This window comes from Eleutherodactylus coqui, chromosome 2 (assembly GCF_035609145.1).
Source record: "Eleutherodactylus coqui strain aEleCoq1 chromosome 2, aEleCoq1.hap1, whole genome shotgun sequence".
Lineage (NCBI taxonomy): Eukaryota > Metazoa > Chordata > Amphibia > Anura > Eleutherodactylidae > Eleutherodactylus > Eleutherodactylus coqui.
The window spans coordinates 94,043,001-94,115,089 of NC_089838.1; the positions used below are offsets into that span (position 1 = coordinate 94,043,001).

General features: G+C 45.6%; 1 protein-coding gene across 1 annotated transcript; it reads left to right on the forward strand.

Moving 5' to 3' along the window:
* Window positions 1-778: 778 nt before the first annotated feature.
* On the forward strand, window positions 779-47,830 carry NDFIP1 (Nedd4 family interacting protein 1). Its single transcript, XM_066591237.1, has 8 exons — window positions 779-972; window positions 21,955-22,042; window positions 24,234-24,364; window positions 33,102-33,189; window positions 35,187-35,311; window positions 37,362-37,428; window positions 40,682-40,787; window positions 44,925-47,830. The coding sequence occupies exons 1-7, from the start codon at window positions 937-939 to the stop codon at window positions 40,783-40,785; spliced, it is 639 nt and encodes a 212-aa protein (XP_066447334.1). The 5' UTR covers window positions 779-936; the 3' UTR covers window positions 40,786-40,787; window positions 44,925-47,830.
* Window positions 47,831-72,089: the final 24,259 nt, after the last annotated feature.

Here is a 72,089-nt window from a genome sequence, read left to right on the forward strand (position 1 = left end):
GGGTGCAGTGCCCTGTGAGCACGGTGCTGGGTGCAGTGTGTGTGTGCAGTGCCCTGTGAGCACGGTGCTGGGTGCAGTGCCCTGTGAGCACGGTGCTGGGTGCAGTGTGTGTGTGTGTGTGTGCAGTGCCCTGTGAGCACGGTGCTGGGTGCAGTGTGTGTGTGCGCAGTGCCCTGTGAGCACGGTGCTGGGTGCAGTGCCCTGTGAGCACGGTGCAGTGTGTGTGCAGTGCCCTGTGAGCACGGTGCTGGGTGCAGTGCGTGTGCAGTGCCCTGTGAGCACGGCGCTGGGTTCAGTGTGTGCGCAGTGCCCTGTGAGCACGGCGCTGGGTTCAGTGTGTGCGCAGTGCCCTGTGAGCACGGTGCTGGGTGCAGTGTGTGTGCAGTGCCCTGTGAGCACGGTGCTGGGTGCAGTGTGTGTGTGCGCAGTGCCCTGTGAGCACGGTGCTGGGTGCAGTGTGTGCGCAGTGCCCTGTGAGCACGGTGCTGGGTGCAGTGTGTGTGCAGTGCCCTGTGAGCACGGTGCTGGGTGCAGTGTGTGTGTGCAGTGCCCTGTGAGTACGGTGCTGGTTGCCGTGTGTGTGCAGTGCCCTGTGAGCACGGTGCTGGGTGCAGTGTGTGTGTGCAGTGCCCCTGTGAGCACGGTGCTGGGTGCAGTGTGTGTGCAGTGCCCTGTGAGCACGGTGCTGGGTGCAGTGTGTGTGCAGTGCCCTGTGAGCACGGTGCTGGGTGCAGTGTGTGTGTGCAGTGCCCTGTGAGCACGGTGCTGGGTGCAGTGCCCTGTGAGTCTCCTCCTCGCTGTCTCTCTCCTCCCTCCGCAGGGCAGTGTTATCGTCTCTCTATCATTCTCACCATCTGCTCTCCTCAGCCATTGCCGTCTTGCTCTCGTCGTTCTCGGCTTCCCATCTGGCCTCTGTCCGGGTCATTTCCAGCAGACATGTCGGAGCAGAGCAGCAGCAGCAGATATCAGCAGGTATGGATGCGGCGGGGCGGGAGGCTGCTGGGCGAGCCCCGGGGATCAGCTGCCACGTACTAGGCCGCAGCAGCCCGGAAACCGGGTTACAGCGGCGGCGGAGTGCGCCTTGTATGCGGGGGAGACCCTCAGCTATAGCCTCCATATACACCTCCCCATACATGTCTCCATGACATACACGGGGGGCACTGCGAGCATAGCCTGTATATCATATGGCACATATATCACATAGCTTGTCATATACTGCCGGCAGCTATAGGGGAAGGTCATATACATGGTGCTGGATGTATGGAGGAGCCAGTATATATATATATATATATATATATAGTGGAGTCATTACATCATGTAAGAGCAATAGATTGTTATGGTGTCACATGAGAACACGGGGGGATGTTGTGGCTGCTGATGGCCTTCTGCTACCTATATATATATATATATTAGTGTGTATGTATATATATTAATAATCTTTATATAGTGCCAACGTGGCGCAGCGCTTTTCTATGGTGTGTGTATATATATATATAATATGTGTGTGTGACATCTATGTTATTATATATCCCACATAATATAACGCTGCCAGTTACTGTCATGGTTACTTTTAGGTTACTTGTGTTGCTGTAGGTTCCTTTGGCTTCTTGTGTTAGCGCTGGGGCGGGCGCTGGCGATGTATATTTACATAGCTGATGGTATGGATGTATTTTCCTGTCCGCGTGTATGAGGTCACATGTGAATGGAAAACAATACGAAAACTGCGAACTCTGAGGCTGGATTCACACAGGGCGGATTTGCCGCGGTTCTGCCGCAGCAGATCCGCCCGCGGCCGCTAATCTCGGTTTCAAAAGAAGCAGCATGTCTGTTTACAGACGGTTTTTTGTTTATTTATGTTACGGCCGCGCTCTCCTCTATGGGAGCGCCGGCCGCAACGGAAAAGTATGCGGCCGGACCGCTTCAAAGCCGCCGCGGCTTAAACCGCAGCGGTTCTCCCGGCGGAAATCTCGCGTTTTTTGCTGCGGCCAAACTGCGAGATTTCCGACGGGAATCCGCCATGTGTGAACCCTGCCTGAGACTGACTGGCGTTAACAGAAGGTTTGATTTGATTTGAATGGCCGCAGCCTGATATATACATCAATAGGTCTATAGACGCTTACTATAATGTGCCCATAGGTTACAGTGCACACACGGCGCAGCCTGCTGTATACACAGATCAGTATACAGACGCTTACTATAATGGTCCCATAGGTTACAGTGCACACACGGCGCAGCCTGCTGTATACACAGATCAGTATACAGACGCTTACTATAATGGTCCCATAGGTTACAGTGCACACACGGCGCAGCCTGCTGTATACACAGATCAGTATACGGGCGCTTACTATAATGGTCCCATAGGTTACAGTGCACACACGGCGCAGCCTGCTGTATACACAGATCAGTATACGGGCGCTTACTATAATGGTCCCATAGGTTACAGTGCACACACGGCGCAGCCTGCTGTATACACAGATCAGTATACGGGCGCTTACTATAATGGTCCCATAGGTTACAGTGCACACACGGCGCAGCCTGCTGTATACATAGATCAGTATACGGGCGCTTACTATAATGGTCCCATAGGTTACAGTGCACACACGGCGCAGCCTGCTGTATACACAGATCAGTATACGGGCGCTTACTATAATGGTCCCATAGGTTACAGTGCACACACGGCGCAGCCTGCTGTATACACAGATCAGTATACGGGCGCTTACTATAATGGTCCCATAGGTTACAGTGCACACACGGGGCAGCCTGCTGTATACATAGATCAGTATACGGGCGCTTACTATAATGTGCCCATAGGTTACAGTGCACACACGGGGCAGCCTGCTGTATACATAGATCAGTATACGGGCGCTTACTATAATGGGCCCATAGGTTACAGTGCACACACGGCGCAGCCTGCTGTATACACAGATCAGTATACGGGCGCTTACTATAATGGTCCCATAGGTTACAGTGCACACACGGCGCAGCCTGCTGTATACACAGATCAGTATACGGGCGCTTACTATAATGGTCCCATAGGTTACAGTGCACACACGGCGCAGCCTGCTGTATACACAGATCAGTATACGGGCGCTTACTATAATGGTCCCATAGGTTACAGTGCACACACGGCGCAGCCTGCTGTATACATAGATCAGTATACGGGCGCTTACTATAATGGTCCCATAGGTTACAGTGCACACACGGCGCAGCCTGCTGTATACACAGATCAGTATACGGGCGCTTACTATAATGGTCCCATAGGTTACAGTGCACACACGGCGCAGCCTGCTGTATACACAGATCAGTATACGGGCGCTTACTATAATGGTCCCATAGGTTACAGTGCACACACGGGGCAGCCTGCTGTATACATAGATCAGTATACGGGCGCTTACTATAATGTGCCCACAGGGTTACAGTGCACACACGGCGCAGCCTGCTGTATACATAGATCAGTATACGGGCGCTTACTATAATGTGCCCACAGGGTTACAGTGCACACACGGCGCAGCCTGCTGTATACATAGATCAGTATACGGGCGCTTACTATAATGGTCCTATAGGTTACAGTGCACACACGGCGCAGCCTGCTGTATACACAGATCAGTATACGGGCGCTTACTATAATGGTCCCATAGGTTACAGTGCACACATGGCGCAGCCTGCTGTATACACAGATCAGTATACGGGCGCTTACTATAATGGTCCCATAGGTTACAGTGCACACACGGCGCAGCCTGCTGTATACACAGATCAGTATACGGGCGCTTACTATAATGGTCCCATAGGTTACAGTGCACACACGGCGCAGCCTGCTGTATACACAGATCAGTATACGGGCGCTTACTATAATGTGCCCATTGATTTCTGCCGTGCAAAGAGACCTGCTGAATTAAATGCCCAGCTCCCCCCTGGTGATGAGTAGTGCGCCTGCTGCAGTACTCCGCGCTGGGATAAACCGATACGTCGCTCTACCATTTTTTAACAGGCAGTATGGTGAACATTTGCGCGGCGCACATTTTGATTTTCACTGCAAAAATAACTAAATAAGTCGTTGCTGTTGCAATCCATCGGATCAGCTGATGTCACCACAGGAAAACAGGACTAACCTGCAGCAAGTCCTACAAAGTATACCGCACTATGGTGCAAAGCCCCAGACACCCGGGAGACATCAGTGTGAACAGGGCAGGCAGTGGGAGGTTCTGACCTGGCATATATGGTAACTGTATTCTGCATGTAACCCCCACGCCATTCTGCTGAACCAGCTATACACAACCAGAGCTCCCCGTCACGTATACCGAGGCGGAACATCTAGATATGTTTCCTGCTAGTACTGAAAACCGTCGTCACCACGGAAAAAGTGTGTAAGATAGAAGCTGGCAGCCCCGGCAGACCGCTGTCTTGTCTGCCAGACACTCCTGCAGTGATGCTGCAGTATAAGGGCTTACACAGACTAGCGCTCCCACAAATATGCGCCGCTGCTGAGCGTATTTACGTATGGACAAGTCAAAATCATGTTTTTTAACCATTTAATTTACTTGGCGGTATTAAAAAAAGGAAAATAAGCACGAAAATCCCACTAGGCAAAATAAAACCATTGAAATCAATGGTTAAGTTTCGTCCGTGAACCGGGATAAAATCACGCCGGGCTGTTAAAGCCCTTCCATGGTGGCCAATCGGATGGGTGGATGTCTAAAGTCCACCTCCGTGGGAGCTACTGTCCTGCAATCAGCTGCTGATGCTGTGACCACGGTGCGCGCCCCCCATAGTCTTAGGGCTCTCTCACACGAGCGTTTTTTCCCACGCGGGTTTTGTGCACGTAATACGCGGTAATAAACTTTATATCGCCTTCAACTGTACCTCTCACACACAACGCATGCAAAAAAAAAGAACACGACATGCTCTACCTTGGCGCGTAGTACGCACGCATACAGGCCGAGATTGTGTATGAGGATTTGTCGGCGTGCAGCGGTACGCAATTCATTGCTTGCTCCCCGCATGGGAAATTCGCCCACAGCAGAAAATGCCCACGTGAGAGAACCCTATGGTCAATCTCACACACACCACTTTTCACTGCAATTAGCGCCCCACCCGGAGTGCTGCGCCAATCGTGGTACAATGTTCCATTGATTTTGATGGGGCTTCTCAGACCAGCGCTTGAAAAAATGCCATGATTTTCGAGCGCTGTTTTATTTTTCAGCATTTTTTGAACACAACACATCACCCATCACAATGATGGGGCGCGGTAAAAAGCGCTGTCAAACGCGGTGACATTCGTTCAAAAACGCTGCTCAAAATTGCGGCAAAATTCTGCGGTTCTGAACGTTTAACTGAACACTAGAGATGAGCGAGCGTGCTCGCTCAAGGCTGCTGCTCGAGCGAGTAGCAGTCTTATCGAGTAACTGTACTCGCCCGAGTAGCATGCGGGGTGCGGCGGGGGGAGAGTGAGAGAGATCTCTCTCTCTCTCTTCCCCCCCCCCTGCTCACTCCCCGCCCCCCCCGCATGCTGCTCGGGCGAGTACAGTTACTCGATAAGACTGCTACTCGCTCAAGCAGCAGCCTTGAGCGAGCACGCTCGCTCATCTCTACTGTACACCTAAGGCCACTCTCACTGTGCTGTGTTTTAGGCCGAAATGTCCACTGGTGGATCTCATTTGCGGAATCCGTGCCGGTGACCCGCAAATCAAGCCGCCCATACCGATTCCCGGATTCCGCAGGAAAGCAGGAGGTTGAAAAAAAACCCCCAAATACTCCACTGCGCATGTCGGCGAACACATCCGCAATGAAGAAAATAGAAGACCTGGACAGGTATGCAGTGTCCTCGGCCGCGGGCAGGGTCAGATTCTGCTGCGGGCTCCCGCATGCAGTGTCCGATCCACTTGTGGACATTGAGCCTGACAGCGTTGAGAGCAGCTTTTTCTGCGCGTTGACCTGTGTTTTTATTGCCTGCTACGTGCCGTAACAACGCAGGCAAAGATCGCTGACGATGTCACCATTTTTTGGCTACTTTTATTTAATGTCTTGAACCCCTTTGAAGGGGCTGTCAGAAGTTACTTTTCTTCTATGGCCAGTGTCACAGGGGCGTATTTGTGAAGCACACAAACATTTTGCGCACACAATACCGTGGCGGAATATAACCCATTGATTTCAGTGGGCTCATTCTCAAGCGCAGATTTTGCGTGCACATTCGCATCGCACAAAAAAAAAAAATGCAGCATGCTCTATTTTCCTCCACATTTGCGCAGGAATAGAACACGTCTTGAACTCGTTACACATTTCACTGCTCGGAGGGTCATTGTGTGTTTTTACTTGTACACGACAGTAAAAAATGTACTTGTGCATGCAAATATGCAGTGACTACTCCGCGAAAATGGCACAAATACGCATACGCTCGTGTGACACAGGTCTAAGGCCGCGCTCACACAGATGGGTTTTTATAGCTTTTAGCACAGCGTTTCAAACGCCCCCATTGATTTCAGTGGGCTTCTCAGACGGGTGTTTGAATGCAACATTTCGAACGCCGCAATTTTCGAATGTTGTCTGCTCTAGTTTAGTGCGTTTCAGCGCTTCTTACCCATCATCGTAGTGATGGGGTGCGTTAAACACTGGCTGTAAGACAACTTGCTGCAGCAAAAGCCTTCCCCCTCGGCTACCAGTATTTAAAGCGACCCTCCGGTTTTGGGTCAAAAATCTGTCCTGGGACTGGAGGGTGGATGGGGTATATATATTACCTGGCCTTGATCTTTTCTTCCCTCCTTCTGTTGCACCTGTTCTGGTCCTGTTTTTAGGAGGCCAGGATAGCCGCCAGCATTTTCTAAGTACACTGCTCTGTGATTGGCTAGCACTGATCACCTAAGCAGCACTGACCAATCGCATAGCAGGTATAGTACATTGGTAGTCTAACACTACCAATACACTTAGGGTTATTAGGTAGTCTAAAGATGGCAACAACCATTTTCGTCACCTGAAACAGGCAGAATGGAGGGACAGCTGAGAAGATGAACTACAGGTAACATACACCCTCTAGTCCTGAAACCGGAGGATCGCTTTACCGACATGTCTAGAAAGCTGACAGATCCTTGTTAAATGGTCACTAACCTCTCATCAAACTTGTGCTTCTGTAATATCTAATGTGATAACTAGTAAAAGTGCATATCGGTTTACCTAAAATAGTTAACAAAGTCTGCCAGCAGCACCACCTCCATAGCAAAGTCACTAAACTCTCCAGAGTCTAAAGGACCAAAATAGCCCTTTAAAAAAGAACGCGAGACAACATAAAGATGCAAAAAAATAGCAAAAGTTTAATTTATTCCTCAATCCTCAGCAGCAAATTTCCAACTTTGCCTGACAAAGACCAATAGATCGAAACATTGCTGCTGGGGACGGATGAGGAAATCAAACGTTTGTTATATTTTGCACCTTTATGTTGTCACATGTTCTTTTTTTTCCCTCTTAAATGGTGTGTTTTGTCCTGAAAAATCACTCTAAAGTGCTGGCCACTAGCGGTCTTACTTCCTTTTCATTTGCTGTCCACTGCCTGTTTTTGTGTGAAATCTCTTCAGTAGCAGAGATGCCAAAACGGATTACAGGAAGTGAGGGAAACGGTATTTGCTTGCTGCTGTCTCCTGCTGACCATAGGAGTCTATGGGGTTGGGAGAAGAAGCAGAGAGACTCACACAGAGATATGGCTGCAGCTTCTAGTGTTTTATCTCGCTCTAGTACTGCATTCACACTTACACTGCTCGGTAGTGCTGTATAATGTCCTCCACGATGCTGTTACTTATAAGTTTGTGAGAAAGAGAAAGCAATCTCCTGATCTCCTGTGTATGGGAGACATTGCTCACTTGCGACCCCATTGACCTCACTTAGAATGGATAGTCCCAAGGCTATGTCGAGACTGCTGCGAAGAGTTGCTATATAGGCCTAGCCTAAAGAATGGAGGTGTGTTGAAGACAACTTTACATTCTCCATGATGGAGCTCCTTTTATGCCAGTATATTCCATTTTGTAGGACTTGGAGGTGAACACTGCATTAAAGGGGTTGTCCCGAGGCAGCAAGTGGGTCTATACACTTCTGCATGGCCATAATAATGCACTTTGTAATGTACATTGTGCATTAATTATGAGCCATACAGAAGTTATAAAAAGTTTTATACTTACCTGCTCCGTTGCTGGCGTCCTCGTCTCCATGGTGCCGACTAATTTTCGCCCTCCGATGACCAAATTAGCCGCGCTTGCGCAGTCCGGGTCTTCTTCTTTTCTGAATGGAGCTCCGTGTAGCTCCGCCCCGTCACGTGCCGATTCCAGCCAATCAGGAGGCTGGAATCGGCAATGGACCGCACAGAAGCCCTGCGGTCCATGAAGACAGAGGATCCCGGCGGCCATCTTCAGCAGGTGAGTATGAAGACGCCGGACCGCCGGGATTCAGGTAAGCGCTGTGCGGGTGGTTTTTTTAACCCCTGCATCGGGGTTGTCTCGCGCCGAACGGGCGGGGGGGTTTAAAAAAAAAAAAAAACCGTTTCGGCGCGGGACAACCCCTTTAAGGCTGATTTAATTACAACGATTCTCACTCAAAAAATCGCTCAAAGCCGTCTTTTCAGCGATCATCGTTGTGTGTAACTGCACTGACATCGTGCAGTTTTCGTTAAGTAGTCGCTGATTTGTTCTCTTTCAGCATGCTGAAAGAGAAAGAACAGCCTTATCAGGTGTTCACAGCGGGATACAGCTGATACTATTGTCTCAGCTGTATCCCGCTCTGTGAACACACCCGGGGTATGAAGAACACAGCAGTTCAGCTGTGTTCTGCATACCTTGCACGGAGTGCACATCTGTATACTGAGCTCTCTGTGAACAGCCAGGGTATGAAGAACACAACGGTCCAGCTGTGTTCTGCATACCCCGCTCGGAGCGCTTAGTTGTATAACAGCTGAGCGCTCCGAGAAAAGAACAGCTGGATGCAGAAGACAAGTGGCCCCGCTTGTCTTCTGCATACCCCGCTCGGAGTGCTCAGCTGTATGCCAGACGAGTGCCCTGAGCAGAGAACAGCTGGATGCATAAGACAAGCGGCCCCGCTCGTCTTCTGCATACCTCGCTCGGACGCAAAGTGATCGCTCAACATTTGAGCGAACACGTTGCCATGTAAATGTACTGAACGATTATCGCTCAAAAGTCACTCAAAAGACATTTTTTCAGCGATAATCGTTGTGTCTAAACCAGGCCTTACATATTTCTAGCCGGCTCTCTGGACATCCCTTCTTCTATTCTCTTTATGCCTCGTTTTCTATCATCATCACTCAGGATTCTTCCTCTATGAATGATTAATAGCATCTTGCTCATGCTGATGGCCGTTCTATCTGCAGTTCAGACGTGATCAGCCAAGTAATCTTAGTTTCAGCCTACATTTCTCTTCCAAGGCCATTATTTGTTTCAGAAATCACTGACAACAATTACTTTGTGTTGTCTATGTAAGAGCATTCTTATTAGGCTTTCAGGATAATGATATCATTTGTCCGCTTGTTGATGCTTGATTGCCAATGTTTAGACCAAAGTATTATTAATACTATTGACTGCCGGGCTTGGAGTCAGGTAGGAACTTTCAAAAAGTTTATCCAGGGATTATTCTAACTGCCATTGTGGAGTCGGGAAGGAATTTGTTTTCCCCCAAAATGGGGTAAATTGGCTTCTGCCTCATTGTTTTTTTTTGCCTTCCTCTGGATCAACAAGGGGGGTAGAAACAGTCTGATCTGGAAGGACATTGTCTTTTGAAAGCTTAGCATACAATGTTACTATCTACTAACAACCGGTGGGCATTACTTTGTGATCATAACAGTGTTTGCTGGTGTTGATGGCGTATTGTATGTGGAGAATGCCGCTGTCTGCACTTAAAGGGAAGTTGTCACCTTCTATGAGCAACATAAACTAAATTATGGTGCTGATAGGACAGGTCGCGAGGAGTCTCGGGATGTACTACTTTATACCTACCCGTTCCTGCACTGGAAGTTGGCGTGGACAGTGCAGCAGACTCATCTCTGCAGGCTGTGCACACCCTTCCATAGAGGACAATGTATGTTCGCACTCAACTTGCACTGCACTGTCTTCGCGCCGGTCTCTGAGCTGAATGAGGGATTATGTGCAGACTACATCCCCCACAAACCCCTGCGGCCTCAGCTGCTATGGATACAGCAGTACTCAGTCTGGCAGTTTGTTGCTGGTTGTGTGACAGCTGGACACCTGTGTGGAGGCTCCAATAAATGACACCTCACAAATGTACACATACATAGCTGGTGGTGCATAATGACCAACAGCAATAAAGCATAGTCCTTGCCCACTATTTTCACATCGGTATTAGTGTATCTTGACACTACCACAAGTATAGGTGGAGCCAAGATACAAGGATTTTGACAGGGGGTTGACGCCCCCTGTTACTGATTGGCTGTCCTGCATTTTCCACGGCCTCGCCCTCACAGGTCCTGTAGCCAGCGCCGGCCGCCGTGGAGGAAGGCTGAGAGGCAGCGCTTGGTACTAATGAGCGATTGTGGTGGTCAGCGGAGGTAGGGGAGATCAGTCGGCCTGCACTCTGCAGCGCTGCTGTGCGAGGGAACGCTGACCTGTGGGCGAACTTCAGAATGCTGTGTTGTAGGGCGCATCGGTCACCGCTCCTGACTTCAGACGCACGGAACGGTGAGCTGTGCAGAGCGCCAGCGACAGGGGGGCCATGTTTACTTAAGTTTGCATTTGCTGTCCTTCCGCGGCTCCCCTACACTCCGAGCATGGAAGGGTGAAGGAAGGGTCCACAGGGACAGTCACAGCGGCCCCTTCTAACGCAGCGGAGGTGACAGCTGGCCCAGCAACAAATTCTGTAAGGTGGAAAACGGGCCGGCAGGGACAATGAAAGCGTGGTTGCTTGGACGCCTGCTACACTCAGCGCTGCGAAGAACACCAGGACCTGCGAGCCCGAGAAAAGGGACAATGCCCTGCAGCCAATCATGAACAGGGGCGTCAACCCCCTGTCCAACTTCTTGTATCTTGGCTCCACCAGGACTTCTGGTGGCGTCAAGATATACTAACACCCTTCACATCTCCTGAACGTGATAACATGTCATCTCAAGTGATAATGCCGCCAACACCTGTCCAGCCTTCATCTAATCGTCAACCGTTGTCCAGTGTTCAAACAAATCCCCTCTGTTGTCCAAACATGTCACCACAGAGGGTTCAACGCCGTTGTGAAGCTAATGCAGCTTACATGACACAGCGACAAGCCATGATTTCACCTCAGCCGCCAGCTGAAGTTTGTAAATCTCGTGCAACAGATATGGGAAAGCTACGAGCAAACATGTCTCCTCAATGAGCTGCTGAAGTTCGTAAATTCCGTGCAGCTAATATGTGAAAGCAATGTAGCAGAGCTGTGTGTGTGAGCTGTGCCACCAGAAACACTGGTACTATAATTTCCTAATAATTACTAGTCTTTCTTTTAAAAAAAAAAAAAAAAAAGCAGATTTGTCAGTAACCAGGCTTTGTGTGCCTTTATTTAATGGGCACTTCCAATGTCCTCTCCTTAATTAAAATACCCTTCGCCTGTTAGTTCTTGGAAAACTAATAATAAACAGAGGTTCACTTACTTCCTCTCCCTTTGGATGTTTACTTAAAATGCTTAATGAAAGCCATGGATGGTATGCTTGTGTGTTATTAGTTGTATCGTGTTTGTCGGTAATTGCGATGTGGCACCACGGAATGTGTTGGCACTATACAACTCAAGATTAGTTTTATTTATATATATATATATATATATATATATATATATATTACATTTAATTCTTTTATTTAATCAATCCAGAAATGCAGGTAATTTCAAAGGATTCTCTTCCTTTTTTTGCATCTATATTGCCATCTGGGGAACAATCTCTGCTGCTATATAGTTGTGAAAGCTGACTTTAATTTAAATGGTAATGATCTCCTAGACTTATAATTACAGCAAACACCAGGGATTGCTCATAGCTGCTCCACGGCAGTCAGAGGATGAGTAAATGCTTGGTAACTTCTCTGCATGAAATGAACTGTGTATCTGGAAGTGCAATAAAATGTCCCATTACCCTTTGCAACGATGTATATGTACTGTACAGTCTAAAAACGTGGTAACCTGTGCCAACATAATCCATTATAGCACTTGCTATTATGCATCTGCTGTGAGGATCAGCGAATGTACATCCCCTATACCACACAGACTGGTTTGGGCCAGATCCATAGGTGACACCTGAGTTATCCCAGTCTTTGCCCTTTAACTCCACAACTATGCCCTACTCTCCCCCCAAAAATGATGGAAACGAATGGAAACCTGGTCAAATGAAGATTAACGGGGACCCCGTTGACTCATTGAAGTCAATGGTATTGTTCAGGGTTCTGGAAAGGTGCAGTACATTGTCACCAAGTTTTCTCTCTCTGCTTACTTCTATTGTCTCCTGCCCAGGTAAGCAGTGCCAGAGGCCTCTTGTAGTCATCGATCCAATACTTGCATAAATGACGTATTAACTTTTGTGCCAAGTTTGGGTTTGCCGATTGTCTTTGCTTCTATCTTTCGGGCAGCGATAGAGTATTGAGACAGAAGTGCTATCATCCAGGGGGTCTTCTACGTCTTTAAAGACCAAGGGCTTGGCACTCGGTGGATACATGTGGTGGACTTCCTTTGTACCCTTCTTTTACAGCACGTCGTGCCCAGAAATGCCACCCCACCATTTGGGTTTTCGCTGTGTGCCAGACTATTGATCTGAATGGCAGAAGCAATGGACGTGTTATAGCAGATCCAACTAGAAAGATGGAAGGAAGCAGAGATGAGACGCCTCACCAAACACAGAAGCCTTATGGGATTAAAGACATTTCTGGCATTATTGATATGATGTGCCATAAATGACCAATTGATGGGGAGCCCCTGACTATAAGCTATAATACAGTGTGCCTGTGTATATATGTCTCTGTAGGCAATTGGTCGACCAGTTTTTGTGACCATTAGTGGTCGATATGCCAAGAACTTCTACCGTATTTATTATTAGAGGGGGTGCTATTACTGCCTTAATTTAATACCATTGCATAAAGCAGGAAGGCCAGGATGCCCATGAGTTTTGATCACCATGGGGTAAGTAATTAATTAATGATACATTGAATAATCTCAGTAATGCTACCTTAAAACAAGCTTTTGCGTGAACGATCAGAGTTAAACTGGCGGCATTCATGTGCCAGTTATCCTTCCACATTACATCGTGGCGAAGGGAAACGTGATAATGCAGAGTTATGGAGGTAGCAGGTAGAGAAATGCAGAATGCCTAGCTGTGCATTTCTAAAGCAGTCATGTACCATCACAAGCAAAGCCACCCAGTGTCCCTTCGCCTAAAATGTCATTATAGTCATACTTCAAAATCAGTCCTTCAAAGTTATTCCTATGCAATATTACTACAGCAGTAACCAGCGCCTGTTATATTGTCAGACTTTGTATTAGTAAATGGAGCAGTGCACAAAAACACTGGGAAATAGAAAAGCCTGGCTATAAATAGTTGGCCGTGCTAATCTCCGAGCAGTAAGATATCCCATTTAAAGAACCCAGCAGGGCTTGGCAGCGGTCCACCTAGAGCTGCCGGGGCTTTGTCCTTTGGCGGGGTTGTATCTTGTTGTGCCACTCCGAGGCAACAAATCGGTTAAAGTGAACCTCATTAATTCTATCGTGGACAAGTCGCCGTTCATAAGCCTCCAGAATATGGACATGCTATACGTAAAGCCCGAAGAGACAAACCGGTGAAGCAAGAGTCATTTCTGCGTACAAAGAATGGCTTACTGCCCATTTATATGTAACCTTTTTATTATCATCCTAGTTATTCCCATTGTTAGATTGACCATATTGTTTCATCATAGGAAACCTGTAAGGCCGGTGGCACACGACCGGATTCGAAGAGCAGAATACCGCAGATCGTCACCCGCATGGACAATCTGCTGTATACCATATCCATTAAAAGAATAGAACATATGCTTGTCTGAGAACAGCGATTGCCATTTCTGCGATCGGAAATAAAACCGCAGCATGTTCTATTTTTGTGCGGATTCCGCATGGATAGCGACGATGTGGGAAAAACAAAGATTGAAAAAACAAACCTGTACTGCGCATGACAGACGTCGAGCCGCAGTACAGGAGAAGGTGGGTACGTAGGGTTGCCGGTCGGAGATGGATTCCACCGCCGCATTATTTTCTGTTTGGTGTGTTGACACAGAGCTATAGTTGACATACTGGCGGAATCGGGAATTCGGAGCCTCGATTCTGCAGAATTATCGGATTCCGCGGTGTTCTTGGGCCTTCCTTTTGCCTAGTTGCAGTCAGCGATTACCAGTCTAAGGCCTCCTGTCCACGGGTGATATTTCACTGTGTTATCCGCAGCAATAATCCGCATGTGGGTAATGCATGAAACGCGTTTCATAGTATTACTATGGAAAGAGCAGCCAGATGTACCTGAGCGGAAATCAGCAGCGATTTTCCGCTTGCGTATAAAAATCGTGGCTTGCTGTGTTTTTCTGCAATGAACCTATTATTATGGGAAATCGTGGTGACTTTAGTGTTCTCCCGTGGCTGGAAAATTCGCTGCATTAAAATGTAACACCCGTGGAGAGGTTACCTAACTAGTTACAGGTAGGCTTTGAACAAGGACTTGCAATAGAAGGGTTGAGATAAAGACCTGGGCTAGAGATTGTGCCAGCCTGTAGGACTGGTTCTTGCGTCGATGAGCATTACTTCCCGGTACTGTTCCAAATATATTGTACCCGGCATACGGGCGAGGGCTTTACTGACGGTGCTGGCCCGAATACAAGTATTTGTTCTTGTTAAATTTCTGTTACTCCGACTAATAAAGAAATAGTTTGAGCAGCGATGTCCAGCAGAATCGTTTATAACTTTTCCTCTGAGTTCCCAGTATACTGCCACAACCAGCAAGCGAGGCCTACCACTGAACTGGTTTGGCCTGATCCCAGTCATGACGCTTTGTTGGCACCTGCTCCTACCAACGTGGACCAGGATGTGTAATGACACTACAGGAGCTGGGCCTCTCTCCCCCCGAGGTGCTTCTCCCGGCCCAAGCGGCCATTTTTTTTGCTTAGGAAGTACCCAGCCTGCTCCCCTCCACCACCTTTCAGTGGCAAGCATTTCCTTGTTATAATTCAGTGATGTAGGTCAGACTCCACTTTCATGTAGAAATCGATCTCCACCAGTGTTCTAGCGAACCTTCGGTTACCTCCACTTATGCTGGTGTACCACGGATCCTCGGGTCCCCCTTTGGTCTTCTATTGTGGCCACAGTGCTACGCTGACTACCCGATACACATTGTACATTGGTAGTTTAAGACCTTATGCACTGTTCTGATTGGTCAACTAATCCGAAAGCTGCATAAAGTGTCTCACATTACGGATGTACAGGGTCGTTAGTAAGAGGAGTCCTACTACCACGTTGGAAGATCAAAGGGCCCCCAATGACTGGCGGATCTGTGGCACAAATGTAGGACGGCAGGTAATATTTCTACCCCCAGATTGGGTCATGACACCCATTTCTACAGAAGTCCATTGTTCTGTTTTTTCCCCCAAGATGACTGATAATGCATCTGTCGGGATTCCCTTGTTTTACTGGTTAGTATAGTAAAACATCCCACTGCGTACCGTCCATCAAAAACCTAAGGAAACCTGGCAGAAAAGGAGGTGTGATCAGATCTTCACATGTTTTATGGGGGGCAGCTATCTCCACTCTGTAAAGGTTCGGACCTCGGTGATGGTCAATACATGGTATGGGCAGACTGGACAGAGTAGACAAAGCTCCTACAAATTAGCTTTAAACCCCTTCAGGACCTGGGTGTTTTGGCCCAAAAGTACCAGACACTTTTTAGGGATTTTACCCATTTCGTGGTTTTACTGCCCTATTATTTCGTAGTTTTTTTTTTTGCTTCAGCTAGCAAAATTTTTTTGCAGTGTTTTTTTTTCTGTGACATATAGGGCTATTTTTTAATATATATTTTCACAATTTTCCCCCTGCTTTTATTGCGTGTAAAAAATAGTATAGTTATTTTTAAAATTAGTATATTCACGCTAAAATAAAGTACAGGAATGTGGCCCTCATTTTTCCTCCGCATGTTTTGGCATATCATTTGCATAGTCTCGGATTACAGGCCGCATTGGGTGACTGTTTAGGTTGGCGGTGGGTCATTTGTTTTTTCATGGATATATTTTTATTTTATTCTGTTATTTCTTTGAACTATTTTTTTCTACATTTATGTTCTCCATGACGTTTTATATGACCTCTGGGGGTCATTCACGTTGTCTTTTTTTCTTATTTCACACGTTTCCACTATAGCTGGGGCATCCATAGGAGCTTCATTTATGAGCAGAATCCCCCTTGACTAACGACCGAGGACCCGACCTGTTCTGCTACACTGCAGGAGCTTTAATCCCTCACCGTATTTTTACGATCAGCCAGGATTAAAGCCCGGGCCAAGATTTTTGGCTTGTTTCAGCTAAATTTTGTGTAAGTTCTTATTTTATGGCTGGAGAAAAAAAGTCAGGCCAATTGTCATTAGCTCCTAAAGTGTTGTATATATTTGAGGTAAGGACTGTGCACACCGGCATTATGGTTTTACTTAAAGGGGTTGTCCCGAGGCAGCAAGTGGGTCTATACACTTCTGCATGGCCATAATAATGCACTTTGTAATGTACATTGTGCATTAATTATGAGCCATACAGAAGTTATAAAAAGTTTTATACTTACCTGCTCCGTTGCTGGCGTCCTCGTCTCCATGGTGCCGACTAATTTTCGCCCTCCGATGGCCAAATTAGCCGCGCTTGCGCAGTCCGGGTCTTCTCCTCTTCTCTATGGGGCTCCGTGTAGCTCCGCCCCGTCACGTGCCGATTCCAGCCAATCAGGAGGCTGGAATCGGCAATGGACCGCACAGAAGCCCTGCGGTCCATGGAGACAGAGGATCCCGGCGGCCATCTTCAGCAGGTGAGTATGAAGACGCCGGACCGCCGGGATTCAGGTAAGCGCTGTGGGGTTGTTTTTTTAACCCCTGCATCGGGGTTGTCTCGCGCCGAACGGGGGGGGGGGTTTAAAAAAAAAAAAAAACCCCGTTTCGGCGCGGGACAACCCCTTTAATAAGGGTATGGATGGAACCTGTATTCTTATTAACTCCATTGACTTGAGGGCTCTACTACTTGAAATGGCAAAAGTAGGACTGCAAGATGTTCTAATCTTTCTGTCAGCGATCCCAGAAGTCCATCATGAAACCATGTAGTCAGTCTAAACATAGCTATAGGTCCACAATGTTTCATCTTGACATCGATTTGATGTCAAGATGGCGGATAAATGTTTGATCTCTTGGGGTTCGACCACTGGGACCTTCAGGGATCCTGAGTGGGTGTTCTAAGTCCTCCATGAAAATGGAGAGGTGATGTGCCCGTGTAACTACCACTCCGGTCATTCCTATAGGGTGCAGGGAGATAGATGCGCTCGGCAATCTTCCACCATCCCATAGAAGTGATTGAAGCGGTGGTCACGCATGGTACTTTCCCTCCAATTTCATGCATGATTTAGGTGTGTGGATCTTGGGATCGTTGGCGATGCCAGCTTTCAGACCCTCAGTAATCCGATATTTATCTTCTGTTCTGTGGTTTAGGGATACACGTTATTAGTGGAAACATCCCTTTAAAGGCTGTGCGTACCTTTTCTTGCATTGATCCATGCACACTGGCGTGTAAATACTCCATTTAGCTATTCAAAAGAAAAAGCTTGCAGCACGCTCTATTACTCTGCGTACCACGAAGCCTGAGCCCTGTACATTGGTATGAGCTGTGTATGAAGCACTGTCCATACACAATACATTGCCTATGGACAGCGTCTTCATGCGCATCCCCTGCTCTGAAACAGAGGGGGAATTAAAAAAACAAAAATCACGCTGCACGTGTCAGTGCACATGTGATATGCGGGCATGTGCATTCCCATACACAGTCTCTGCCGGCGGAGCATATGGTTAAAGAATGGGTAAAACATTTTGGGGGGACTTGCAGCTTTTTACACATACGTCCGTGGATATGAGCCCTAATGGTCTTTTTACACAGGACGAGCTTCCAGGCAAACTATGCCCAACATTTGTACCAGTGATGCTTACGCCTGAGCTGATATAATTGGCATCACTCACAGCGCTGCTGGCGTGGAGGTGGAGTGGGCCGGGGATCGTCCTCCCACCCCACCTACCCCATCCATTCATAATAAGCAGACAGTCATTCAAAAGTGAATGCTGTTTACACTGAATGACACGTCGTAGAGTTGTCTGCATGCAGAAAGTCTGAAATAGTCTAGAAGCAATTTTAAGTTGTGCGAAAACCCCATTAACCTCTTCAGTGGTAGGTTTATTATTACCATGTAAATGCCTCACGGGGCAGGTTTTTTAAATGAGTCAACAATGCAATAAAAACCCCGGAAGATTTCAGATGACAGCTCAGTGCTCTGCACATTTCAGCACTAGAGCTGTCCATGGAAATCTTCCAGGGTTTAACTGCATGGTCAGTGCAGCAAGTCCCAGAGATTTTCCGGGCGTGCCACTAAAGGGGTTAAGAGGTGCGGGTCGTTCACCGATTTTCCTGGCCATCCGCTGTGCAGGAAGTTGGAACGTCGCCCCATTAACTTAAGTAGGGTTGCGGTCCCCTGCCATTTGGGTGCTGAAAACTATTGCTGGGACCTCTATCCCTCTGCTTTCCATGTTTTCCATTGTAGTTGGGATTAACAAAAGTGACAGTATCTTTCCATAAACGGGGCCACTCTTGTCCGTGGGCCGTGTCTGGGATTGCAGGTCTTTCCAATGTAAGTGAATGGCGCTCAGCTGCAGTACTAGGCACCGTCAGTGGATAAGAGTTGGCGCTGTCTACTGGAAAAGGGGGACACTGTTTTTCTTGTAATCCTGGACCCTCTCTTAAAATCCTTTACATAATGTAAGCTTTTTCTGCTACCACACCACTCTCCCCCACCGCCAGGAAGTCACATGTGTGCAGCCATATCTGGCCTCTCGTATGGTACTTCCTTATTTTGAGCTTTGTCAGTTATGGCATAGAAAGGTCAGCTATGAAGCATCGCTTGTCCGTATCCAGCAGTCATGATGGAAAGAGCTGAGAGCAACAAAATCTTCTTTCTCCGCTACCCTTTAATCTACCCTCATCTTTTTTTTGGGGGGGGGGGGGGGGGCGATCACTATAACTTGGTTATAGGGCGGTGAGCATGTTATAATATAACTTTATAGTATGTTACATCTTCTGTACCATTGCAGGGGGCAATCTCGTCATTGAGCTATATAATCCTGTATACTGGTATATTCATATAGACATGATATAATTATACAGTATGTACTATAAAAAGAGAACCCAGTTGGGTACATAAAGTTCATAGTTCTAATGTGAAGTTCACTCTTCTGCAAATATCTTACATAACACCTTTCCAGTGAGAGGATTAGCACATTGGTTAACGGGCCTGGCAGGCATGAGGACCAGGTTCTGTCACAGCTGGTAACTTTTATAGGTTGTATGGGGAAGTCGCTTATAAAATAATATAGCGCAATTAACTCATCTAAACTTTTAGACATAAACTTTCAAAACTTTTTCTCCATGTTCAGACCGCGATATTTCTTATTAATTAGGAAAATTGTTCCTCCACTCCTTGACCGTCTTTTCTTTCAACCTTTCTGTAATGTTAATTGCTGAAGGGCCGCGGGTCGGACGGCTTCCATTGCCTTTAATGGAAGCCGTCTGCATGGAATCCGCGTAAAAATAGAACATTTTTCTGCGAGCTTGTGTGAGCGGACATGTGAATGTTCTATACTTGCTAATGGATGCGGAATGCCGTGGATCGTCCATGCGGGTAACGATCAAATCTGCAATAGTTTTAAAAGCTTGCTGTAACATCCTCTCTCTTTATTAACCATTAACGGGTACTTTGTTTCTCCTACTGCTCTACAGGCTGGAGGCCCATTTACACACAGTGATTATCGCTCAAAATTCTTCAAACTATGACATTTGAGTGATAATCGTTTACTCTTTTTTTAAGGTGAGCTTAAAGTTTATTGTTCAGCCGGAGAGTGATAACAGGGACCGCACGCTGTGTTCTCAGCAGGAGCCAGGAGATTACATTGTATTCTGCTGACAGCCTGTGCGAGAACAATGGAGCTGTGTGCAGAGCTCAGACCACATGCTGTGCTCTGCAAACAGTTCCCGGAGGCCCTTTTACACGTAAATGAAGCTGATAAAGTGTTAATAGACATTAGTGTCTATTAACACTTTATGCAAAGCGATCGCTAAAACTGTCAATCTTTCAATCCTTTGAAAGATTGCCTTGCGTGTAAATGGGCCTTTACGTAATACCAAACTTTTTTTTTTTTATTAATTACTTTTATTATGTTATTGAGATCTACTTTCCAGCATTACTTCTATACACTCCCACGCTCTGTAAAAGCTGGCGTATATCAGAGTGCTCCATTTTCTGCTGCCTCATTTGTCTACCATTAAAGCATTTGGTGGAATTGGACCAGATGAGATAATGTAGGGGATGATGAGGACATGCTCCTCATGTATAACTTTTCTTCGGTTAACTGCTAAGTGCTCTCAGATGAAATGCTATATCTACTCAATAATGTAGAAAGTACCGCAGCTCTACTGGGAGGAATGGGTTAATGTGCAAATGCTGCCATTTCTTTAAAAGAGAAGTGGTGGAGAAATAGCATCCTGTCACTAGCAAACAGGACAGAGCTGAGAGAAAATAGTCAATTTATAGGTCGGCCCACAATGATCAATGTGTTTGCACCTTTTTTAGTGCCTTTTATTGTTGAATGGTCTCTTATCTGTTGTGGGATGTATTTATTAACCATTTGTGCCAAGAATTGAGAGTCATCTGCGCCACAAACATCAGTTTATAAAAGTAATGTGAAAAGTGGGCACCGTTTGCTCCTTGTTCGGGATTTAGACGTATTAATGAAATGCAACTTTTTGAAAACTTTGCAAATGAGAACAAAAAGTTGCATCTCCAGTCTGCACAGATGTTGCAGGTGGCAGGTTATAGCGCAGCGGGAGAGGAGAGGATCGATGGATAGTTTGGAGGCGGGATACTAATTATACATTGTAGTACGTTGACTTATATCCGCGCTCATTTTGGACTTGTCCGCGGTCCTATGTGTGGTGAATGAGCCAGCAAGACGTCTTTATAATTGAAGTCCGAGCTGCTGCCTTCTTGCGATACTTGTCCTGCTCAGTTAGGGAGCGTTATTTAATATTCTGTGTGATTCCATTCAGGGGTTCCGTGAAAGCTGCAGGAAACGGCACTGCGATGGAACCCACATACAGAACCATTCACTTGAATTGTGAAACGCATCCCCCCATGATGTCCTTTTTACAGGGATTCTGTTTGTTTCCGCCTTATTTAGAGTATAGAATAACATAGTTGACTATGCTATATAACGGAAACCTTGTAAAACAAAGTGGACCAATGGACAATATTGGGTTCCATCCAGTTTCTGTTATGGTTTCCATCATTTTACCGGAAAAGTAGCATGCTGTATTATTTTTTTCCAACATTTATTCCGGAAACCATGTGAGTAACGGACACGTGAACGGAGGCTAAGTTCCCTACTTGCTGGCCACATTCTAGGAACAGGTAGAAGCTTCCATCCTAATGATTTTATTTTTCCATACGTTTACAATCGCCTCTGTAATACCCTTGTATTAAAGCTGATCTAGAATGACTATAGGTCACGCAGATAGGTCGGCTCCTGCGCTGTGCACATGGCATGGAGCATGCCCACAAAACGCTCCGTAGAACCATAAAGCAAATCAATGCACCTCCTTATGTAACACTTCAGACAATATGGCTTGCCTTTTTTTAATCTTCATTTATTTTTTTTTTCAATTGCAGTTACAGAATGAAGAAGAACCCGTAGAAACCCCCCAGGCTGCATGCGACGCTCCCCCTCCATACAGCAGCATTGCTGGAGACAACGCAGGTGAGGATTTAGTTTTGTGTTCCATTATAATTCCTTTGCATAAAAATGTCTTAGAAGCTTTAAATAAACTTTAATTGGAAAAAGAAATCCAATCAACGCCTTTAAAACTTTAGTATTTTCTCAGTTATGCAGGATACAAGCCAGGAATCATTAAAGGGAATTTGTCCCCTGCTATCATTTAGGTTTATAGGCTGATAGTAGGTGACCCACTGTGTCCAGGGATGTAAGTGTTAGGCCAGTGTCCGCGGAATCTGTAGGTCACACCTGCGGATTTGATTTGTGGATGCCATACATGAAAAAGAAATCGTAGAATGCTCCATTAATCTCTGTGGAAGCAAGCAATCCGCAATCCATACGCAATTTAACTTCTCTGGTTGCTTGGAGCCCAAGCAGGAAGGGGGGGGAAAAGGGGAAGGCAGGCACTTTGGGTTTGCGATTTTTATTTTTTCCCCACCGACAATTCACAATGTGTTCGCGATTGAAAAACAAGATCACATCTGCGATTGTTGGCAAGCATTTAAAAATAATTTCCGCACTGACACGCAGGTCTGCCACTGTGGAATACGCGCATGCCATGGACTTGAGGCCTTATAGCCTTATACTTACCTCCCCCATTGTTCCCCTGGTGTCAGTACTGAAAGCCACTCGCTGCAGTGCATTGAGCAGCACTGCTAAGTAGTCTGCCTGTTCTAATTTTATAATGGGCGGACTACTTAGCAGCACCACTCAATGCACTGCAGTGGTGGCTTCCAGCGCTGACACTAAGACAACTCTCACACATGCGTTCAGTTAAATGCCCCTCGAATCTGTAGCATTTTTCAGCGATTTCGAACTGAGTCTTTGAACACATGGTATATTGTTTGACACCGCTTTTAACAGATCCCATCATTATGATGAGTGACGAGGTGTGCTTACAAAACGCAGAAAAATAGAACAGACGGAGCTCGGAAATCGCGACGTTAGAAACGCCGCATTCCAGCACAGGTCTGCGAGGCCCCATTGAAATCAATGGGACCGTTGTACCATGATAAGCCCGGTGCTCGGGACACCGCACTAATCGTGGTAAAAAGCGGCCGGTGTGAGAGCGACCTAAGGGAACAACATGGAAGGTAAGAACACCATCTCACAAGACTCAGCAGGTCCTTAATTTCAGCCTAAAGGCTTGTGCCATAAACCATGTTGGTGGTACTTGCCAATTGCTGTGATGCCACCCCTGTGTGTGATCAGTGAGGATTGGCTAGTTTGGACTGCTAACAACACAGGAGACACTGAAAGCCATCAGTATTAGTGAACTCTACATCCAGAGATGCAGACTCATGTGCTGGTCATGTCACTGCTATGTCCCTGATAGCCTGTGGCTTATTGATATTTTATCCCAATGAGTCCTCTCCAGGCACCAGATTTCTGTGCCCATGCGGTTTGCTTAAAGAGGTTTTCTGATGGGTTACTCTGGCACCTGGAGACTTGTTACATAGAATAGGCCATCAATCATTAATCTCCGGGTATCGCCACTTGGTATCTCCAGTGATCAGCTGATCACCTGGCCTGCTGTCACTGCAGCAGGCCAGACATTGTTGGGGGCTTTATTTCAATTAAAATCAATAGAAGTGCTGCCCCCTACTACACTTCTGCATTCAACCCCGCTGCTGGGAGTAGGAAATGTAACAGGAAGCTTCAGCTCCTATTGATTTCAATGGGAGTGAAGCCTTCTAAAGTACTTCCTCCTCCAGACCCAATATTGACATTGGTCCAAGTTGATTAGCTGATCCCGATCGTCTGGTCACAGACAATTAAGTATTTATGCCCAATCCTGAGGATAAGTCATCAATGGTATTTGCCCAGAAAACCCCTTTAACTGCTGTTAACAGAACGGATCAGCAGCTCAGGCAGGAGGTCTACTCCAATAATCATGTACAGAAAATGAAATAAACACTTTGGCAATCAGAAAATACAAACAGATTAGAAAACAATAAAATATTTCAATAAGTGATTTTAATTAGTATAAAAAAAACCAGAATGTTCACTTTAAAGTGTCCTTAAGATGGCGCTCCACAGTAATGACACCCTTTATTTCATTACATATGTTTTATATTGCTTATGTCTCTTGCCATGAATTTATTAAAAGGTGTATTTTGAAGACCTTTGGGTATTTGTGATTTTCTTACCAGTGTGTTTTATTTTATTGTTACAGCGTTTTTTGACTACAAAGATGAGTCGGGATTTCCAAAACCACCATCCTACAACGTGGCGACATCGCTGCCCAGTTATGATGAAGCAGAGAGGACTAAGGCAGAAGCCACCATCCCCCTGGTGCCGGGAAGAGTAAGTCATCTGCTCTAGTTCTACAATCCTCAATACCATGAATCATTATTCTGGTAACTCCTATGGAAACTATAGGAAAGCACCCGTGCAGAGACCTCTCCTGGAGCTGCCCTGCCGCTGGTGTCGTGTATCAGAAATATTCACTGTGAATGGGTTATTGATGTAGTTCTAAAAGGACAGGACTACAAGTCCCAACAGGCCCTGCTCTATCCCGCATGTGTAGGTGATGAAGAGGGGAGCGATCAGCAAGTAATCTCACTCAAGAACATGACACAATTGGGAGTTATCTACACGGGTGATTTTCTCCTGGGAGTTCCGTCTGATTGATATACGGACGGAGTTCGCACAGGAAAAGAACCCATTATTTCTATGGGTTTATACACATGGGTGATTTTTCTCTTAGACCGAGAGTCTGAGATAGAAAAATTGCATCTTGTCCTATTTTTAGGCGATTCTTGTTCAAGAATCGCCCATTATTTCCCATGAGTGCATGAAAAATTTGCATCACATTCCCATGCCGTGCGATTTCCATGTGACTATAATGCATTTTTTTCTGTTTTAACTATTGGAATAATGTGACTTTTTTTTCACACACACAAAAAACACATGTACAGCATTGCGATGCATTCTTATGCCAAACCGCCTTGCAGTCTCAGGTTAAACGAGTGCAATGTAGGTCCGATTTTCTTTGGACCTAGATCGCACTCACCCATGTAATTACAGAATGAAAAATGCTTGAAGCCATAAAAAATATAATAGACATGAGCACAATTGCACCCCATTGGGCGTGTGGAGGAACTAATGCTACACTGCATTAGAAAAAAAAAGAGGCCATTAACTACAACTCCAGACAGGTCGTCCCCACAAAAACATAGGAAAAAAATTAAAAAGCAGCAGGGTGCTAGAAGACTCCGGCCCTTTTACATGGCGTGATTATCATTCAGAATCATTCAGGTTCCCGTGTGATTCTGAATGATGATCATCCTGTGTAAATGCATGCCGTGACTGAACGGGACTCATTGAGTTGCTCAGTTTTTGTATGCAGAAAACCGAACAACGTGCCATTCAGTGTAGACAGCCGTTTTTTACTTTTGAACGACTATCTGCTTACTGAGCTGGGGGAGAATGCTCCCCGAGCCACTCCACCTCCATGGCGGCAGCGCTCCGAGCGATACCAATGATACTCCCTACTGTGTAACAGCACAGGACCGAGCTTCACTGGGACGACCTGTCAGGCATCCTTTGCCCGACAACTCATCCCATATGAAAGGACCTTTAGGCCCAATGTCCATGGGCGGACTTGAATTGCGGAATCCACGCAGACCATAGAGAAACATGGTCGACCGCAGAATTCAAGCATGTAAATTTATTTTGCGGACCATTTGGTCCTGAAAATAAATCGTAGCATGCTCCATTTCAGTGGATTCCCATACAGGCGGCTTCCATTAAAGTCAATAGAATCCGTCCGATCCGCGGCCCATCTGCAATTGACTGATTGCGCAAGAAAGCAGGAGTTTAAAAAAAAAAACCTCTACTGCGCACTTGTGGCGGCGCACTGGCTGGCGATTCTGCAGTGAAGACCCAGACAGATATGCACGGTCTTCGGCCACGGGCAGGGTCAGATTTCACTGTGGGCTCCCGCATGCGGAATCCAACCCACCCGTGGACATGAGGCCTTAGTAAGTATGTGGCAATGCCAACAATCGAAGATGTAGCAGTGTTTATTTGGTCCCAGGGAGGAGGGAGATAGAAACTCTCAAACCCACATGGTCCAGGAAGATAAATTAGTACACACTGTTAAATCTTCAGTTGTTGGCACTGCTAGCGCCCTGCTGTTATTACTTTCTTTTTCTATGTTCTTCCAACATGGGCATTTTGCAATAACTAGATATAGCAAAAATCCCTATTTGTACTGTATGGGCACCACATTTTGAGCAGAATGTGTCTAAAAACAGAGATTCGTTTTAAACCTGACTCGGCAAACACAATAAGGCTCAAATAAGTGTTTATTCCTTTGTACGGGGATAGCCATCCTGTTTTGTATCACTTTTTGGTTGAATGTGTTTCCTCATCTACAAGTAGAGCACATAGTGATACATCCGACCCCTCCATTCAGAGATGGCGCTTGTTTAGCCATTCCTTCTCTTGAAGATATAAAGAGCAGCGCTGTGTTAGAACCTGTTCCTTCCTCCCCTTTTTCTAAGAATGTCGGACTTGTGAAGCATGGGATCTTTATGTAGGATCAGATTGTCCATGAGGTAAAGGGTAAATGATAAACTGAACTGCCCCAATGACCTTTTATTAACTGAGCCCCATAGCAGCAGTCTTGTACATACATGCTATTGCTTTAGAGGAATTTAAAAGAAAATTGCCAGTCCAGTTGGCTTCTGGCTGGTAAATAAAACTTTAAAAACAAAGATGAAGTTCCCAAAAATCGGTTTATCATAGGGATCCCTAGTCAGCTGTAATCAGTAGGGTAAGGGTACTTTTACACGGTGACAACTGTCAGCTATCCTACCAATTATTACTTTTGTACTTTCACACAGGAGTGAGAATAGCTTTCTGAATGGATGTGAAACACGCCCGCCTCTCTTCCGGCTGCCCGTCTCCATTCAGAGTAAACAGGCAGTCATTCATAGATGGGCGACTGCCTGTTCACAGGGGCCGATAGTCACTTGGTTTGTAGGTGAGCTAAAAACCAAGCAACTATGATCAGTGAGGAATTTTTGCTCATTTGCCCTGCCGGGTCCTCTGTTTTACCCCGGATGACAGTCGCTCATTAAAGTGATTACTCAGGCGACTGTTGGCCCATGTAAAAGTACCCGGACTTTGAAGCTTGCATTCACTTTCTCTGCAACATCAACACTGAGAACAAGAAGCATGAAATGCCTTGGTTTTCTCTCCCACTAATGCACAGGGTAGGGATAAGTGCCTGATCTCTGGGAGTCCAACCTCTGGGAACCCTACTGATCATGGGAAAGGAAGGTCCATGTTCCCCTGTTTTAATACAGTGGCGGTGGAGTGTGAACTGTGCTACTCCATTCATCTCTATTAGATTGCTTAATGCTATGTTTGGCTCTCTCTATTAGTGCCATAGAGAGAAATGGGGCAGCACAACGCACATTCTCAATCGCTGTTGCACTCATTTCGGGTGGACACAGACCTCTAGTGGGAGGTCCCAGCGGTTGGAGTATCATTGGTCAGACACTTACCCTCTATTCTATGAATAGGAGATTAGTTTTAAACTTGGCACAACCCCTTTAAAAGGGAAATCTAGTCAAAATGGTATTCTGATATGTCACAGATACATTTTTGATCTCAGTCCAGCACTGATGTCCAGTATGGAATTAATTACAGTCTAAACACACTCACATTGATATGAATGGCAGTTGGATATACTGTATATACGTGGACCGCGCACCTCAAGAAAGCTACAGGCGACAGGGAAGAGAAGATGTAGTATGCGTATTAAGTCTGGCAGTGAATACATATACATATTCATTCTCACCTGGTAGTGTAGTGCATGATGGGCATGACTCCATGTGCAACAGAAGATCAATGTGATGTAGCCCAACAGAAGCCGAAGAGCTGCAGACTACATGGTCGACACAACAACTCTACACAAGGTTCATGCATCAATAGGATAGAAGGACTGGAATTAGCGCCCAGTCAACTCAATTCAAAGTTTAGAAGTACTTGAAAATCTGAACTTTTCTAAAACAAGTACAACTCTATTAAACTTTTTGGCTGTGTTAATGTTATAAATCCTACCGGCACTGGATATACTGGCCGTATTGTTCGGTATTTCACAGCCTGATGAAGGCTCCAATCCAGAGCTGAAATGTACTGTGGAATTAATACAACAACCTATTTTGAACGTATATGGGCTATGTCCTTCCATTGAGATTTGGGCTTCCTGTCTTCGAGTGGGATTGGGGAGCAGCATTTATTGTGTCGGACTTTCACAAAAGGGTCGGTAGCACACACATATATATATATACACTTGAACAGTGTGATCATGTCACTTGTATGTATGGATTACCCCCCTAAGGGTCCCTTTACACAAGCACTAAAACATCCAACAGTTGTCTCAAGGATTATCGCTCACCTGCCTTTACACAGGAGTGATAATCACTCAGTGAATGGAGGCGGAGCGCGCTGGAGATCTCTTCCGGTCACCTACCTCCATTCACAGTAAACAGGCAGTCTTTCATAGATGAACGACTACCTGTTTACATGAGCCAATTATCATCAGGTTCCTATGCCTCCATTAAAAGGACAAGCGATAAGTTAACGAATCCTCATTCAATGGCTGGCCGTCTTTACTCTGTTTGATGATTATTTAGTTTTGTGTGATCCAACGTTTACCTGAATGATAGTCGTTCCGTGTGAAGGGGCCCTGAAGCCCTTACATGATAGTCTGCAGAAAGTCCCGCAGTCCTCCAGCCTTCACTGCATGTTGAATTTTGTTGCACTTTTTCTTTTTCCCTTGCCGTCTTCCGCACTCACTCAGCTCAGAGAAAGACTGGATGCTCTTGATGATTTCTTCCCCGTATCCCTGGAGGTATGGCCAGCACTTCTGTCTGTAACTAGAACTCCTCTTACTTACACCTGGCTTGTTGCCTGCTTACTTCTGTAGTGCTTTATGTTTAGCCCTAGAGATTGCAGTGGCGTTGTAGACTGCAGCCGTGTTGGTTTAATAATCCTTTATAGGGACATAGTATGATATTCATTGGAATATAAAATGCACTATAAACAGAATATTTCTAGTGGCATTTTTCTTAACTTTTGGTATATTTTTGGGGGGTGGCGTGGGGGTGGTGGGGTTGTCAGTGACGCAGCATGTAATTGGCATAGTGTTTTTTTCATGTGTTTTTCCATAGTCTTTATAGAACTAGAAAAAACGCATTTAACAATGTATGACTAAGGCTGGGTTCACACAGCCGGAATTTCATCTGGAATTCCGCCACAGCAAATCCGACTGTGGCCGCTAATCCCAGTGTTAGCCAGCCATGTGGATGAGATTTCTCAGAAATCTCGTCCACACAGAACGGCAAAGTCGATGCTGCGGCGCAGATTCACCAGCCGCAGCATGTCCATTCTTTTTTTTTTCCCGTTGCGGCCGCAATCTCCTCTATGGGAGCGCCGGCCGCAATGGAAACGTGTGTGGTCAAGCCGCTCCAAAACCCTCCAAACCGCAAGATTTTCCCCGGGAATACGCCATGTGGGAACCCAGCCTAAAAAAACACTACCCAATATTTCAAATGAGAGATTTTGGATGGTTACCAGATAACAGAAACCCTTATAATGTCTTCATGAATGTAACAACGTAATGCCAGGCTAAGCTGGGGGAATGGAACTAAAGATTGGAGCCAATGCCAAGTAATATAATGTACAGGCTGTGCTATTGAAGTTTTGCTGCATTGGCCAAGCCCCCTGTATAGGACTTTTGTAAGTATTTGCCTTGGATCCACACATATTATCTGTTTAAGAACCTATAAAGAATAGGAAATTAACCAACTTTGTAATACATTTGCTCATCTAGTTGCTGTAGGCTGGTGTAAGGGGTCACCTATAATTCTAGAAATTCTATAACATAATGTTCTTATTGGAATTACTTCCTTTATATAGGGTAGTCAGGAAGACGCTATATCTCACTTCTGATGTCCTATATTGTAATAGCAACACTGTACTTAAATAGGAAGGCATGGATACGCTATATGATGGCCCCTGGGGGTGCCGAAACATGGATTTAAATTTTGAGATGTGGCCCCTATAGGAGAGATTTGTAAGGTTGAAGAGTAGCATGTGAGAAGCTGAAGTCCTCTTTTGTGTCTCTGTATGGATGCTCTTACACGGCCTGACAGGTCATCTCAGCAATAATCATTCCTGTGATTTTACCCAGGAACGCGCATTTCTATTGAATGGAGGTAGAGTGGGTCAGGGATTGTGCCATCCCACCCGCCTCCATTCACAGTCAGCTGGCAATCTCTCATAAGTGAAGGACGGCCTGTTTAGAAGGGCCGATCCGTCATTCAGTGTTCTGCATGCAAACAAGAAGCGAGCGAATTATCATTCAGTCGGGGCGTGTGTTTACATTGAAGATAATTGTTCCACTGAATGTGGGATTCTGAATGACGTATCGTCCTGTGTAAAAGGGCCCTAAGTCCCGTGGGGCCGCTCCTGTGACTGAAGTAAGGAAAGCATACTCCTAAGTGTCCTCCTTCTGCTGCAATACATACATGGAGCCGTCATTGGACCTGAGTTCATTCCAGGGACTCATCATGGATTGGTACCTGAATCTTCTGCAGATGGTGGATGACTTCCTGGAGGATCTGCCCCTATCGTAGCAGAAGGAGGCCACTTCGAGAAAACTTTCCTTACTTCAGTCATAGCAGATGTTTCAAGGAACATTGAAAACATATTTCTGCTTCTTATATGCTATTCTTTAACTTTGCAATTGGGTTTTACTCTCTATCTCTTACAGGGGCCACAACATTGATATCCATATTCCGCCCTACCGTTGTGTAGCACATCCATGCCTTCCTACCACGATTCCCTGAAAATAAGACATACCCTGAAAATAAGACCTAGCATGATTTTTAAATGGTGTCCTGGAAATATTTTGGAGCGAAAATTAATATAAGACCCAGTCTTATTTTTGGGGAAACACAGTAGTCAAGTATGCTATTATTTCAGTATAGGACAACAGTATTGAGATGTAGTGCTGGATCAGTCTTTATGTCCGCACCCTGTGTATCCTCACAGTTAGACCCTGGTTAGGCCTGTATTCTATGATTAGAGTCCGTGGAGTGACTGTTGCAATTTACCATTAAAAGTTCATTAAGAAAGACTTGGTCTCTAGTTATATGTCTGTATTGTGAGTTGCACCCTAGAATCTTGGGCACATCACTCAGATCGTACAGCATGGGGATGGGTATCCATGTGCTGTCCAATGTGAGGACCGTTGGCATTGCATTCCAGTTCTCATCCGTGATACGGATGGAAATAGAAAATGCAGTGTTTTTTGGTTTTTTTTCTCTTTCCTTCCTTTTTTTCACCATCAGTTCATGTGAAAAATTGCTCGTGTGTAAAGCCTCATAGACTATAATGAGTCCGTGTGCTGGACGTGAAATACACAGGCAGCACATGGACAGAAGATACACCTATGTGAATGAACCTTAAAGGGGTTGTCTCGCAGCAGCAAGTGGGGTTATACACTTCTGTATGGCCATATTAATGCACTTTGTAATGTACATCGTGCATTAAATATGAGCCATACAGAAGTTATTCACTTACCTGCTCCGTTGCTGGCGTCTCCGTCGCCATGGATCCGTCTAATTTCGCTGTCTTCTGGCGTTTTTAGACGCGCTTGCGCTGTGCGGTCTTCTGCCTGGTGAATGGGGCCGCGCGCGCCGGAGAGCTGGTCATCGTAGCTCCGCCCCGTCACGTGTGCCGATTCCAGCCAATCAGGAGGCTGGAATCGGCAATGGACCGCACAGAGCCCACGGTGCACCATGGGAGAAGACCCGCGGTGCATCGTGGGTGAAGATCCCGGCGGCCATCTTGGTGAAGGAAGAAGTAGGAAGAAAGAAGAAGTCGCAGAGCAGGGATTCGGGTAAGTAATATATATATTTTTTTTAACACATCCCTTGGGTTTGTCCTGCGCCGAACGGGGGGCCTATGGAAAAAAAAAAAAACGTTTCGGCGCGAGACAACCCCTTTAAGGACCCAGTAAAATAAGGAACAATGCACAATGCCAAGCAGCAGGTGTATAAGCACATCTAATTTTAGGGTGTGTATAAAAGTGATATAGTAGGAGGAGGACATTAGCATGAGGGTTTAGTTTGAAGAAAGATTCATTGACATTTGCAATATCACGAAGGTCATTAGAATGATCTTGTAAAATGACTTTTTCTCTACAAGGGACACTGGGAGCATTAGTAGTAGGTGGAGGAAAGACTGTATTACATATAGAGTAGTAGTGCTTGAAGGGAACCTGCCATGTTGAAAATGCAGTTTGTTTTGACATGCTATAAAGTAGGGAGGACTCAGTAGGTTAATATATAGTTGTGTGAGAAAGTTTCAGTACACCATTTAATTACTTGATCTAAACCTCTGCTTGTTCTGAGTTTAGGAGTCCAGTGGGCGGTCCTATATGACTACCATCTCTGTAAGCATACATGCAGGGAAGGCTGTCAGTTATCAAGTAGGACCGCCCACTGGACTCCGAAGCCCAGAATGAGCAGCGGTTCAGATCAATAAATTACAAGTTGTACCGGAGTTTTCCTACAAATCTGCAGACCAGACTACATTTTCAATGCGACAATTCTGTTAAAAGATCGACAGCATAAAGTGGTAATAACAAAATTATGAAAAGTTGGTAGTTTATGTAACGGCTCTTTTTCTCATGACACGTGCACTTTTATGAGGAGCTGTTACAGCCTAAGGGGGCAGGTACTTTTATAGATTTTCATCTGTTGTACTGTTGAGGCCATTTACTAAGGCTGTCTAATATATAGACAGCATAAAGTTAGTGAGGCAGTCCAGAGATGCGCCAAATCTATCATAGTGTTTTATATATTTGGCGCAATCATGATACTTTGACAAAAAAGTGATGTGAAAAATATAAAGAAAACTTGTGCTAGAGTCTACTGGTACCCATGTACGTACCCTTGAGGAGACCTTAGGAGGAGAAATAGGTCTAACTAATTCAATGACTTTTTATGTGTAACAGGATGACGATTTTGTGGCAAGGGATGACTTTGATGATGCAGACCAGCTCAGGATAGGAAACGATGGAATTTTTATGCTCACGTTTTTTAGTAAGTATATCCCTTGAAATGTCCCATACCGCTTCATTGCATCTGTCTGTGTTCTAAAACCGTTGTGTCCCCGGGTGTGTTCACACGTGGCAGATTGGAAATCTGGAGCAGATCCACACCAAATGGGGATCATTGTAACACAAATAATTTCTGCTGCAGAAAATCCACATCAAATCCGCCACGTGTGAACGCGCTCTTAAACCATAGAGAATGGGGTGCAGGAGCTGGGCATTTTTCATGGAGATACAATTGGTGGCTCTATACCAGATGAAAATGGTTGGTGTAACTTAGCCATCTGTTGGATCCGGTCTGGAGCTTTACAACCGATATTAGAAATAAAATTCACTTCACATAAAAGAAAAAGCATGGTTAGGTCGGGTTCAGGCAACGTTTCGGTCTGTTCTCAGCCTTTCTGTCCTGGGATTCCATTAAAATAGTATTCAGATAGAACCGTTGGCTTTAATGCATCCATGGGAGCTGCGTCAGCAACCCGGGTAGCTGCCCTGTGGTCAGAGCTTTCATCAGCTGTCGGTCATCAATAGATGACATTAAAATAAGTTCTGGTTTTTATGCCCATGTGGTACCCTAGCCTACGAGTGCATTACTCGTAAATACATGTTATTTATAATTCTTCTCCTTTAGCAGCCGCTGCAGGAAAAGGAAGCAGTTGATGCAACTTACCCTGTAAATCTGCTGTGTAACCAGGGTCTCAGCAGTCGGACCCACGGCAATCATGTTCAATAGGTTGTAATGGTACCACGCTAGTGCAAATTTGCAGAAGGAATAAAAAAAAAAGTAGCAATTCTGAACTGTATCTCCTGTATTGTCACGTTATCACAGAGAACAAAGTGATGACCTTGTCAGCTGGACTCCATCTCAGATATAAAGGGCTTTAGTTTAAAGGGGTCATCCAATATTTGAAAGAAAGGGTTATTCTTTTCCAATAATAGCGCTAAGTGACTGTCTAAATGGCCATATAGGACACACCCACTGCAGAGGAGGTTCTGGAAAAAGCAGATCCTTTTCTGTAATCCCAGGCAAGCCCTTTAAAATGAAAAGATTTATATCTTAGGCCTCATGTCCACAGGCGGATTTGAATTGCAGAATCTGCGTGGGACACCCGCGCTGACGATCCGCAATTGAAGCCAATGACCCATATAGGTAGAAAAGTTTCCGCGGGCAGGGTTGGATCCTGCTGCGGGCAGGCCTAATACTCAGTGTCATGACCCTACCGCCACATCAATATCGCTTCGCGATGGCTGCAATGTAGAAGCAGGTCCGGGCGGGCATCGTAAAGTCAGCCCAGCCCATGTGACAGTGGTGCTGGTGTATGTACTCTGTCATTCAGTGATGGGCACCAACGAGACCACTTCCGATGGCATCTGGTCTGATTGGTCGCGAGGCAGGTGTAGGAAATGCCCAAGTTTCGGACATGGGGCTGCACTCGTCAGGGCGATCACCCCACTTTAGGTACGGTTTTCCTGTCTTAGTAGATTAGGGTGAAATCTCCCTTTTTCCTCCTGTTTAGTTTCAGTTCTCTGAGTTATTAATAGAGTGTAAATCCATCCTTTTTGGACAAGTATTACATCTGATCCAAACAAGGTGTTTTTGACATATGGCTCAGACGTAACACTGAGTCCTGCTAACCAGGTCATCGTTTTATTCTCTGTGATTAGCTCCTAATATTTAAAGGATGGTTTGGGATCAATAAAAAGTCCCCCCCCCCCCCCCCCTCCCAAAAACGGCACACCTGTATATTGGCTGTGTCTGGTATTGTGCCTCATCCACATCCAAGATAATGGGGCTGAACTGCAATACAGGACAGTCCATTGACAGTTGTGCTGATGTTTCTGGAAAAAAAAGACCCCCTTTTTTGATCCCAGACCGCCCCTTTAACTTTTAAGGAAAAAAGGTGTAGCTGGTTATTTCTACAATGGTAAATAAGGTAATAGCATGTCTTGTCCTGATGTCTAACGCAACATGTGTATATTTAACAGTGGCATTCCTGTTTAACTGGATTGGATTCTTCCTCTCGTTCTGTCTGACTACTTCAGCTGCTGGAAGATACGGGGCCATTTCTGGATTTGGCCTCTCCTTGATTAAATGGATCCTAATTGTTCGAGTAAGTTTTATTACAAGCGCAGTACAGCAGTAGTGTATCTCACCTATGCTGCACACGTTATACTTATCCAGAACATCACATGGATTTAAGGATGAGGCGTCCGATGACACATCCAAAGGGTAATAAAGTCATTACTTCACTGGCATTAAACTAAACTTTCAGCCAATCACAGCTCATAGTTGTAGTCCAGGTATGTGGAGAATGGGAGATGGAATCTTCTCTATGTAAATGAGGCTAAACCAGAAGACCTTGAGTCACATCATTAGATGGAGAAATATTTCAGTCATTTAAAAGATTCATCTATTTATATGAATTGCTATAAAACTATAGAATATTTTTATTGGTTACTTGAGTGAAGCCGTCAACGTTCCTCTTAATGCCGATACGAAGTGCTGAGGTCTAATAGCTCTTAGTTTGGGGGGTTGTTTCCTAAGATCGTGCGAGATTTGTGCTTTGCGAGACGCAGAAATCTCTAACGAATATGAACCCCATTCTTTTGAATAGAGTCATACATGTGAGCGATCTTTTCCTGCATGGCACCGCGATGCTATGCAAGAAACAAATCACGGCATATCCTATCTTGTGTGTGCTCTCACATCGCAGCGCCCATTGCTTTCAATGGGGCCGGCAGCAGCCTTGCGCCATGTACAAAGTGCACGGATGCGGTGCAAGATCTCTCATTGAAAACAATGGGAGAAACTCTGCGATCCTCTGCCATGGCTGTTAGGATTTCCTGCTATGGTATAGTGCAGAAGCATAACTTAAAGGCTGTGAGCCCCAATGCAAAACCTGTAACAGGCCCCCAACTATAATGCTTTATTCATAGTACCGGGCTCCCTATATGGAGAAAAGAGACCTTATGGGTCCCCTAAGGGTCCTGGGCCCGGGTGCAACTGCATCCCCTATAGTTACACCAGTGGTATATTATGCACCTAATGTTATAATCTTCAGTGGATTTGCACAGATTTTCAGCTGTATGCATATACATATGCTGTATGTACAAGTACAATAATGTACAAAAATCTACAGATACTTGTAAAAATGTAAACCTATTGTCAGCAGTAGAATGAAAGGGGTCGTTTTCTGAGTGTGCAAGAAGAACTCTATGGGCATGCAATGGTTGAAAATTACAAAAATAAGCCATACCCGCCTCTTGTGTGGCCTGCTAGTCCCCACCGCTCCAATCTTGGAAGGAGCTTCAGCAATCGTGTACCATCATTGCATACCTGACCACCCAACCAATCACAGACTTCAGCAGTGACACTGCCGTAAACAGCACATGACTGCTGAAGCTTGTGATTGGGTGAGCAGCCATATGTACAATGTGACCGATTACGTTTTTTCCAGGATCCGATCGGAGAACCGAGGGTCCTGCATCGGACTAGGGGGTCACATGAGATGCCTTATTTTTCTATTTTCAGCCATTGCCATTTTTCACTGCTGGATAGCACCCTTTAAGTGGAGGGGAGATTAAATCACATGTGTACAAGGCCTAGGAAAGCCAAAACTCAACATTAGATATAAATCAGCAGATGGATGAGTGTCACAGCCATCTCTACTGTACATTGATTTAATCACCAGCATTACAGATAGAAGTTGGCAGATGTAATCGGAAGTTAAGAAAAAAAAAATCTAGTTGTATATAGAATGACGTGTCGGGGCACCACCGTATAATAATGGAGAATTCATAGCCGAAAAAGTCCAACAAGCAAATCAAAATTTCAGTTTATCTGTTGTCTATCAGCCATTTCTGCAGAAGAAGCAGACTGAATAATTCCAGATAATCGTCTGAAACAGTAGGATGTTGTCAGTTTCCGGCCGCTGTTAGCTATACATACTTTCTGCTGCCACCTCCCATCACTCTGCTGTGTCATGATGACTTGGTGTGATGCTCAGGCCTGACCTCTGTTGGGGAAAATGTAGATAGCAGGCCTACTAGTGTGTACCATCTCATGGAGCAGGCCATAGTATATGGCAATAGATATACAGATCTCTAGTACTCCTTCTAATTACTTTGTTGATAACTTGCTGCTTTTATATTTTCCTGCAGTTCTCTACCTACTTCCCTGGATACTTTGATGGACAGTACTGGCTCTGGTGGGTGTTCCTGGTATTGGGTAAGTATAAGTTCTGGAATATTTTTTTTTCTTTACCAAAAATAGAATTTTAGATACAAAAAGGAAGCCTGCATTCCCATGTTTGTTGTTAATAGTAAATTGTACACCGATGAAGTTGGAGAGGGCAGTTGATTTATTAAAAGGCATGTTAACATGTTATGTTTCGAATTGTCTTTTTGAATGTCTTCTTACGCCGGCTACGAGCAGCTGTACATTTGCGCCACAAACTTGCTTACTTTTTATTAGCCTTTAATACACGAATATAATTAGGGCTGTTGTCACACATGCTGAATGGTGTTGTGTTTTTGCCATGTGGCCAATTTTATTATATTGTGACTTGCCGTGGTTTGCTGTGCAAGCTGTGAAGCCAAAAGCTGCTTTTAAAAAAACAGAAAAAGTTGTGATAAAAGTGTGCATGTTTTTACCATGCCGCAATTGGCCATGGGGCAAAATGAGATATTCTGCAGGCATGAAAGCATATTTACAACTTGTCCATGCTTCACTTTCTAGGGAGATGAAAAATATAACCAATTTGAAGCAATTTTAGATGCGATTTATGCCAAATAGAGATGAGCGAGCGTACTCATTAAGGCAAATTACTCAAGCGAGTAATGCCATTTTCGAGTAAATGCCTGCTCGCCCGAAAAGATTCGGGGGCGGGCGGGGGTGAGCGGTGAGTTGCATGAGTGAGCAGGGGGGAGCGGGGCGAAAAGAGAAAGAGTTCTCTCTCTCTCTCCCCCCCCCAACCCCCCATTCACCCCCGCCGACCCCCGAATCTTTTTAGACGAGCAGGCATGTACTCGAAAATGGGGATACTCGCTCGAGTAATTTGCCTTAGCGAGTGCGCTCGCTTATCTCTAATGCCAAAATAAAATCTAAAATTAAGTAATTGATTTGGGGCATTTCTTCCTCAATCTTTGAAAAATTCTGTCTTTAATTATTTCAGACTATAACTGTAGGATGTGGAGCTCCGTGTAACTAAATACTATAATAGAATAGAAATAATAATTTCCAGGGCCATTACATCAAGAAGTGACTTATAATGTAATAAGAATGACGTTTCCTTCATGATGTCATTATGTTTGTTTTATTGTACAAAAGTAATTGGAACAAGAAATTGAACTAGAATCTAAAGTACTTATTTACATGTGTTAACACTTAGTGGGGCTCCTTTAGCCCTAATGAGATCAGATACTATCCATGGCATACATTCTACTAACATCTGACACACTTCAGCAGGTATGTCCCTCCATTCATCCTGAAACATCTGGTGTGTTCTCTCAAAGAAGATGGTTGTTGTTTATATTTCTTCACCTGACGTTCCAGTTCGTCCTAAAAATGTGCAGTTTGGGTCTCTGTGCAGCCAGTCCAATCGTGGAACATTCATATCCTCAAACCAATGTAAACCGTGTAGAATTTGTGATGAGGCGCGTTATTGTGTTGGAGGTGTGTCTGACCATTACCAGAGTATTTTAGCACAGCATTATTGTCTATACTGTCAGGGTAAACCTCCATGTTTATGGTTCTTACCCCTACAACTAGTGAACTAAGCCCATGAAACATAAAACATTGGGGGGCCATAATGGAACCTCCGCCATACTTAACTGTTGGCAGTCCACAGGCAAAAGGGATTCCCCAGGCATCCTCCACACCCAAGTACATCCATCTGATATGAAGATAGAGTAGTGTGATTTGTCACACTATAGAACATTCTTCTATTGCTCAACTTTCTAATGATGACGCTTCTTGCACCACTATAGATGGGCTGATGTACTGTCTTTGAGAGAACTTTGCCAGACGTTTGCAGGATGGATGGAGGGTAATACCAGCTGAAGTGTATCAAACATTAGTAGAAAGTATTCCGTGGATAGTATCCAATATCATTAGGACCAAAGGAGCCCCTCTAATTATTAATATACTATAAATAAATACAAAATGTACTTAAAACTCAGTGCTGTGTGGCAGGTGCGTTCTCATGATGGAAGAACCAGTAACCTATTTGCCCACACAATGCTGAGTGTTAAAGGGGTTGTCCCGCGCCGAAACGGGTTTTTTTTTTTTTAAACCCCCCCCCCCCCCCCCGTTCGGCGCGAGACAACCCCGATGCAGGGGTTAAAAAAACAACCCCCACAGCGCTTACCTGAATCCCGGCGGTCTGGCGTCTTCATACTCACCTGCTGAAGATGGCCGCCGGGATCCTCTGTCTCCATGGACCGCAGGGCTTCTGTGCGGTCCATTGCCGATTCCAGCCTCCTGATTGGCTGGAATCGGCACGTGACGGGGCGGAGCTACACGGAGCCCCATAGAGAAGAGGAGAAGACCCGGACTGCGCAAGCGCGGCTAATTTGGCCATCGGAGGGCGAAAATTAGTCGGCACCATGGAGACGAGGACGCCAGCAACGGAGCAGGTAAGTATAAAACTTTTTATAACTTCTGTATGGCTCATAATTAATGCACAATGTATATTACAAAGTGCATTATTATGGCCATACAGAAGTGTATAGACCCACTTGCTGCCGCGGGACAACCCCTTTAAGCAAAGTCAAATGAACCCTAAAAGGACAGACATATAAAAGAACAGCATATCCTATTTCTTCTTTTAGATCCAGTTCTGGTTTTGGATGAGTAATAATACATGACTAAGGGCCCTTCTACATGGAACAATTAACGTTAAAATAATCATTGAATCATGTGACAATGAACGCTAATCTTTCAGTGTAAACATGGCAATGATTGAACAGTAATCTTTTTGTTTATGGTTTGACATTAATTTTATACAGGCATATAAGTCATCATCGGTCATCCCGTGTAAAAGGCGATCGTTCAGTTGTTCGCTGATCTTTTCCGGATTCCTCTGACGGACCCACGATGGACCGATCAAGCTGGGATAAAAAACTACAAGAAAAATTGAAACCATTATCTTCCCCGCCCGCCGCCGGCAGCCAAATCTTTTCTTTCGAGCGGGCAGGTACTCGCTAAGGGTAATGCTCGATCGAGTAATTGCCCTTAGCGAGTATGCTCGCTCATCCCTATGGACGACCTTGAAAGTCAACTACTCATTCTTTCATTCCAGTGATTAATTGTTCCATGTAAAAGGCCCCTTACAACCTAATCATCCGCTTCAGTACTGGCCCGTTTCTGTGATCCCACACCACACTGATCACTCTAGTATGCTCATAGGTTGGGAATTATTATGTTATGCGGCTTGTTCCATAGAATATTATCTCATATACATGGAATGTTTTTTTCCCAGGATTCCTCTTGTTCCTTAGAGGCTTCATTAATTATGCAAAGGTTCGGAAGATGCCAGAAAACTTTTCCACCCTTCCCAGAACCAGGGTTCTCTTTATTTATTAAAGGTACAGTATCGCATTGGTCTTGTGCTGAAGCTGTACGTGTTTTACTCTATATAATTAAATACACTCAGTGCCTCCGTATTTGGGTCGCCCATACACCGGCTTGTTAAAGTAAAGATCAGCCACTGCCGCCCAGGTCAAGAGGTCCTGCTACCCCGTTGGATCAAACATCAGACTGGGAAGAAATGTGATCTGAGTGATCCTAAGCGTGCAGTAATTGCTGGTGCCAGACAGAGGGTAGGAGTATCTCACAAACTGGTGATCACCTGGGAATTTAATTCTCAAGAGTTTACAGAGAAGCAAAGCCAAAACAAAAACATCCCGTGTGTTCCAGGCCTGAGGGAGAATTCGGAAGAAGCTGGGTCTCATAAAGTCTTAGTTTCTTCTGCAGATGGTTTAAAATCTGGTATAAATCACATGAATTCAATGTGTCCATCCAGCCCTGGATCGCTGGATTACGCAGGTGGTGGTGGAATGCCGTAGGGTGTTTTACAGATTAAGCCCCTTAACCCATTAAGGACCAGGCATTGTAAATTTACGGCACCTGGTCCTGGGCTTAAAGCTTAGCCGTATGTAAAATTGTGGTGGCACTTTAAGCCTCCTGCCCTCTGCAATCAATCAGAGCAGGAATGGGTTATCAGCTGTTAGTAACAGCTGATAACCCGGAGGAGAAGGCAGGAGGGGTTTTTAACCTTTTCTGCTTCCCCGAGTACACAATGCTAACTTTCACTACGGGAGCCGGAGGGGGGATCATGTAACCTTCGGGGTTCCCTGCTACAGCAGAGCTGGAGGGTCATACTAGACCCTGGCCAGCTCTGCCAGTGACTGATGTCACCACAGGGGTTGTTTACCTCTGTACCTGGGGCTCCTATGGATGTATGCGCCCTGTAGTCGAAAACCATACATATATATCAAAACGTCTGAAACAAATAGAGGAACCCGTTCCCATACTTTATTTTAGTGTTAATATACTCATTTAAAAAATTAACTAGAAATGTTAAAAAAAAATTTTTTTTTTAGCTTTTTACCCCCAATAAAACTAAAAAATAGATTTAAAAAAGTCCGTGAAAAAGATATTAAAAAAATAGTCCTATATGTCACAGGAAAAAAAAACACAGCAAAAATAATTTTGATAGCTAAAGGAAAAAAAATAAAGCAGTAAAACCACCACATCGGAAAATCCCTTAAAAGTGTCTGGTCCTTAAGGTACAAAACAGCCTGGTCCTTAAGGGGTTAATACCTGTCAAGCAATATTAACATACTCATCTAATAGTGTCTTCTTCTGGCAGAACAACACACCATTTCCCAAAGCATAGATCTTCTCAAGCTCTTCTATCGATGGTTCATGCTGGTCTTCACTTCTGGGTGCAAAGAACCCAGAATCTGACACCAATACCAGGGTCATGTGACTGCTGCCAGTCACCCACTCCCTTCAATTAGTGATTAGCTGCAGTGGTCACATGACCTTGTGTCTGTGATATTCCTGCAGTAAAGACCTATGGAGACCAGATGCTGGTGAAACGAGTGTGGCGGAAAAGTGGTGAAGGGGATTATGTATTCTGTTATTTTGATAGCAGCAGTCTGAGCGTGTTTATTTTTCTTAAACGCCTCTAACTTTTTAGTGACGTAGCCATAATGGGCCTAAGGACATGATGACTTTAGGGGATCTCCATTTCTATTCTTGAAAAGCCAGACCGTTTTTTTATCTTTATATTTTTTTCCGTGGGTTGGTACGATTGCAACGATATCAAAATATATATATTTCTTCTTTCTTTATAAATATATATATATATATATATATATATATATATATATATATATATATATATTGTATATAATATATATATATATATATATATACACACACACACACACACATAAAAAGAAATGGGCTAAAAATATTTCATACTAATTAAAACATCCTTGGTGGTCTAAAGAAGTGGAGGGTTGAGTTTCAAGTTGACATGGACAGCCGCAGTGGCCCCAATAGTAATCATGCCCCCACTCAATGGCCTATTTATGGTGGCCCCCTGTTATCCTAGTAGTAATATTGGCCCCCAGTGGTAACCGTACCTCCGGCGGGGCAGCAACTCCATCAGGAAGTACTTTACCCTCTCTGCATGTCTCTGGGCACCACAGAGTATCACCAGCTCTGACAGTCCTTCCTGGCATCTGTCTTACTGCACTCCTTGTGTTTCGAAGGAAGTTTAATACGCAGTGGCACCCGGACCGCAGCAACGCAGAGAAAGTAAAGTACTTCTTGGTGGGTTTTCTGGTCTTCATGATCAATTACAGCACTCTTGGCAATGCACACACACACTTTTTTGCAAGATATTTTTGCTTTCTTGCCTAAAAGTGTGTCTTTTAAGTGCAAACAATATGGCGTGTTGTTTTTTTTTGCATTGCTAGATTCAAAGACCCATAACTTTATTCTTTTCTCTTGGACATATCTGTATGAGGGCTTGTTATTCATGCCGAGCTGTATTTTGTTATTGATACATACAATGTATAACTTTTTATTACTTTTTTTTGGGAGGGGGTAAAGAACCAGATCAATTCTTAGCTTTTTTGTTTTTGCAGTATAAATGACGTAAGAACTCTTTTCTGACTGTAGATATGACCACATTAATACCCCAAAATTGTATTTTTAGGTTTTTTCACTTTCGCACAATTAAAACATTTTTGGGGGAATTTTATTTGCACCGCTGAATTCAAAGATATATATTTATTTTTCCATTCATGGAGCTCGGTGAGGACTTATTTTTCACGTGGTGAGCTGAAGTTTTTATTGGTACCATTTTGGGGTACATATGCCTTTTTTAACATTTTTATTGCATTTTTGTGGATGACAAAATTAAAGAAAAGCATTTTGGCTCCCTTTTAAAAAAAAAAAAATTATTAGCATTTGTCAAACAGAATAAAAAGTGCGTTCATTTTATGGTTCAGGTTATTATAGATGCGACAATACAAAACATATATGTTCAGTTTATTGGCTGTAGCTGATTTTTTTTGGGGGGGGGCTATAAACTCTATTCTTTAAAGAAAGCCTGTCGCCTCCCTACAGCACCATAAACTAAGTTATGGTGCTGTTAGGGAAGGTGATGTATTCTTTACATTCCCCCACTCTGTGGATCCCCTGATTTACCCCTCTGAAGTGCAAGTGGCGCACAAAGTCTGACTGTTTTTTCAGAGTCTTTTCTGTGCACTCTCCCATACAAGTGTGGGTCCTTCCAAAAAACACAATAGAAGTGATTAACCCTTTCCAATCCACTGTCTGACCTCTGAAGACATTATGATTTAAGGCTGTAGAGCTCCGATGTTGGAAGACGTCCGTCGGGGTTCTCTTACTGTATATTGCCAGATTCTCTGCTCTCAGAGCCTATTCAAAGTGTCACCTCATCCAGTCACCTTTAGCCAGCATATAGTTGTACAGCCTGTTGTATAACGGCAGAAAAAAAAAAAAAAAGCCCCCTAGGAAAACCAGGATACAAATTGGATTGGAAAGGGTTAAAACAAATAATATATATTCCAAAATGGTACCAATGCAAACTGCAGCTCATCGCACAAAAAGTACGCCCTCACACAGCTCCATTCATGGAAAAATAAGAGTTGTGGATCTTTAAAGGCAAAATTTTTATTTTTTTTAAAATAAGGGCTTCTAATGTGCAAAAGTAGGAAGACCTACTTTTGTGATCTCACGCTATCCCCAGGACGTAAGTTTACGCCCTGTTGCGAGAAGTACCCCGCTCCCAGGACGCAAACTTACGCCCTGGAGCGGGAAGGGGTTAATGGTACCAATAAAAGCTACATCTCACCCCGCAGTGAACAAGCCATTATATGTGGCTATGTCAACAGAGGCACTTTTGAAAAGTGGAGACAAAAAAGTTCCTGATTTACCAAACTAGGCAGCATCCTTAAGGGGTTAAACATCTCAGCGAAATGAGAAAAGTACATGATAACCTTTTAGCTTTGCTGTAGATGTGCAGCGACATGAACACCGTGTCCTGTAACGTCCTGTGACTTCACGCACGTCGGCTGTTGACCACGTGATGCATATATTACATTCTGCTGTATTTGCCCCGTATAAGGGAAGCAGACACTATTATTGGGGTGACCTTCTATATCCGTTTTTCATTGCAGTGTTTTCGTCCCTGCCTTCCTGCCTCTACAGAAACCCCATACCTACTGACGGGCAGCAATGGCGTCTGCAGGAAGAGACTCCTAGTTCTAAACACTGAAGATTGAGAAAAACAAATCTGGTTTATAAAAGAAATGAAAAAAAAAGTTCTTTATAATAACTAAACAACATCCATAGGCAAAGTTACTGGCGAAGAGGAAGGAGAAAATAAGCATTTCCTTTTTGTTTGTTTATAGGTGTAAACTTTGAATAGTTCTTGCAGAATTTTGTTGTTATTCTTCTGGAATCATTAGTGGCTACTGTTAAATCAAAGCTATTGCAATCAAGTTTGTGAAGTACTAATAAAGCCTTATATATTGTTTGTAAGACACAAAGAGAACATTGACCTGCACTCCTTCTGCCAGCAGAGGGCAGTCTCGCTTTATCTTGTTTTTCCATATTCTTCATCTGACTGCCGTACAGATGTTTTTTGTGTGTTGTATCGTGTTCTGCTTTGGGGGAAAAGTTATAAAGGCTTTAGATATTGCCATATAATTCTTAATTTTACAGTGCAATCTCTAGATTATACTAGACTTGCTTTTGCAATTGAAGGATATTTGGAATGAAGACGTTCTATTCCTAGTATATATATATAGATCTCCATATAGGTATTCACATTAAATTGTTACCTGTCATCTGAGCACAGTGGACTTTCAATTTGCTATTTGTCATATCGGATATTATGTTGAGAGGTTTCATTCTTATGGATATTAAAAAAAAAATAGCCACCTCTACTGTATAAGGTATATGGACGTAATGTGATGTTAAGCCCAAGATACGTCCAGAAATGCTCTATTAGTCCTGCATGAATCACTGTCGAGTCAACGGTTTTCTTTTTTGATTACATTCGTGACATCATAAAGAAACAAATATATAATAGTTCAGTTATAGTAGATATAAAAAGTTTTTTTTTTTTTACTCAAAAGAGGTTATCCAGTTGTAAACTATTAATGGCCTATCCTCTTATCCTCAGGACAGGTCATCAAAAGAAGATCGTCAGTTGCCCAGGACCACCACCATCAGCTGTTTGCCGAAATCAGTGCACTAAGCTAATTTCTGCAGGAAGCAGACGGCTCTGTTCTTGAAATGAATGGGAACTTGGCCTGCAATACCAAGCCTGGCCACTGCTGTAGGAACAGAGCTGTCTGCTTTCTGCAGAAATCAGCTCAGTGTACTGAATTGCTGGTGATGATCGGCGAGGTCCCTGACCCCAGCTGATCTATTTATGACCTATCCTAAGAATGGGACATAAATAGTTTACAACTGGACAATCCATTTTAAAGGGGGTTCAATCTATCCAGATAATAGGGGCTTATATGTGCAGTACTTGGAGATATCCACTTGCATTCAGTGGAAAACATGTACTGGCTGTTCATAAGAACATCCAACATATCTCCTAAGAATGAAAAGTACGCAGCGGACAGCAGCAGTGTCCATCATTACTTACCTGTATCTAGGTGCGGTATACATGAAAATGCAGCTCATTATGATGACATGCCAAATGTTTTCGGATTGGTAGCAAATGCAATAAATTTTCTTAAGGCTGGAATCATGCAAGCAATTTTTGATGTAGCTGTTCAAGTAATGTACATAAGAATCGAAAAGAGGAGAAAAGCACCAGTTTTGTCTTTATACTTTTTCTTCTTTTTTATTCCACTTTTGGCCTTGGCTAAAAACAATTGCATGTGTGATTCCAGCCTAATATAGGAGTAGACCACTGCTGCATGTAATATTCAGATGAGAGGAAGTCCTGAAAATGTCCCCTTGTCTATAAGTGCACCCAATAAAACTTTTTCCTTTTATGTTACTGGAACTGATAAATATTCTAGAGATTTAACTGGATGAGCTGAAAGCAGCCGGCGGGTTGCAAAATGATAGCCCAAATCTGGACTAGTCCAACTGGAATCCAATTCATAAAAATGAGAACCCCCAAGATTGGGTATTTAATGATGAAATCCCACTAACCCTTATGACATCCGCTCACACCGGAGGACTCTATAGACTTGGACCTCCATTAGTATCCATATGGAGCAACAAAATCCCCTTATAGAATGTTATGATGAGAGATTTCCGGTGATGCAAAAAGGGGCTTGGCTGTTCTATAATTTTAGGAATTGGCGGAGGTCTGAGCTGATGTGATCGGATTGATCTCCATGATCAGAAGATTGCTGTAGGGTTTCCCTTTAACTATACGTGATCCTTTTTGTAATCTTCTCTGGTAAAGGAAATATTGCACATGTCACTGTCCTTTGCTTTATCCTGCCACTAACACATGGTGACGGCAGACATACTCACTTGTGAACCAATAGTCTTTGCTATCTCCGTTCCATACTGCTAACGGTATTGATGGATACCCTTTCTTGAATTCTGTCCTGTCTGTTGAGTATCCTCTTCTGTACTTTCAACAACCTACACATTAGGATTTCATATTTAACGTGTTAACTAACCTAGAAAAGCCATTACTTTGCAATTTGTCAGGAAATCATTTCCATCCAAGAAATTTAGACTATTGGATAAATGTGAATATTACAAATTCATGGTATTCTATGGCAGCCACTGGCAGTAGAAGATGGCATCTCGACTCAAGGCATAGTCTGCTGTCCTTGGCTTTAACCTGCACATTGGGACTTGACACAGCCCAGTCACCTGGAAAAGAAGTAGCTGGATGTATTTTTTATTTAACATGGATTGGGTGGGGGTACTAGAGAACATACGTGTACTTTCATGTGCTTTTAAAATCTGTAAGTAAAGCATTCGCTTTTTGTGTAGACTGATATGCACCTTTATTTGCCAGGAGGCAATTCACTTTAAAATTTTACTATGTTAAAAGTGTAAATATAGCAGAACATTAATAAATGTCACTTATGTAGCCATTCTCAGAGTACATTTATTAATATGTGTTTAAGAGTCAACATGTCTTTACCAAGCTGTCCTCTGAGGCAAAACATGCTTTCCATCTGGAATCATATACTCTAATATCAACTTCCCATGAATTACTCAAACACCTTCTTTTTTTTTTTTTTTTTTTTAAGATATACAGATTAGAAGCTTAAAAAAAAGTCCAATCTTCCTCTGGCTATAGATATAATGCATATATTCATTCTACTGCCATGGGATACTTCTTGGTGTGAATAGAGAATACTTTTGTTCCTCTATGTAAAAATATGCAGGAAGCATGCACACCATTTGGACATCTCTTAGAAACACTCTGCAGGAGATTGATCAAAAATAGTGGAAGCAAAAAGCAGACGAGTGTGCCAAAATCATCACTCAAGTTGCAATACCAGACTCAACATATGGACAAAAATGTTTCTGGAAAAAAGCAGACCCTTTTTTAAAATATTGGCCCAGCCCTTTAAGAGTTTTGCCTGTCAGCCAATAGGATACAAGTTATTTATGTTTCCTGCTCAGGTAATTCCTGACTTGGTCCTTATTTGGATGAATTTTTAGAGACTATCATGCACAAAAAGAAAATATCTCGTTAACCATCCTTTAGTGCTCCTTCACACTGGCGAGCACAATATTGGGTCGTGATTCACGGCTTGATATTGCACTTGCCATTATGTGAAAGCCCCGTGGATGTGAGGCGTTTTCATGTGAAAACAGCCTTGCATCACTGCAGATATTAAGGGAATCCCTGTCACAGCCACAGCAGAGGATTGCAGAGTTCTCCCATTGCTTTCAATGGGGCAGGCGCTGCTGCCACTTGCCCCATTGAAAACAATGGGCGATATGGCAGAAAGATAGAACATGCCGCGATTTGTTTCCTGCATATCATCGCCTTGCGGTGCCATACAGGAAAATATTGCTAACGTGAATGAATCCATTCAAAAGAATGGGGTTCATATTTGTGCGTCTCGCAATGCACAAATCTTGCATGATTTTCTCGCAAGCTTGCAGGCACACAGGCCTGTAGAGTCTTTTAGCCCTTTTACATGGGCCGACAATCGTTTAAATATCAGATCAGTGGTACACTGAGTCCCGTAACCCTCACAATCAGCAGTTTGAAAGGCCACAATAATTGGCTAATGCTCCTTTTACACAGGACGACAGTCGTCTAAATGACTGTGTGATGTCACCGCTAAGGTCGTTAGTGCTCATGCAGAGCGTTTAGACAGACGGACTTTGCCAATGGCTTCTCACTCAGCATTTTGAAGCTGACAGGTAGCATTTACACAGCACGAGAAGCCAACAATAGTTTTAATGCTCACTGAAAGTCAGCAATAAATACTTCCAAATGAATATTGTGCAGTTTTTTGGGGTTTTTTTGTATTTATGCTGCACTCTTATCACTCAAATTTGTTTGTTTGAACGAATTTTGAGCAATAATCGTCCCTTGTAATTGGCCCATTACTGAGAAGCACAGCTTGACTTTGAATCAATTAAAAAGGACTAGACAAACACCAGTTACTTAGACGATTTATGTGAAAGTTTATAATACCTAACTCCATTTCATAAATTTACATAATGTGATTGTTCCCAGTAAGAGAAACCAAGTAATCTTCTAGATACGATACCTTTTAATGGCTAGAAAAAAAAAAATACATGATGCTATAGCGAGCTTTCCAACCTACTCAGGGTTTTTCTCAAACATAATGCCTGAGGAAGAATCCTAAGTAGGTTCAAAAGCTCACTATAACATCATGTATTTTTGTTAGCCATTAAAAGGTATCATATCTAGAAGGTTACTTGGTTTCTCTCACTGAGAACAATCACACTTTGCTCTACTGGCTAACACCGGACCAAACGTTTTTCGTTTTACATATTGATGTCCCACAGATTTTGAGTTAAAATTTCAGTACTCTGCGACTTAAGGCCCATTTAGACGGGACGAATGTCAGGCAAAGGATACCTCACACTCGTCCTTGTGTGTGCTCGCTCCAGTGCTGAGCTACTTTCGCTGGCTCGCGGCTAGCGGGGGGGGGGGGGGGGGGGGGGGGGGGGGGGGGGCGGGGAGGCTGCAGGAGATTTCACTTCTCGCTCTCCCCCGCCCCTCTCTATTGACTTAACATAGCCATAAACAATGGACGATGAGCTTGAACGATAATCGTTTAGTGTAAATAGCAGCTGTTAAGTATTGAACAACCGCTATGTTAAGTCAATGGAGAGGGGTAGAGGAATCTCCTTCAGCCGCTCCGCTGAGAGCCAGCAAAACTAGCTCCCGTGCAGCAGATGAGAGCGAGTGTGTGTGGGGACGACTGTCAGGCATCGTTTGCCTAACATTCGTCCTGCCTAAATGGGCCTTTATTCACTAAAAATCTTTCTGAGAACCCCTGCAGGTTAATTAAAGCAACCTCAAAAATTTCTCTAATGTGCAATTCCAGAATTCAATCCAAGAACCTCAGGATAGATTTCTGAGCAGTCTTTACAGATCCTTTTTTTGAACCTTTACAATCTTACTACAACGGTGAGGCTGGCCATACATAGCCAAACCATGCCTACTTGCGGTACTCAGTAGTCAAACAACTTTGTGATCAAGTCATGCCACTGTTGGCCATTGCAGGTGAGCAGGTTTTCGGTCAGATGTGCCATTGGACTATGCCTCCTTGCTCTCAAGCTTCTGATTCTAGAAATGTTTTATTTTTAGTAGCTGTTGACACAGCCCAGGAAGTAAAATTTAGATTTTTATTCACTTTCCCTAAATACAAATTAGGGGAGATTGGACCATTTTCCAGCTTTTCCTTCCAGAATTTTTCCCCAGTCGTCTCCACGACAGCACCAATTGAGATTGCCTCCTCCTGATAGGACAGGAACACACTGAGAGGTTAAAAGCTCCCCCCCTTCCCCACTTTCCTCAGTGGATTCCTGTCCTGCCAGGAGGCAGGATCTCTGATAGGGGCTGGTGGAGAAGCCAGCCAGGATTACTTACAGGCGGATTGGAGGGCAGTGGGTCAGCCTGTCCTCCCTTCCAAGCCAGACGACTCCCGTGACGCCACATGGGGTGGTAACCCCCGGGCCAGGTTCCTCCCGCGGCGACCCATGGGGGGTACAGAGCGGGAGCCTCAGTCCCCCTCGTCCTCCCTGCAGAAGTTACATCGCGGCGCTCCAGGAAGCGCTTCGACGGTGGGGGTGGGGCGCCGCGTCACGTGTCCAGCGCAATGACGTCATCGCGTCTGCATCCGGAGGGGGTAGGGCTTAGCGCAGGAGCGCGAAAATTAAAAAAAAAAAAAAGGAACCTGAGAGAAGCCAGAACAAACCAGCACTACAGGTCGCAGGGTGTCTGCAGCACCGGTATAGTAATGAGTGCTCCAGCCCCAGAGACAGCTGAAACCTCAGCCTCAGCGGCCGTAAGTAGCCAGTGCGGCAAAAAATACAATGCAAATATCCAGTGTATTGTGTATGGAAAAATTGCATATTTACCCGCAAAAATTTTTGCTTTATTTGTCAGGGGGATAAAAAAGACATCCCCCCCCCCCCCCCCCAGAACAAAACTTAGAAAATGCGTGGAATGCGGGATAAAACTGCCAGCTACGTACCAGAGGCCTCTATGCAAGGCATGCGTAGCTAGGCTAGTCAAAGAGGAATCGGGGGGATTCATGGAGGACGTTAGGAAGCTGGTGAAAGAAGAGGTTAGATCAGCCCTAACGTCACAGCTGGCGCCGCCAGCGAAACGCCAGAAAAGGGCGTATGTTCCTGAAGAGCCTTCTGACTCCGAGAGTTCTATCGGGTCGGAGCAAGAGGAACAGGCGGCCGAGGAGTCCTCAGATGAGGAGGACTACAAAAGATACTTATTCCATCAGGACGACTTAACGGAATTGATTAAGTCAGTCAGGGCTACACTAAAAATGGAAGAGCCCAGAGAACCACGTACCCTACAAGATGAGATATTCGGGGGACTAGGGGAGAGGCGCAAGCATACCTTCCCTGTCCACAAGAATATCACCAAAATAATCCAGAAAGAGTGGAGGAAACCAGACGCAAGCTCCTTCTCCACTAGAGGGGTAAAAAGAAGGTACCCATTCGAGGAGGAAGTTTGCGCAAGCTGGGAGGAGGTACCTAAGGTAGACGTCCCAGTGGCCAAAGTAGCCAGGAAAACGACCCTGCCCTTTGAGGACGCCGCACAGTTAAAAGATCCCATGGATCGCAAAGCTAAGGGCCTTCTAAAGAAATCATGGGAGGCAGTGGCAAACATACTTAGGCCAGGGATCGCAGCCACTTGTGTGGCGCGAACTCTGGGGGTATGGCTAGAACAGCTGGAGCTACACTTAACCAATAAAATGCCAAGGGAACAGATCCTAACCAATAAGACACCTAACCAATAAGACGCCGAGGGAACAGATCCCAAATTTCCTTCCGATCCTGCGTATGGCAACAAATTTCCTAGCGGACGCCGCGGCCGAAACTGTCAAACTCTTGACGAAAGCTACAGCCCGGTCTAACTCAGCCAGAAGAGTGTTATGGCTGAAATCGTGGTCAGGCGACCTAGCCTCAAAAAATTAGCTATGCGCCCCCCCGTTCTACGGCCAGTTTTTGTTCGGACCGGACCTTGACAAGATTCTAGAGAAGGCGGCCGACAAAAAGAAGGGATTCCCGGAAGAAAAGCCACAGAGAGGGAAGACCTTCTTCCGGGCCCCAGTGCAACAGCCCGAGGCCTACCGAGGCAAGGGCAAGACAGGCCGCTGGAGTTACCCCAAGGGGGGCAGAGGAAGGAACATCCTCTTTAACCCCCACCAGGGGGAGCCAAAGCAGAGACCCTGACGCCATCCCCATAGGGGCAAAGCTGGGGAGCTTTGTGGATCAATGGGCCGCGATTTCCGAAGGCCCATGGATCCCAAAGATCTTACAGCAGGAATACCGGATAGAGCTGGTGTCCCTCCCCAGAAGAAAATTCATTATCACGGGAGGCTCCAAACAACAGTTACACCTACTAAGGCAAAGCGTTCGGGACCTGCAACAACTAAATGCAATATCCCCCGTACCGCAAAATGAGGAAACCCAGGGCCATTATTCCAGGCTCTTCCTAGTAAGGAAAGCCTGCAGGAAACAGCGGATGATAGTGAACCTGAAACCTCTGAACACCTGCATCAGATACAGAAAATTCAAGATGGAGTCCATCTCCTCAACGATAAAGTTGATTCCCAAAGGAGCCTACATGGCATCCATCGATTTAAAGGATGCTTATTTCCACGTACCGATCCACGAGGGGTCCCGGAAATACCTAAGGTTCGCAGTGGATATGGGCAAAGGAATAGAGCACCATCAATTCAGATGCCTGCCCTTCGGGATCTCCTCAGCACCCAGAATCTTCACCAAAATTATGGCAGAGGTAGCCGCCTACCTGAGGAAGAAGTCGGTCCTAATAGTACCCTACCTGGACGATATTTTAATAATAGCAGAGTCAAGAGAACTCCTAACAAAACACCTGGGGATAGTGCTAGAACTTCTCCAGTCCTTAGGATGGATCATAAACTGGGAAAAATCCAGCCTAGATCCCGACAAACAGAAAACGTTTCTGGGTATAACGCTCGACTCAGAGTCGCAATGCTCCTGCCTACCCGAGGAGAAAATACAAAACATCCGACGGCTAGTCGAAACCTTTCTACGGAGACGATTATGCACAATTCAGGAAGCCATGTCTCTCCTGGGAAGCTTGACGTCATGCATTCCAGGAGTGGCATGGGCCCAGGCTCACACCAGAGCCCTGCAAGCCTCAGTCCTATCCACGTGGGACAAAAGGCAGTCCTCTCTAGGGACAAGAATGGACATCCCAAGCGCGGTGAAAAGATCCCTGCGTTGGTGGACATCCCCAGAGAACCTGCGGAGAGGGGTTCATTGGCTACAAACCCAGCCACTCACATCACAATGGATGCAAGCGCCTGGGGATGGGGAGCGCATGTGGGGAACCAGTTCTTTCAGGGCCCATGGCCTCAAAGGACAAAAGAACAGTCCTCAAATTACAGGGAACTACAGGCCGTATGGCAGGTCCTACAGCAGTTAGGGAACTCCCTACGGGACCAGCATATAAAGATACTGTCAGACAATATCACCGCGGTCGCCCATATACGACACGAAGGGGGCACAAGATCTCCCGCCCTGCAAAACATCGCACAGAAAATTTTCCACTGGGCAGAGGGCCGGATCCTCTCGATCACGGCAACCCATTTGAAGGGGACGCTAAACCAAAAAGCGGACTTTCTCAGCAGGAGGCAAATAGACCCAGGAGAATGGTCTCTCTCCCTGAAAGCATTCAGAATCCTGATCAACCAGTGGGGGACCCCACAATTGGACCTGTTCACAACCAGGGAAAAGGCCAAAGTAAGCAATTTCTTCTCCCTCCGGCCAGGAGATCGTCCGACAGCAGTAGACGCCCTAGGCCAAGACTGGGGAGAGGGGCTGGTGTACGCCTTTCCTCCTATACCGTTGATCCCCAGAGTCTTACAACATTTCAGAACCCAGGTATGCACACTAATCCTGGTGACCCCTTTCTGGCCCAAAAGAAGCTGGTTCGGTCTTCTAGCAACATTGAGCGTCCAGGACCCAGTCACCTTCCCTACCTGGACAGATCTTCTATTGCAGGGGCCACTGAACCATCCGAGCCTAGACAAACTCCACTTAACAGCATGGCTCTTGAGGAATCCTCACTAAAAGAGAAGGGATTCTCAGAGAGAGTAGTAGAAACATTAATGTCCAGCAGAAAAATGACTACCCACCTTATCTACCAGAAAGTTTGGAGAAGGTTTTCCTCATGGAGACAGGGAAGGGATCGCGGGGATTCTATCCCGGACATCCCTCTAACCTTAGAGTTCTTGCAGGAGGGCCTAGAGATGGGCCTCTCTCCAAGCACCCTGAAGGTCCAGGTCGCAGCCCTTAGCGCCATATGTGACACAAAGTTCGCAGACAACAGATGGGTCAACAGGTTCCTAGCAGCAGCAACTAGATTACGGCCTAGGCCCATAAATCTTTTTCCAGACTGGAACCTTAATTGGGCCCTAAGGGCCATGACAACGGTACCATTCGAGCCGATCGAAGCACTACCCATAAAAATGCTTACTATCAAGACCATTTTCTTAGTAGCCATCACCTCCGCAAGACGGGTTAGCGAGCTGCAGGCCTTGTCCATTCGCCACCCGTTCCTGAAAATCTCGGACACCAAATTAGTATTTAAAACGGACCCGGCGTTTATGCCAAAAGTAGTATCACATTTTCATAGTAATCCCCTCATTTTTTAGTAAACCTAAAAACGAGGAAGAAAAAACCCTAAGCTGCCTGGAGAGCAGGAGAGCAGTCCTAGGCTACATAGATGCGACAAGCCACTGGAGACGGGACGACAAACTGTTCGTCCAGTTCAGTGGCCCAAATAAAGGGAGCAAAGCAGCGAACAGCTCCATAGCCAGGTGGATCCGCCTAGCCATCATAGAGTCCTATAAGGCCCTCGGGAAGGAAATCCCTTTAGCTCTTAAAGCCCATTCTACAAGGGCAGTAGCATCCTCATGGGCCGAACATAGCTCAGCTTCGGTCGAGCAGATATGCAAAGCCGCAGTCTGGAAGAAACCCCACACGTTCGTTAAACACTATAGGGTAAAAGTGCAGCAGGACGAGGACATGGCCTTCGGCCACAAAGTCCTCTTGGCAGCAATCCCACCCTAAGGAAACTTTAGTTGGTACTAGAGCTGAGCGAGCACCAAAATGCTCGGGTGCTCGTTACTCGGGACGAAATTTTCGCGATGCTCGAGGGTTCGTTTCGAGTACCGAACCCCATTGAAGTCAATGGGCGACCCGAGCATTTTTGTATATCGCCGATGCTCGCTAAGGTTTCCATTTGTGAAAATCTGGGCAATTCAAGAAAGTGATAGGAACGACACAGCAACGGATAGGGCAGGCGAGGGGCTACATGTTGGGCTGCATCTCAAGTTCCCAGGTCCCACTATTAAGCCACAATAGCGGCAAGAGTGCCCCCCCCCCCAACAATTTTTACTTCTGAAAAACCCTCATTAGCAATGCATACCTTAGCTAAGCACCACACTACCTCCAACAAAGCACAATCACTGCCTGCATGACACTCCGCTGCCACTTCTCCTAGGTTACATAATGACCAACCCCCCCCCCCCCGCACGACCCAGTGTCCACAGCGCAGACCAAAGTGTCCCTGCGCAGCCTTCAGCTGCCCTCATGCCACACCATCCTCATGTCTATTTATAAGTGCGTCTGCCATGAGGAGGAACCGCAGGCACACACTGCAGAGGGTTGGCACGGCTAGGCAGCGACCCTTTTTAAAAGGGGCGGGGCGATAGCCCACAATGCTGTACAGAAGCAATGAGAAATATAATCCTGTGCCACCGCCATCAGGAGCTGCACACGTGGGCATAGCAATGGGGAACCTATGTGCCACACACTATTCATTCTGTCAAGGTGTCTGCATGCCCCAGTCAGACTGCGTTTTTTTATAAATAGTCACAGGCAGGTACAACTCCGCAATGGGAATTCCGTGTGCACCCACAGCATGGGTGGCTCCCTGGAACCCACCGGCTATACATAAATGTATCCCATTGCAGTGCCCTGGACAGCAGAGCTAACGTCAGATTAAATGCAGGTGGGCTTCTGCCCACACTGCATACCCCAACCTGACCGGGGTTTTTAATTCATAGACACAGGCAGGTACATCTCCCTATTGTGAAGTCCCTGTGGACCGACAGAATGGGTGGGTGCGAGGAAGCCACCGGCGGTACATAAATATATCCCATTGCATTGCCCATCACAGCTGAGGTAATGTCATGTTTAATGCAGGTGGGCTTCGGCCCACACTGCATGCCCCAGTCAGACTGGGGTTCTTTATAAATAGACACAGGCAGGTACAACTCCCTATTGTGAAGTCCGTGTGGACCGACAGCATGGGAGGGTCCCAGGAAGCCACAGGCGGTACATAAATATATCCCATTGCAGTGCCCAGCACAGCTGAGGTAACGTCATGTTTAATGCAGGTGGGCTTCGGCCCACACTGCATGCCCCAGTCAGACTGGGGTTCTTTAGAAGTGGACACATGCAGTTACAACTCCGTGTGGACCGACAGCATGGCTGGGTGCCAGGAAGCCACCGGCGGTACATAAATATATCCCATTGCAGTGCCCAGCACAGCTGATGTAACGTCAGCTTTAATGCAGGTGGGCAAAAAATTAATTGGATTACACTGTAGGCGAGGGCCCCAAAAAATTGGTGTACCAACAGTACTAATGTACGTCAGAAAAATTGCCCATGCCCAACCAAGAGGGCAGGTGAAACCCATTAATCGCTTTGGTTAATGTGGCTTAATTTGTAACTAGGCCTGGAGGCAGCCCAGTTAAAATAAAAATTGGTTCAGGTACAAGTTTCAACGCTTTTAATGAGCACTGAAACGTATAAAAATTGTTTACAAAAATTATATGACTGAGCCTTGTGGGCCTAAGAAAAATTGCCCGTTCGGCGTGATTACGTCAGGTTTCAGGAGAAGGAGCAGGAGGAGGAGGATGAATATTATACACAGATTGATGAAGCTAAAAGGTCCATGTTTTTGATGGTGATAGAGAACAATGCTTCCATCCGCGGGTGCAGCCTACGTATTGTTTAGGTATCGCTGCCGTCTGCTGGTGGAGAAGAGAAGTCTGGGGAAATCCAGGCTTTGTTCATCTTGATGAGTGTAAGCCTGTCGGCACTGTCGGTTGGCAGGCGGGTACGCTTATCTGTGATGATTCCCCCAGCCGCACTAAACACCCTCTCTGACAAGACGCTAGCCGCAGGACAAGCGAGCACCTCCAGGGCATACAGCGCGAGTTCAGGCCACGTGTCCAGCTTCGACACCCAGTAGTTGTAAGGGGCAGAGGCATCACGGAGGGTGGTCGTGCGATCGGCTACGTACTCCCTCACCATCCTTTTACAGTGCTGCCGCCGACTCAGCCTTGACTGGGGAGCGGTGACACAGTCTTGCTGGGGAGCCAGAAAGCTGTTAAAGGCCTTAGAGAGTGTTCCCCTGCCTGTACTGTACATGCTGCCTGATCTCCGCGCCTCCCCTGCTACCTGGCCCTCGGAACTGCGCCTTCGGCCACTAGCGCTGTCAGATGGGAATTTTACCATCAGTTTGTCCGCCAGGGTCCTGTGGTATAGCATCACTCTCAAACCCCTTTCCTCTTCGGGTATGAGAGTGGAAAGGTTCTCCTTATACCGTGGGTCGAGCAGTGTGTACACCCAGTAATCCGTAGTGGCCAGAATGCGTGTAACGCGAGGGTCACGAGAAAGGCATCCTAACATGAAGTCAGCCATGTGTGCCAGGGTACCTGTACGCAACACATGGCTGTCCTCACTAGGAAGATCACTTTCAGGATCCTCCTCCTCCTCCTCCTCAGGCCATACACGCTGAAAGGATGACAGGCAAGCAGCATGGGTACCCTCAGCAGTGGGCCAAGCTGTCTCTTCCCCCTCCTCCTCATCCTCCTCATGCTCCTCCTCCTCCTCCTCAACGCGCTGAGATATAGACAGGAGGGTGCTCTGACTATCCAGTGACATACTGTCTTCCCCCGCCTCTGTTTCCGAGTGCAAAGCGTCTGCCTTTTTGCTTTGCAGGGAACTTCTCAAGAGGCATAGCAGAGGAATGGTGACGCTAATGATTGCAGCATCGCCGCTCACCATCTGGGTAGACTCCTCAAAGTTTCCAAGGACCTGGCAGATGTCTGCCAACCAGGCCCACTCTTCTGTAAAGAATTGAGGAGGCTGACTCCCACTGCACCGCCCATGTTGGAGTTGGTATTCCACTATAGCTCTACGCTGCTCATAGAGCCTGGCCAACATGTGGAGCGTAGAGTTCCACCGTGTGGGCACGTCGCACAGCAGTCGGTGCACTGGCAGATGAAACCGATGTTGCAGGGTGCGCAGGGTGGCAGCATCGGTGTGGGACTTGCGGAAATGTGCGCAGAGCCGGCGCACCTTTCCGAGCAGGTCTGACAAGCGTGGGTAGCTTTTCAGATAGCGCTGAACCACCAAATTAAAGATGTGGGCCAGGCATGGCTCGTGTGTGAGGCTGCCGAGCTGCAGAGCCGCCACCAGGTTACGGCCGTTGTCACACACGACCATGCCCGGTTGGAGGCTCAGGCAAGCCAGCGGTCGGTCTGCTCTGTCAGACCCTGCAGCAGTTCGTGGGCCGTGTGCCTCTTCTCTCCTAAGCTGAGTAGTTTCAGCACGGCCTGCTGACGCTTGCCCACCGCTGTGCTGCCACGCCGCGCGACACCGACTGCTGGCGACGTGCTGCTGCTGACACATCTTGATTGCGAGACAGAGGTTGCGTAGGAGGAGGAGGAGGAGGAGTAGGGTGGTTTAGTGGAGGAAGCATACACCGCCGCAGATACCACCACCAAGCTGGGGCCCGCAATTCTGGGGGTGGGTAGGACGTGAGCGGTCCCAGGCTCTGACTTTGTCCCAGCCTCCACTAAATTCACCCAATGTGCCGTCAGGGAGATATAGCGGCCTTGCCCGCCTGTGCTTGTCCACATGTCCGTTGTTAAGTGCACCTTGGCAGTACCCGCGTTGGTGAGGGCGCGTACAATGTTGCGGGAGACGTGGTCGTGCAGGGCTGGGACGGCACATCGGGAAAAGTAGTGGTGACTGGGAACTGAGTAGCGCTGGGCCGCCGCCGCCATCATACCTTTGAAAGCCTCCGTTTCCACAACCCTATACGGCAGCATTTCCAGGATGATAAATTTGGCTATGTGCACGTTTAACGCTTGAGTGTGCGGGTGCGTGGCGGCGTACTTGCGCTTGCGCTCAAACACTTGCGCTAGCGACGGCTGGACGGTGCGCTGAGAGACATTGGTGGATGGGGCCGAGGTCAGCGGAGTTGAGGGTGTGGGTGCAGGCCAGGAGACGGTAGTGCCTGTGTCCTGAGAAGGGGGGTTGGATCTCAGTGGCAGGTTGGGGCACAGGGGAAGAGGCAGCGGTGCAAACCGGAGGCGGTGAACGGCCTTCGTCCCACCTTGTGGGGTGCTTGGCCATCATATGTCTGCGCATGCTGGTGGTGGTGAGGCTGGTGGTGGTGGCTCCCCGGCTGATCTTGGTGCGACAAAGGTTGCACACCACTGTTCGTCGGTCGTCTGCACTCTCAGTGAAAAACTGCCAGACCTTTGAGCACCTCGGCCTCTGCAGGGTGGCATGGCGCGAGGGGGCGCTTTGGGAAACAGTTGGTGGATTATTGGGTCTGGCCCTGCCTCTACCCCTGGCCACCGCACTGCCTCTTCCAACCTGCCCTGCTGCTGCACTTGCCTCCCCCTCTGACGACCTGTCCTCAGTAGGCGTAGCAAACCAGGTGGGGTCAGTCACCTCATCGTCCTGCTGCTCTTCCTCCGAATCCTCTGTGCGCTCCTCCCTCGGACTTACTCCAATTACTACTACCTGAGTGATAGACAACTGGATCTCATCGTCATCTTCCTCCTCACCCACTGAAAGCTCTTGAGACAGTTGCCGGAAGTCCCCAGCCTCATCCCCCGGACCCCGGGAACTTTCCAAAGGTTGGGCATCGGTCACGACAAACTCCTCCAGTGGGAGAGGATTCGGAACCATTGCTGCCCATTCTGGGCAGGGGCCCGAGAACAGTTCCTGGGAGTCTGCATGCTCCTCAGAATGTGTCATTTTCATGGAGTGAGGAGGCTGGGAGGAAGGAGGAGCAGCAGCCAGAGGATTCAGAGTTGCAGCAGTGGACGACGCAGAATTCTGGGTGGTCGATAGATTGCTGGATGTACTTTCTGCCATCCACGACAGGACCTGCTCACACTGCTCATTTTCTAATAAAGGTCTACCGCGTGGACCCATTAATTGTGAGATGAATGTGGGGACGCCAGAAACGTGCCTCTCTCCTAATCCTGCAGCAGTCGGCTGCGATACACCTGGATCAGGAGCTCGGCCTGTGCCCACACCCTGACTTGGGCCTCCGCGTCCTCGCCCGCGTCCACGTCCTCTAGGCCTACCCCTACCCCTCAGCATGCTGTATTACCAGTAGTGCAGAAACAGAACGCTGTAATTAAATGTGCCGCTTATTGGCCTGTGGTTGGAGGCTGACTTCGCTTACGGAACGCACAGCAGAGGCAGGAAAGAATTTTGTGCAAGCCTGCTGTAATACTTAGCTGGCTGCGTATGAATTAGGACAACTACCCCCAGCAGAGACGCAGTACAGTCAGGACGGTTACAGGCAGCCCAAATAGATTTTTTTTCCCAAATTTTTTGGAAAAGCCCACTGCCTATATAGACTGGATATGTCTTTCACTGTCCCTGCCTCACCACCACTACTGGCCCTGGACTATGTAAAATTACTGCAGACTGTTTCACTCTGGACAGGATGACAGCGGTGATGTAAGAGGCAACGCAGAGCCAGGAAAGAATTTGGCGCAAGCCTGCTGTAATACTTAGCTGGCTGCGTATGAATTAGGACAACTACCCCCAGCAGAGACGCAGTACAGTCAGTACGGTCACAGTCAGCCCAAATAGATTTTTTTTCCCAAATTTTTTGGGAAAAGCCCACTGCCTATATAGATTGAATATGTCTTTCACTGTCCCTGCCTCACCACCACTACTGGCCCTGGACTATGTAAAATTACTGCAGACTGTTTCACTCTGGACAGGATGACAGCGGTGATGTAAGAGGCAACGCAGAGCCAGGAAAGAATTTTGTGCAAGCCTGCTGTAACACTTAGCTGGCTGTGTATGAATTAGGACAACTACCCCCAGCAGAGACGCAGTACCGTCAGGACGGTCACAGGCAGCCCAAATAGATTTTTTTCTCCCAACTTTTTTTGGAAAAGCCCACTGCCTATATAGACTGGATATGTCTTTCACTGTCCCTGCCTGACCACCACTACTGGCCCTGGACTATGTAAAATTACTGCAGGACGCAATGCTCTGGACTCAATGCTCTGCACGGCCGATATACAAAAAAAAAAAAAAAAGTGCAACACTGCAAAAAGCAGCCTCAACAGTACTGCACACGGTCAGATGTGGCCCTTAGAAGGACCCTTGGGGTTCTTGAAGCCTAAAATCAATCCTAACACTCTCCCTATAGCAGCTCCGGCTTCAGCAGCACTTTCCCTGATCTCTGTCAGAATGCATCTGTGGTGAGCCGCGGGAGGGGCCGATTTATATACTCAGGTGACACCTGATCTCGCCAGCCACTCACTGCAGGGGGGTGGTATAGGGCTTGAACGTCGCAGGGGGAAGTTGTAATGCCTTTTCTGTCTTTCTATTGGCCAGAAAAGCGCGCTAACGTCTCAGAGATGAAAGTGAAAGTAACTCGAACATCGCGTGGTGCTCGCCTCTAGTAACGAGCTTCTCGAACACGCTAATACTCGAACGAGTATCAAGCTCGGACAAGTACGTTCGCTCATCTCTAGTTGGTACGTCTCAATTGGTGCTGTCGTGGAGATGACTGGGGAAAAAATAGATTATACCTACCCGATAATCGGGTTTCCAGGAGTCTCCACGACAGCACCCGTACCTTCCCCCCCTAAATTGATAGAAAAGAAACTATAGAATATAATATAAAAAAAATATATATATAATATAATTTTATAAAAAAAAACAAAAAAAAACCCCGGTTAAGAGAAAAAATTTAAGTTGAGCTCCTACCTCGGCAATTCGTTAGAATCCACTGAGGAAAGTGGGGAAGGGGGGGAGCTTTTAACCTCTGTGTGTTCCTGTCCTATCAGGAGGAGGCAATCTCAATTGGTGCTGTCGTGGAGACTACTGGAAACCCGATTATCGGGTAGGTATAATCTATTTTTTTTTAAGGTCCTTTACGTACGAGGGGCTGCTTATAAGTCTTTGGCTTTGTATACTTTTTTTTGTTTCTATGGTAACAAATGTTACATCACATGGAAGCCTTATGTGTCTAATATATGTTTCTAAAATTTTGTGTTGGTAGCTTATGCCAACAATGATCTCGGCACGCTGGAAAACAAAATGGCGGAGTCCTGCTGGATCTCCTTCTGATGTTGCCTCCAAAAAAATGCATCAAACACTGCCACAAAAACTGCTGATTTTTTTTCACAAAAAATAAGAGTTTTGTAGCAGTTTTTTGAGCCAAAGTAAGAAATTGATCAAGCAGGAAGGAGAAATAAAAGGCCTCCTTTTTATATTATCTGTTTCCTTTGAATATACTTCTGGCTTTGGCTCAAGAATCCGAGCAAAACTGCCATTAAAACCTCTGTGTGAAACGGCCCTAAAGGTACATTCACACATAGCAGAAATGTTGTGGATTTTATGTGCAGCATTACCGCATCAAAAACAGAGTCAAAGTCTGGCACCATTGGTGTGGATTTTGGTTCGAAATCGGCTGCAGATGCGCATCAGATTTTGTCTTGCTGCTCCTCTTACCTCACATTTAGCAACCCCTCACTGCAACGCATGGAGGAGCCCTGACATCCCTCACCCAGCTACTATGCACCAATTCCAAATCCATTTCCACAGCACACACTGCATCAGAATCTGCACCCTTCTGCCCTCACGTCCTTTTTCACATTTACATTGGGAGAAAAATCGCACGATTTTTCTTGCCAGTGTGAAGGAGCCATAAGAAAAGTGTGTGAGTGGTTGTCCATCAGTACCTTGCACCTCCATATAGCTGTCTGCATGCTGAGGGATGTGGTGTCTTTACCTGCCCTCTTGTATTAGTACATTGGTAAAGTTCTAGCTGCTTTCTGTGTATTTCTCCCCCTGTATAATCACAGAAAACAAATGTATTTACTTTTTATTTTAGCATTACTATGCATATATAAAATATTGTCTGCTTGTAGCACTCAGCACACGTTATATCATGAATGGAGAGAAGAAGGCTATAAAAGAGGTTATCAGATGTGCAGTTATACATTTGATGGGACTCTGTCATCTCCTATGAGATCCGTAACCTACTTAGTAGTTTGCTCATAATAAGAGAACTAGTCCGCTCTTATGGGCACACTCATAAATAGCCCACAGAGAGGGAGCAGTGAGGAAGGTAAACATAAGATAGCCATCCTTGGACTCGGCATTGAATCTCCTATGAGCCCATTGCTTTAGTTTATGGGGCTCATGGCAGATTAGAGTCCCTTTAATCCCTTGGTGACATCCGCTGTACATGTATAGCACGGATTTAAGAGCCCAGCCCCACTCCATAAACTGCTAGTGCTGGCTGTCTTTGAAACTGACATCTGGCCGCAACAGCCACAACTGGAGTTTACTCTGATAACCATTTAAATGCTGCTGTCAATCCTGAATCATTTAAATCGACGTTTGGAAGTTTGGATAGGACCACAGGGTGTAATTTAAGTGTCATGTCAGTAGCAATATAATATACTGCAATATTGAAGTATTGCAATATATTGCATAAACAGTCAGACAATCACAAGTTCAAGTCCCCCTTAAGGCACAAAAAAAAGTAAAAATAAGCAAAAGTTAAAAAAAATTGTATGCTAAAGAAAATGAAAAAATTTAAGAGTAACCACCCACCCCCCATGTTTTCCCACAAGTATAATAAAAAAAACGTAAAACAAAAAAAACATATTTGATATCCCTGCATGCATAAAAATTTAATCTATTAAAATAGTACATTATTTGTCCTGCACAGTGAAAGTCAGTTGAAAAAAAAGCATTGCCAGAAATGCACTTTTTTGGGCACCATGTCTCCAAGAAGCAACTTAATAAAAAGTGATCAAAAAGTTCTATATACCCCAAAATGATACCAATAGACACCACAGATTGCCACACAGCTGTATTGACAGAAATCTTTTTAAAAAGTTATATCGGTAGGAAACCTCATGCAACAAAAAACTCTATAAAAATTTGGTATCATTTTAGTCATACTGACCCATCAATTTCTGTTGCAATGTGTACGTCATAATACACTTTGGAACTGAGGACATGGTGGTGACAAATTCGCTAAGAGTTCATGAGGGGACCATGATGCTACCCCATTGCTTTCAATGGGGCCAGTGCTGCTGCCGCCCCATTGAAAGCAATGGGGAGAAGGTAACCCCTGCAGTTGGCTTGAAATATAAGCCCTACCCCAAAAATCATCCCTAGCTGTTAAAAAAAACCAAAAACTGCTGCAATGCGGAATCCAGTCCACCCATGTAAGCCCACACCTAAGGGGGCAACTGTATACCTGCATTTGTTATTGCTAATGAGACATGATACTTTGTTCTCTATATATCTTGCAGCAATTTGTCTTCTGGTGCAGGCAGTTTATTAGCACATAAAATGCTGATCGGGGGACGAATGGCTGTCAGCTGTGGAAGCAGGCACACAGACAGTGCACATATTTGAGCAAGTCTGGAAACCTGATGTGAGTTCAGACACAGCCCTGGAGTTGTGAAGAAATCAGCATCTATGTGGTTGGCATGAGAATGTTCAACTCCAAAAGAGAGAAGACCTGCACAGCCCTGGTTATGAGGCTGTGATGATGTAAGGGCTGGTGGTGTGATGCAGGATTCAGGATACGATGCAGCAGATGGAGTAACCAAACTTTACAATATTTGTTGATAATAGAAATGAACAATAATGCTAACCAATAACGCTTACACAAGTAGAATCTTTTTACTTAGAATCATTTGTCACTTAATATTGTTAACTAGATCCTAACGATAATATTTTGTGCACAATAAGAAATAATCACGGAAGAACGGTATCAAAAATGCACGACTATTATTAGAATCCGGACAAAATACAAAGAAGCAGCAGCACTCAGTCATAAAACACCATCTGGTGCGAGGTGCGAGTCCTGTGTGCAGCCTCCACTGGTCCCCACTCCTGGGACCTCAGTAGCAAGTGATTGTAGAAAAACAGAGCAGCACCACAGGTCTTCCAAAAAGCTGTTGTTTTTATTTAATCCATAAAAATGTATGGATTAAATAAAAACAACAGCTTTTTGGAAGACCTGTGGTGCTGCTCCGTTTTTCTACAATCTATTATTAGTACCGGTTCACACTGTTACAATCGTGTGGGTAAAACTAACAGGGCCCAAATGATCGTACCCCAAAAGGAAGTGGATGGGATGGACACAACCAGGTTGCACACGGTACTGACCCTGTTCTACACGGGAGGATGACGTGGCCCTACCTAAGCGGGGACATTGTCCCAATAAGGGCAACCCAGCGGTCTTCAGATCTGGGTCCTAGCTGATCCTAGGAGCCACGCACCAGAACAGGACACATTCACATGCCAAATGACAGGGATTGAACAGGACACACAGAGCCAAAATACACAACATACAAAATGCAGCCACCAGTAACAGATGATAAGCTGAATATAAATACCAAGTATTAGTTGACATTTTGTACAAAACGTGAAAGCTAGCAGGCCAACTTCATGGCTCCTGGTTATACCACTAGTCCCTACACTAACCAGGAATCCAGCAAAATCGGACAGAGTTCACACAGAACGCTGCAACAGGACAGGACAGAGAACAGGGCACACAGCAAGCTGACAGAAAACTGACAGGAAATAAACATACAAATGGACATGAACCAGCAGGTCACAGATGACACAGCAAGCTTGCAAGAGGACAGACAACCAGGGCACGGACTCTACCGGCACAGACTCTACCCAGAGCTCACATGAACACAGATGAAACTCACAGCAAGTCTATGTGTCCTCATACCAGGGGGGATAGACAGTCAGCCACAGAGCTGACAGAGGGGACTGTGTCAGGGATCCACCAACTGAGACACTGGAAGCAGAGAGACACAACAGACCTACTTGCAATCACAGATCAGAGTGGGAGCAAGTTCCAGAACACAGAAGTAACATGACTGCTCACCCTGGGGACCCACCCAGACTGAGCAGGAGCTGGGTTTATATTTGAGCACAGATCCAGGAGATTAACTAGCAGAAAATACCACACCCAGCCAGCTCAATTAACCCTCAACCACCTGTAGCTGTGCTGCTAGGAAGCGTAGAACTACAGATCCCAGCAGCACACGTAACACACACAATGTCCAGTTATGGAATTCATGGCACAGCAACACAGCTTTACCTTAAGGGTTAACACTCCAATAAACTCTCTTAGAAAAACTGTCTCCCATATTCAAATACAATGTCCCTTTAAATAACACAGTCCATAACCTGAGTTCAAGCATCAGAAACTTGTATGATGTTAATGTCTGCAATATGAGACATTTTTCTATAGCCGGCCTGAAAACACACTTTCTTCCATGTGCACACTTATTGTCCAATTGAGGCTAACCGTACTTACAGTATGTTGCATGGGAGTATTCACTTCGACTGACTCAGGCTAGTACAGGGTTAGGGTGCATTCAGACGACCGTATATCGGCCGGGTATTCATGCCGGCCGATATACGGCGTCTCTCTCTGCAGGGGGAGGAGGCTATAAGAGACGGGAGCTCCCACCTCCTCTCTGCCTCCTCTCCACCCCCCTGCACTATTTTCAATGAGGAGAGCGGGACGGGGCTAATTCCCGGAATTTAGCCCCGCCCCTGTCCGACCTCCTCTCATTGCAAATAGTGCAGAGGGGCACAAAGGGGGCAGGAGCTCAGAGCACTGCTCCTGGGTCTTCTAGCCTCCTCCTCCTGCAGAGAGAGACACTATATCGGCCGGCGTAAATACCCGGCCGATATACGGTCCTCTGAATGCACCCTAAAGCTCACTCCTCTATGATTTCCGTAGATCCTTGTAGCTGTTTAGGTATCCCGCTGGTCCGGAAACAACACCGGCTCTCTCTTGGCTGCAGACACCAGGCAGTCTCCAGTCATTATCCTTTCTCTGCAGCGCCTCAGCTCTTTCATACTCGGCTCCAGCTCACTCTACTGAGCACTGTGACTTTAGAAAGTTCTTACTAAGTATGCTCAGTTCTAATGTACAATTTGGTGCATATTTTGGCAAACGCAGTGATTTTGGCACAATCTTTGATACAAGTCACAGTCCATCTCCATGCCTACCCTTTAGGTTACAATGAAATGAGTTACAGACTTGTCAGAAGACTATCAGCACAGAAAAGGGTGGCATCTAGACGCTAGTGAAGAAGAACAAGAAGTCAAATCAAACACAATTTTTTGACTCTGTAGGTGTCCTTTGTGTATTGTAGCCACGTCCCGGTAGTGAAACCCCCTGTCTGATGCTTAAAAGGTACCATCTTGAGGCTACTCTCACATGGGTATAATGTCATTGCGGGTCGTGCATACAATGTTCCCGCGCACGACATGCGATGCCAATAGCTCATTTATCTGTATTAGGCCACTCAGACCAGCGGTTTTTTTTTGTGAACATTCTCTATCCTGGCACGTATTGTACGCACATACATGCCAAGATAGTGAATGGGGATTGGCTGCACGTAGCAAGTACACATGTCAAGTATGGTCGTGTGGGCTTGGCCTGAGATTGAGATATTTTACTTTAACTTTCACATCAATCTCATGATTCATCAGCACAGCTATACCAGTGCCTATGCCATTTTTGCCTGCTGGGGGGACAGTTTCATTATCATTACCTTCTATATACACGCAACTAAGCTACAGATGATAAGTACACAGTCAGGAGGATGAGCTGTGATCTCCTTTATTATAACTGAGAGGAACTGTGTGACCATCATCAGTAACTGTGATAGGATTGTCTGTGTCCTTCTCTAAGCAGTTTCTGTGGTAGGGATCAGGGGCGTAACTATAGAGGGTGCAGGGGATGCGGTTGCACGTGGGCCCTGGAGCCTTAGGGGGCCCATAAGGCCTCTCTTCTCCATATAGGTAGCCCAGTACTATGAATAAAGCATTATAGTTGAGGGCCCTGTTACAGGTTTTGCATTGGGGCCCAGAAGCTTCAAGATATGCCTCTGGTAGGGATCATGTAGTAGCATCACACAGACTGAGAATTTGGCTAGAAAATGAATACATAACCCGGAGTAGATCTAAGCTGGTCATCCCAAGACCATCTGAGGAGAAAAGAGCTGGGAGTTTCAGACAAAGAGAAATACGTAAGGGTGGTTTCACATCTGCGACAGGGATTCTGCTTTCCCAGCCCATTCAGGGAGCAGGAAAGGGGAATCCCAATCCCCATAGTTGAACGGCTAAGTCTCTGGACGGAACCGAATAGCGCTGGATGGACCCCTTGACTATAATAGAGTCCGTCTGCTTTCTACCCAGCTGCCCGGTTTTGGATGGAAGAATGCAGTGCTTTTTCTTCTGGTATCTTCACCCGACTCTACAACTGAACCTCTGTCTGGAGTTTCCGACACAGATGTGAAACTGATCTAACCAAGGTACATACTAGCTCACTTGCATACTGGGGGAATAGCTGCGTAATGAATGAATAAAAAAAATCACTGGTGTGGCCCTTTAAACTATAATTGTAGTCATTACATAATGTGGCATTAATCACACTACTATATGATACAATACCGATGTTGATAGGGCTTGGAATGAGACAGTGGCATTACACAATATAATGAGGGAATCTTGTTTTTTTAGTTAGATCATAGGATGCATCACTTCCAGCTTGTATTTAATTCTTTCATTTTGATGTGTTTGATACATATGTAATACTGTATGAACCCATCCTTTGCAATGCCACACCTTCCTGTGCTGTTTAATCTGCTACGCCATGCAGAAAACAGTGATGTGTGTACTTGTAGAAGACTAACAACGGTTACCCAGCCAAGGCTTGTTGTTGTAGGATATGAACCCTGGCACACGCCTCTTCTTCTCTATGTTTTCTCTACCAGTACAGAATGGAAAACAATCTGATCCCTTTCCAACTCCCCGGATGTATCTCATGTACCCCACCTAGTAAAAATGTGTTATTTTGGTTTGCACAGCCAAGGTATCTTTTACACCTGGAGGCTGTGTTTGCTTACAGAAGCTGTTAACAAAGGTCACACAGGTTGTCCTACCAACAAGATTCCTATGGGAATCAATTGAAAGATTTCAGTGCTATGTTTTCCTAACTGTGTTTGTCTTCCTTTCTTGTTTGTGTTTTGTGTATTTTCGGTATCTCAATTGAGCGAGTTCAGGAAACCGCACCCACTTATGATTTCTATGGCGTTGACCAAGCAAATGAAGTCATTTACGACGCCTTTTGTAAGTACCTGCGCTCACTCTGAACTCCTCAAAAATGGAACAAAACTGCACCAAACAGTCAATTCTAGCTGTTTACGCTAAACAATAATAATGAGACTGTTTAACATTTTTGTTGCACTTTTAAACTTGAAGTCAAAGGCGTCTTCCTCTTCCAAAGAAGAAGTTAAAACTCATCATTGAACTGGTTCCGAGGCGTGGGACATCTGGTCTGGACACCCAGCACACAGCCACCTCTGAATCCTCAGCTTTTTCTGATATTCAAGGTGTTTGTGGTGGTATTCAGGATAAGGTGCAATATATGGAGTGACCAGAGTTTACAATATTTATTTAAAAACAGAAAAATGCAAGTAAAAAATTGTATGTTAGCAAATAAGCAATTAACCTTTACCAATGCAGAGAGATACATTCAGAACATTATCAATATAATGGACAAAGATCAATCCTGTAGAACAAAAATGAAAAACAACGTAACGTAACACACAGTTCTTTTTGAAAAAGTTCAAAAAGGTAAACTTTCTGCTATTATCAATGTGATCTATTATAAAAGAAGGTTGTTATATAAACTCTGTAATCCTGTCTCAGTCCTAACTAGTAACAGTAAGTATGTATTAACAGTCCAAGTCCTTTGGGGTGTAGCACTCTCCTGTTTAAAAGACCTGTTGATTAACTAGTTGCATCCCTAATGGTGTGCAATATTTGGGTTTGAGGCCAGCCTCACTTACGGTTCTGTTGGATGGAAGTCATCGCTTCTACTGAGACAGGCTTGTCTGGGGTCAGGAATGCGATTCTACCACCTCTCTCTGTTCTTTTTGTTACCGTCCAGTTGTTTTTTTTCTCGGTCAGGGCTTTAGCACCAACTCTAACTCTATTGGTTCCAGGCAGCTTCTGGTTCCTCAGTCCAGGACCCACTATCTCATCAAGTTGCCCCTTCTCTCAGAGGCAGCAGCTCTCCTGCAGACTATTGCATCTCTCTTTAGTAGTGCTCCAGTAGCACCTTTAGCTTACTATCATAGTCCCTGTGGTGCAGCAAGATATTGTCCTATCGTATCACAGCCTTAGCCAATCGATAAGCACTAGAGATGAGTGAGCACGCTCGGATAAACTGCTTACTGCTCCGAGCAGACTTGGGGGGCGGCGGCGGTGAGCGGGGAGCAGCAGGGGGGAGAGTGAGAGAGAGAGATCTCTCTCTCTCCCCCGCCACCCCCCAAGCCTACTCGGACCAGTAAGCAGTCACTCGAGAAGAGCTATGCTCGCTGGTGTAACTGCTTTATCCGAGCGTGCTCGTTCATCTCTAATAAGCACCTATTGGTCATACCTATTTCAAGGATGCCAAAATTTGGTGCACGCTGTAATTTTTACACAATTTTGGTGCATATTGAAGTCCATCACCCTGGTAACATTTTCAATCCTTTAGGGAACCCTCTACTCTAGCATTTCATAATGGTAGAGGTGGTCAAAGTAAAATATTCTATGATACTGAACTTACTAGATCCTTGGTTACCTGGATCCAATTGTAGACATGGAAATAGGCGCATAGCTATTTCCTGTGCATTACTTGAATTAATAATTTAACTCTTGCTTGCCCTTCTTTGTTCCTTTTACTCTATTTAAAAAACAAAACATACTCTGTAGAATCAACATGCCACCTGTATGAAGTACCTGCATCTTTAGGCCTCATGTCCACGGGGAAAATCAGATCCGCTGCAGATTCTACATGTAGAATCTGCAGCGGGTCCCTCCTGCCCCGCGGACATGAGCGCTGAAAATGCAAATAAATGAGAATAAACTTACCTCCGATCCGCTCCGTTTCTTCTCTTCGCGGCGGCGTCATCTTCTCTCGTCGCGGCCGGATCTTCATTCTTCGGCTCGGCGGATGTGCACGATGACGTCGGTGACGTGCCCCGCGCATGCGCCGGGCCGAAGCAAAATGATCCGGCCGCGGCTGAGAGAAGATGGCGCCGCGGAGACGAGAAGAACCGGAGCGGGTGAGTAAAATATGATTTTTGGGTCCCGCGGATCCGGACGGCTTCCATAGGCTTCAATAGAAGCCCGCGGGAGCCGTCCCCGCGGGAGACCCGCATGAAAATGGAGCATGGTCCAGATTTTTCCATGCTCCATTTTTTTTT

What these genes read in the sequence shown, in the direction of transcription:
- NDFIP1 (XM_066591237.1), top strand. Translation starts at nt 937, where the DNA reads ATGTCGGAGCAGAGCAGCAGCAGCAGATATCAGCAG. An exon ending in TCCCCCTGGTGCCGGGAAGA is followed by an intron (nt 24,365 to 33,101) that starts GTAAGTCATCTG and finishes TATGTGTAACAG; the next exon opens with GATGACGATTTTGTGGCAAG. An exon ending in GTGGGTGTTCCTGGTATTGG is followed by an intron (nt 37,429 to 40,681) that starts GTAAGTATAAGT and finishes TTTTTTTCCCAG; the next exon opens with GATTCCTCTTGTTCCTTAGA.